The 72,089-nt window shown below is 37.6% G+C and overlaps 3 protein-coding genes across 3 annotated transcripts; all 3 read left to right on the forward strand.

The window, feature by feature from the left end:
* Positions 1–2,306: 2,306 nt before the first annotated feature.
* LOC128237562 (beta-1,4-N-acetylgalactosaminyltransferase bre-4-like) lies at positions 2,307–8,252 on the forward strand. The gene is made up of 6 exons (XM_052953153.1): positions 2,307–2,502; positions 3,049–3,281; positions 3,620–3,807; positions 5,571–5,693; positions 6,527–6,622; positions 7,280–8,252. Exons 1-6 carry the CDS (start codon positions 2,307–2,309, stop codon positions 7,830–7,832), a joined length of 1,389 nt encoding a protein of 462 aa, XP_052809113.1. The 3' UTR covers positions 7,833–8,252.
* Positions 8,253–10,589: 2,337 nt separating this feature from the next.
* Positions 10,590–40,542, forward strand: LOC128237563 (beta-1,4-N-acetylgalactosaminyltransferase bre-4-like). The gene is made up of 7 exons (XM_052953154.1): positions 10,590–10,615; positions 12,214–12,323; positions 12,835–13,067; positions 34,044–34,231; positions 38,603–38,725; positions 39,640–39,735; positions 40,410–40,542. The coding sequence occupies exons 1-7, from the start codon at positions 10,590–10,592 to the stop codon at positions 40,540–40,542; spliced, it is 909 nt and encodes a 302-aa protein (XP_052809114.1).
* Positions 40,543–46,219: 5,677 nt separating this feature from the next.
* Positions 46,220–58,612, forward strand: LOC128239280 (beta-1,4-N-acetylgalactosaminyltransferase bre-4-like). Its single transcript, XM_052955855.1, has 6 exons — positions 46,220–46,665; positions 48,877–49,109; positions 49,489–49,676; positions 56,536–56,658; positions 57,044–57,142; positions 58,376–58,612. The coding sequence occupies exons 1-6, from the start codon at positions 46,359–46,361 to the stop codon at positions 58,539–58,541; spliced, it is 1,116 nt and encodes a 371-aa protein (XP_052811815.1). The 5' UTR covers positions 46,220–46,358; the 3' UTR covers positions 58,542–58,612.
* The last annotated feature ends 13,477 nt before the right edge of the window (positions 58,613–72,089 follow it).

Here is a 72,089-nt window from a genome sequence, read left to right on the forward strand (position 1 = left end):
AACATGGATATCCAGTTGTAATAGAGCAAAAATCTATATAAAGTAATGGTTTGATAGTTTTTATCAAATGCTCTAATGAGGTGGGGCATCATTCTCGCATCATTTAATCCCCACGTTTCTTCTATCGAACAACGGTATGCAGACGTACATGTGTCGCTTTTAAACATTATATCCATCAAGTAACACTGACCATACCCTACGATAAAGGTTAACGAAAAAGGTCATACGAAAACACTGAAACATTTGTTGTTGTTTTTCTTTCCGCACAATTCCCCTCACTGCTGACTCCAGTGACCAAAAGGTTCCGAGTTTTACGTTTTCTTTTCATTTCTTCTCTATTCGTCTCTGCTGTATTTATAAAATCAAGAATTTATTTTGTTTCTAACCATAGTTTCCATTACAACTTTTGATTTTCCAATGACATGTATCAACTTATATGTTAGGAGTAATATTATCAATGCGAGGAAGTTTACATTATAACATTTTATTTATTCATAAACATCAAATATGCTACATTTATGCTAAAATTTTGGGTTGGGTTTGCATGTTCATGTGTAGACTGAAACAGGACGCACAATCAAATGAACACCCAGTTAAACGGTCTCGTTCACAGATATTGTGTTGGCATATTTTTATTGTTCAAATTGAGATATTTTACTTACTTTCATAGACAAACACCGAACACCAACTGACAGATACTGATTTTTACAGAATTTAGTAAGACCAAGCCTAAAATGATTCAATTTTCAATAACGTTACTAACGCTTATCGGCAAAATACAGGTAAATATATTTTTTTTGTCCAAGTGTCCGGTAGGCGGTACGTATTAAAGATAAAGCTAATTTGAACTTTTGTAGATGTTTTATTATTACTACAAGCATTTTTTCACATTTCAGACGAAAACATGGGAAAGCAGTCACTCTTTATCTTGTCTATAGTGAAAGCAGGATATTTCATTGTTCTTAAGTCAGTTTGTCGATTAACTGGTACATTGGAATAAATCGTCTACCATTCAGGTAATGACCTTCCTAGGTGATATTTGCAGATGTGCAGCGTCTATATATCGATATTGATACAGCAATAGCATGAGTACATCCATGTCTGGAGAGTGCATGGATGCGAAACAATGGCTCCGACTCTTTCATGAACTGTATACATAAAAAGAGCCAGGTACATTTCCTGGATATTCTAATAGCAAAATGACCAATTTCCATGCTAGAAAGCACTGTCTTCTGTTGCTTCACGACTTCTAACACACTATGTGGGGGGAACGCTCCACACGTGTACTAAACATTAAACAACGTTAGAAAAAAGTTTTCTCTATGAAAAAATAAATTGGTTGAATGTAACCACTGAGCATTCGGTAAAATGATCATATCCGGTGTACGAGGACAAACAATCAAGTGCAAATATAAACAATGAAAAGGAGATCAAGTAGATCCAGAAAGTTCAGCCTGTTTTTGAAATCACAAAACATTCAGCTTCAAAACCTTTAAATATTGAAGGTAGTCAATCGTCTTTGGTGGAATAACCATGATTTAATTCACTGCCGTTTGTAACCTTAAAGAAATGACGATGTAACAATAAGTACGCGCTTCCGAATTGGTGTAAATTGCCAATTAAAGTATCTGTACAATAGCCATACCATCGAATATGACTACATTTGGGTTCTCTGTCGTTTCTATTGTGATTGGTCACAGCTCCTCAATCTCTGTAATGCGGTCTAACGGCTTTGTTTCTATCTTATTTCACTGAATATACTTAATAGCAATGTTGTATTTTCAAAGGTAAATAAACGTTTAGACAGCATCTTTTTGTATACATCGATTGCCAATATATGTTTGAACATTGTTGCCACGTTAATATTTTCGGCCCTTTTCGATGTTTTCTGCTTAATAATAGACATGGTTTTAACATTAATTCTTTGAATTGGAGCAAGCATGTTGTTCTCATGTGGATCTGAGCCATCACTTCTTGAATCGTTGTCTTGCGACATTTCATAGGTTTAAAAATAAATCATTTGATCATATATGTAACTGGCAAAACATTCCTTTCTTTCCCAAAAGTGAAATATGCTGTTAAATTTCATGTTTGTAATTTAGAATTTTTGTCATATTTGTTTCAAAACAGAAAAATTAGACCGCTAAATTTATAACGAAGAGTTAACTTATCGCGGATTTTGCATCGCGATAAGATCATTAAGCTCTCAATGCATGCATTGCACATGGACTTGCTTAACTGTTGCCCCGTTAAAGGAATAATTACCGAGTTTAATAGTGTCTATGTATACACTTGAAATTTAAATGATGCGGCGATGTACTAGATTTACATCTGTTGTTGTGTTTTTGATGGTTTGTGCCGCCCTGGTCAGTGTTATAAATGTCTTTCTTAGAACGAAACTCCATATTGCTTATGGGCCAGCTTCTGGTTTATATTTTATAGGATATAGATCAAGAGGAGATCTGTCGTTGGAATTTTGTCAGGCTGTTCCAGATTTACTTGGTAAGACGTATCAATAAATACAAAGTTCACAGGGCATATCATGTTCAGTATTAATTTACACAATGGAAATAGAATATATGGCAAATGATTGTTTTCTTTGAATGTCTAGTTATGAAATTGTCAGTATGTAACACTGTATGTCTTTTTATAGCCCTATTTCATTAATTTATTATTACTGGAGTTTGTGTTTATATAGCTTAACTTATAATTGATTTTAAGTTTTGAATACATATATTCACGCAGACGAGAATAGCACGAATTTCAGCGAATTATTTGCTACATATATAATTTGTATTGCGATTGCTTTCAATACAGACGTTTGAATTTATTATCTCCTAAAACAACCCATATTATCTTCGGTTCAAAAAGGCTATGTATAGACCATGTCACAAAGCACATATATAACAATACTCATGGTTTACATTACGAGTAAACGCCCTTGTGGTAAAGTTTTTAGAGCCTACTATGTAATGCTCGACGTCGGGTCCGTTTCTTACAAGAAAAACTTATTGTTATTGATTCGTATGTTGATGTTTTTCCTTCTAGTAGGAAGACTAAACATTGACCTTGGGGCGGCACTAAAATCTCCACCTCCACCGGCACTCCAGGATGTGTTGGTAGGTGGCGCATGGAGTCCGAAGATCTGCGTTGCTAGACAACGGATTGCAATCATCATACATTTTCGTGACAGGCAGAAACATTTGGATATTTTAGTATACAATCTTATTCCGGTAATGAAACGACAGAAAGTGTCCTTCCGAATATTTGTTGTAGAACAGGTAATTACGTATGTATATGTTTTGTATTTCGTTAAGAGAATACAAGCATTTATTGATATTTAAATCGGCAAATACAAATGTACAATAGCAATATTTTACCATTGGTAACAAGTCTTGCTCAGACAGAATCGCGAACATATTGGTATTATAATTTTTGTCTCATTGTCACAAAGGACGTCATAATTTCTATACAAATGTATTAGGCAATATGCCACTGTCCGCATCTCTTATTATTACTCAAGTTATATTTATACGATAAGTATTATATAATTTATGCAAAACATGCATTTTTGAGAGACGGAGAACAAATATCATTTATAACAAAAAAAACGTTTCAGTACGGCAATAAAACTTTCAACAAAGGTCGGCTTATGAACATCGGGTTCACGGAAGCGCGGAAGCACGGTGAGTTTGACTGCTTTATCTTCCACGACGTCGATCTAGTACCGGAAGACGACAGAAATATGTACACCTGCTCTGAGAACCCTCGTCATATGTCCCCGGCCGTGGATAAATTTAATTATACGTGAGTAGTATAGGAATGTTGATTGTTCATTTTGTAGTGATTACAAGTGTATTGAGGCTAACAGAGTCAACGGCTCTGCAGACGCCATCATGATACATCCCTACGTACACGAGCGGGCTGGATTGTCCTGGTAAGATGTCCGACTAAATTATGGTCTTGTGCGTAAGGCTTTGTACTATTTTTAAGTCTGCTTTTACATCTGAAAAATCATGATTATAGCAAATTTACCTTAGCCATTGTAATCCTTGTTGAAATTTATTCAAAGCGTTTAAAAACATGACCATACAATTGCCATTGGGAACCTAGATCTCTCAAGAAATATTTATTTGTTAATTTACTATTTCTAGATAACTATTACAATCTTTTTTTGCAAATGTCTTATACTGATGACCGTCGTGCCCAAATAATGCAGAAATGGTCAACATCAAATAATTTCAATAACTTGCATTGGGTTGCGGAAAAAAAGTCATGTAAATGAATTATAAGAGTTGTGCATGTTCAAGGTGAAGTGATAACCTAATTTATAGCATAGCCTGATAAGCACGGAGATAATAATTTCCCTCAGATATCAACCAGGAAGTTTGTCACTATTCCCATTCTCCCCAATATCAGCAAGATATTATCACGTGACATCTATTTTCGAATCAAGTGGTGTGCTTGTCCGGTCATAGTTATTGTTTTAAGTGCTTGTTCAATAAGAAATTTATAATGATAAATTTGCCGTACGATAAAAAAGGTAGTTTCATGAAAGCTAGATTGGCTCCGAAATGTAAAATGAAATTATTCCCAGTTTTAGTGCACTGATGCTTTTTATATTGAAACTCTATTATCACACAGGTTTAAACCTTTTATTTTCTAAGGCAAACTCTGTGTGATGCTCATAGTTTCAAAAATGACAGCATTATCATTGAATAGTTATTTGCATAAGGTACTCTGAATTGTATTCCTCCGTCTGCAGATAGAGTTGGGATCTCTAATCATTGAAGTACTTGGGGTTTACCCATTAGTTTGTTAATATTTGTTTTATTATTAAGTTTCTTTATTAATGCATACTTTGATAAGATTTACCTTTTACGTTTTTTTTTTCTTTATTCAGGATTGTTGGTATAAGAGGTTTTGTGATAGTGAGGTTTGTGAATGTTAACTGGTTTAAACTCCCAGTAAATTTACATTTTACTGACCGTTCCAAGGCGGTACCTTACAATCCTTGATAAACATACCTATTTTATACATTAATATAGTATATAATTATGCAGTGTGCTGCTTGCGGAGTTTTGTGTTGTTGTTCCATGTTTCTATTTTGTGTTTTTTTGTGTTTGTGTTCTATGTCTTTGGCGTTTACCCAGTGCCATAAAACGGGGTTAATGTTTAAACTTTTGGCTAGTGAGCTTGTTTCCGTATTTTTTCACATAAATATTATTTCTTTTAAATAATGTACAAGCTTCTTGCATAGGCAATCTGAGTATGTGCTGTATGATTCAACAAAGATTTAAGAGAGCAGTTCCATATTTGTTAGGCATAAACAATAATAAAATGTTTTGTTCGGCACAAAGCTGTATTCTTCTAAGAACAGCATAATTATAATGTATTGAATAAGACGAAATTACGCATCTTTCAAGTTATCAGTTAATAATGCTTGGATATCGGAAGAAATTGCATTTTTTTTAAATTGATCGGATATATTACAGATGGTTTAGGACGGCCAAATTATTGATATTAAACATGGTCCATGCCGTGGTTTTCTTGTCTTAATTGTGTTTCAGACTGCCATACAAGGCGCTGGTGGGTGGGGTACTCAGCATCAAGGCAGAACATTTCTTCAAGATCAACGGATATTCGAACCTTTACTGGGGCTGGGGCGCTGAGGATGACGATTTGCATAAAAGGTAGGCAGGCTTGAATAGGATTTGAAATTTATGAACGTATATATTAAGCATATTAACGACTGCAGAAATAGTGGAACCGGGCTCTGGGGTTTCAAATATATTCACGGTTATAGATTTTTTTACGACAAAACAACATATACCTCAAGTTCGCAGTTAGGGCCATATTGTTCCATAATCATTGTTCAGTCAATGGTAGGTGCAATATGTCATTGAAATTTCAAAATGCTTTGCCAAATTTGCAAATTACAAGGCAACCTTCTCCTACTTTGGTAAAGTTTAAGACCAGCTTATGAGGGGTTGATTCACTGTCGTGTGTTTAAAGAAAAAAGTAAAAGTTAAAAAACGCAAGTAACGTTGAGAAATCATTTCTGACTTTCTGTAATTTGCCGCATGTTGCCTAGTTAAACATATTCTTAATGACTATTGTAAAACCTACTTCTGCAAATTGTTTTGCATGATGATCGGACAAGTATTAAGAGTGTTACGGCCATTTTTATTCTTAAAAATGTACATTGGAACGATAAAAACAAATGGTTAAAAACGCTGCATTCACCGGGCCAATCGTAATAAAACATCCCAATTAAATTCATTTTAATGCATACAAGTAAACCTTTTTGGCATGAAGTCAAGAATTAGAGGAACATAATATCTAGTAAAAAACATGTTCCTGCTGATTATGAGTGGTTGGGAATAAGTCTTTGAATTAAGTTATAACTACAAACTTGTAATTACTGACCGACTTTCTAGTCCGTTCAAAATCACTGTAACAAAACAACATGTATGCCGTTATTGTGTTAAGTGGTTTCATTGTATAAAGATGTTATATTTTCCAGACTTTTAGCCTCGAAGATAAGTGTTGATCGACCCCCAATCACTATTGGACGGTATAAAATGATAAAACACGACAGAAAAGATGTTTCCCAAGTCAGGTTAGCAACCAAATACTTACAATCAATGAATCAAATGAATACAAGAACAAGTCTAGAAAGAATATCATGTAACAAAAATACTGTTCGGAGACACACAGAGCCCAACATACAACATATATAGGAATGCAAACTACCGTTATCAGTAAATATTCTGTTACCGCCTTGGCACAGTAAGAGAAATATGTTTCAAAAATAACTTGGGGGTGAGGGTCAAACTAGCTGAAGAGACAAGAATTGGTCACATCTGTATTTCTTTCGATTCATAAGAATTCACGCATAACAACGGTAAATTAAAATTCACATATTTTTGTTATAAATTCATTGTAGTTGAATACTATTGCAATTTACAGTGGTATGTCCTTTTCTTCAAATCCATCTTACTGGCAAATAAGGTAGTGGCTATTTAGTATATTCTCCGTGTCGTTGGCTATTGAATGACTGAATGTTTTAACATAACTTTGCACAAGACATTTATCTTTATTAAATAATAACACTCCATTTCTATTGTGTTTTATTAAGTTGATCAGTATTAAATGGTTACCTTACTCACAATTTCAAGCCTTCGATAAGGACAACTGGCACTTTAAGGCAGTGTTCAGTACCTCTTGATACAGTATTGTTCTATACAAATACAGAATAATAAAACTTGTTTTCCAGATTGCAGTTATTGAAAACAGCGAAAACACGTTACTTAAAGGACGGCCTTAATACTTTGGAGTACAAATTGGTTGAAACCCGGCTTGAGAAGTTGTACACACGTATAATAGCGAATGTGGGTGATCCTCCGAAGAATCAGACTGAATATCCAAAAACGGATGTTGGTGATCCGCCGAAGAATCAGACTGAACATCCAAAAGCGGTCCTGGATAATCCGCCGACAAATCTAACTGAATATTCAAAAGCGGATGAGGGTGATCCCCCGAAGAATCAGGCCGAATATCCAAAGGCGGGTGTTGGTGATCCGCCGAAGAATCAGACTGAACATCCAAAAGCGGTCTTGGATGATCCGCCGAAAAATCGAACTGAATATCCAAAAGCGGATGAGGGTGATTCCCCGAAGAATCGAACTGAATTTCCAAAAGCGGATGTGGGTGATCCGAAGAGCAATCAGACTGAAAATCCAATAGCGAATGTGGGTGATCCGCCGAAGAATCAGACTGAACATCCAATAGCGGTCTTGGGTGATCCACCGAAGAATCGAACTAAATAGCCAAACGCGGATGTGGGTGATCCGCCGAGCAATTAGACTGAGAATCCAATAGCGAATGTTGGTGATCCGCCGAAGAATCAGACTGAACATCCAATAGCGGACTTGGGTAATCCACCGAAGAATCGGACTGAATATCCGAAAGCGGATGTGGATGATCAGCCGAACAATCAGATTCAATATCCAAAAGCGGATGTGGGTGATCCGCCGAACAATCAGACTCAATATCCAATAGCGGATGAGAGTGATCCGCCCAACAATCTAATGTGATGGTGTTTTATTTTGTATGGATACTTTTCTTGAACCAGCATAATTTTACCCTTATATATTAATGGGAATGGGTTTTTTAGAGAGAGAGGAGGGGGGACTACTTGCAACGTTTATGGTTCATATTTGCAGGGACATGTAAATGTCCTTATTGTACGTGCCCATGTGATTTATGTCCTTGTTTACATGGATGGATTAATTAATAAACCTACATGCATCTTGACTATTTCCCAAAGTCCTATATGTCCGGGATAAGACCCAACATTTCACTCAGTTTGTTTGAAAGGTTTAGCCGTCTGTGTAAGAAACAACGCTTATTAGCTTGAAGGAACTCTTACAGAAGAAACTGTCGAAAGAAGAGATACCTTATTTTTTCTATATCAGTATCAGAGGAACATTTCTCTACACAGCTTAAATCAATAACAAAACTAGTCGGTATTCACAAATGCGGTGGGTTTACACTTATAAATGCATATAATTACAAGAAAACATGCCATCTATGATTCTTTATAACTTGGTTCTCTGATAGTGTCATTACTGTGCCTTTAAACATTGACTGACACCTATCGTACTTTTATGACTGTGTTTTCTGTTGTTTTTTTAATTACTACTTTAAACATTGTGACGCCAGTATCACCTATAATACTATGAAAACATTGTTCTCCGATAACAGTGTGTGTATACCACGTGATAAATTGCGACATAAATGCTGCCTCGGAAGGCAATATTTTGCTTCGAATGAATACTTTAAACAAAGATAACTTCACTATTTCTTCACCATTTTAAATGAAACTTAGCGCAGTCTACGCCGCTGACGGAGCCCCGCCCTCTATTTGATTGAGAGTTTAGTTTCTTTAACCACTTCGACAAACCTTTTCACAATACGGCCGTCTGACGGAGCACCGTCAAAACATTATTTTGAAAACAGATTGGTCGAAGTATTTGATAAAACTAATCACCTTATCAAACTTCGGTAATAAAACTTAGACGGGGCTCTTTAGGCCGCATAGACTGTCCTTAAAATGGTGTAGTAAAAGAAAAGTTATATTTGATTTAAGTCTTCATTTTGAGCAAAATGTTGCCTTCCGACGTAGTATATACGACGCAATTTAACACGTGGTATACACACACTGGATAATTCAGTTCCAAAACACTTATTCACGACATATAAAGGCTATTGACCTGGTATTCAATATCAAACTTAGTCAATCCTATTGTCAGTCGTCATTGAATGAACGAAGTACGTATATATGCTGGTAGATAGTACTACGCAATCCGATCGACTACATCTATCTTAGATCTAATTAAGACAAATATTGAATACTTACTATGCCTTTCGATCATTTTTAAACGTTTAAAACATACCTCCGTAGTCACGTGCAAAATAAAGAAAAGCATTGAAAGGCAAATATTCCGATAGTGAAACTATTTGATCCGTTATTGGCAACTAACAAAAAGGATTAGATTTTTAAATAGCAATGCGAGATTTATTAAAACACATGTACTACGATTTCCGTTTTGAAATGCGAGGGGCGTACTACGGATGTACAATGAATACCGAACTTACACAGGGACGTACTCCGGATAAACATGAAATACCGACCTTAAACAGGGGTAAATTACGAATGCACATGGAAAACCGACCTAACTGAAGGACGAACTACAGATGTGCATGGCATACCGACCTAGCACAGGAGCGTGGTACGGATCAACATTGAATACCGACCTAACGAATGGGCGGCCTTCGGATGATCATGAAATACCGACCTTACACAGAGGCGGTTTACGGTTGTACTCGGAAAACCGACGAAAAAAGACGTTGTGTCTTACGTAAGCGTTATGACATCATGAGTTATGCGTGTATTTATGTAATTTAACTCATACCTCGCATTCATTCTGATAAAGAGACCACTTAACGATATGATTTCAATGTCAATCTATACAGCTAAGTTTTAAATGTTGCGGCAATGAACTAGATTTACATATATTGCTGTTTTTGGTGGGTTAAAATGAGTCACATTATTATTGCTAACGTATTGGTTCAGTGAAATCTAGTTAAGTAATCAGTTTAGAAAAATGTGTCTCTTTTTGTTTGTTTCCTGTCTATCCTGCAGTCAGATAGTGTTTCTTTCTGTGTCTCCTCTGGTCATGTCGTTTGCTACCATATACGCCGGTCGTATGATATTTTATCCCACCAATTCAACGGTCATATTTTTCCCGCCTTTCCAATGGACATATTGTGTTTCTCCCAACATATTCGCCGGTCATATTATGTTTCTCCCCACATATTCGCCGGTCATTTTATGTTTCTCCCAACTTATTCGCCGGTCATTTTATGTTTATCTCCACATATTCGCCGGCCATATTAGGTTTCTTCCCACCTATCCGCCGGTCATAATGTGTTTCTCCCCACATATTCGCCGGTCATATTATGTATCTCCTCACATATTCGCCGGTCATATTGTGTTTCTCCCTACATATTCGCCGGTCATAATGTGTTTCTCCCCACCCATCCGCCGGTAATATTATATTTCTCCCCACATATTCGCCGGTCATAATGTGTTTCTCCCCACATATTCGCCGGTCATATTGTGTTTTTCCCCACATATTCGCCGGTCATATTGTGTTTCTCCCCACATATTCGTCGGTCATATTATGTTTCTCCCCACATGTTCACGGCTCATATTATGTTTCTCCCCACATATTCGCCGGTCATATTATGTTTCTCCCCACATATTCGCCGGTCATATATAGTGTTTCACCCCACATATTCGCCGGACATATATAGTGTTTCACCCCACATATTCGCCGGACATATATAGTGTTTCACCCCACATATTCGCCGGTCATAACGTCTGCTTTCAGCCTAACCGCCGGTCATATTGTGTTTCTCCCCGTCTATTCGTCGGTCATATTGTTTTTCCTAGAATATCCGCCTGTCATGTTGTGTCTGTTTTAGCCTATCACTATCATTGTTCGCAAGATGTTTTGTTCTAGGAATGGCTACTCGTTTAGTTCAATGTCAATACGCAGTTGATTAAGCAAAGATGTTGTCCAATATGGTCGCCAAAACACAAGCAATGAGTGAGTATTCATATTTGCTAGTTTCCATTACAACTTTTGAGTTTCCTATGATATTTATAAACTTATAAGAAGTAATAGTATCAATGGTTGCACTTAAAAACTATTTGTGTTGTTTTAATTATCCATTGTGCTCAAAATTTGTGGCTTTGGTAAGCATGTTCATGTGAAGACTGAAACAGGACGCACAAACATATGGACTTAGTTAAATGGTGTTGTTCAGAGATTGTTATGTTGGCATTTTTTAATGGTTGAATTGAAATATTTTACTTACTTTCATTAACAAATACAAACAAGACGAAGCTAATGAAAAATTTTGTAGATGTTTTATCATTGCTTCAAGCATTTTGTTCACATTTTACAAGAAATAAAAAAATCAAAGTCTGACCATGTAAAACGTGAACGAGTCTCTTAAAACGAAACTTCAGAGTATAGGCTTTCATGTTTATTTACCTGAACGAATTTGAGATAAGATTGTATAATATCGCAGAGAATGTCAATTTGAAAAAAAATGTGGTAGATTTATCAGTAAACTTCACAACCTTGTTTCCTTTGTATTCTTTTCCTGTGAATCAACATCACGTGCACGGTTATTTGTTTGCAAAGCACATATTCCACGACATAGTTCACGGTGAAGTGTTTGTATAGCACTAACCCCGTACAAACTGATAACAAATGTTTTATCGTATTTCTCTGAATATTCTTAATAGCAATGTTGTATTTTAAAAGTTTAATAAACGTTTAGACGGAACCTTTTTGTATACATCGATTGCCAATATTTGTTTTGACAAAGTTACGCCATAAGAACAGGTGATTTGCTTAAACATTAAAGCTCTCGATGCATGCATCGCACGTGGACTTGCTTAATTGTTGCCCCGTTAATGGAATAATTAACGAATTTTAAAGTGTCTATGTATACACTTGAAATTTAAATGATGCGGCGATGTACCAGATTTACATATGTTGTTGTGTTTTTGATTGTTTGTGCCGCCCTTGACAGTGTTATAAATGTAGGGCAATTGAGTGTCTTTCTTAGAACGAAACTCCATAATGCTTATGGGCCGGATACTGGTTTATATTCTACAGGATTTAAATTAAGAAGAAATATATCTTTGGAATATTGTCAGGCTGTTCCAGATTCACTTGGTAAGATGAGTTAATAAATACAAAGTTCACAACGCATATCATGTTTGGTATTTATGGATACCATGGAAATATAATAAATTGCACGCGTGTGTTTACTTCGGATTGTCAGTATGTAACACTGGATGTCTTTAAAGCCCTATTTCATTTCCTTATTGTTACTGGAGTTGTTGTTTTTATTTAGCTTAACTATTAATTTGTGTGACAATTGCTTTAAATACAGACGTTTGAATTTCGTATCCCCTAAAGCTCCCCATTTCACCTTCCGTTTAAAAAAAGTAAGTAGAGGCCATGTCACAAAAACAAATATTTAACGTTAGAGTTGTTGGTAACAATACGAGTGACAACGTTTGTGGTAGAGATTTTTACTCTGTAATTCTTGATGTCAGGCCCGTTTCTTACAAGATGTATTTTGTTGTGCGATGCCCTACCATATCCTGATATCAGACCTTCAGAATAGCTTTAATGGGGTTAAAACTATTTTGTTATTGATACACATTTTTTTTCATTCAAGAAGGAAGGCTGAACATTGACCTTGAGGCGACACTGCAGTCTGGACCGCCCCCGGATCTCCAGGATGTGTTGCCAGGTGGCACGTGGAGTCCGAAGAGCTGCATTGCTAGGCAAAGGATAGCGATCATCATACCTTTTCGTGACAGACAAAAACATTTGGACATTCTAGTTTATAATCTAGTTCCGGTATTAAAACGACAAAATTTGTCCTTCCAAGTGGTTGTGGTAGAACAGGTAATTACGTAATTAAGTATGTATATGGATTGTATTTCGTTAAGGGAATTCAAGCATTTATTGATATTTAAAAAGGGCAAATACACATGTACAACAACAATATTTTACCATTGTTAACAAGTCTTGCTCTGTCAGAATCGCGAACATATTTATATAATCAAATTGGTCTAATTGTCATAAGGACGGCATAATTATCATACAAAATTTATTAAGCAATTGGCAACCACTGTCCGCACCTGTTATAACTACTGAAGGTTTATCTATAATACGTTGAAGACGAACACCATTTGTTATCTGAAGGTACATTGTATAATACTATACAAGTTAAATATATCAAGAGGTATTATAGAGAAAGTATGTTCAAAACTGTTCACTTGTTAAAATCAAGTAATGCAAATGTTGTGAAAAAAGCTGTATTTATCTTTAGTGCTTTTGCAATAAGAAAGACCCAAAACCAATGCCAATTATGGGTAGACCTATATTGCCTTCATGTTGGTTGACCCAATAATATAACTAGTACAATAAACATGTTAATTCACTAATAAGTGACAAGTGGGATGTCACATATATGTGGGGTGCGTGTGATTGTTCGTGTGTGTGTGTGGGCTTGTATTACCACCGTTTTGAGGACGTATAGTGTTACGCACACCAACGGTCTGAGGACTGTTCGTAGTATGAGGACTTGCACACGAGTCCTCATAAAGATTTTTCATTATTTGGCATCTTCGTGAGGACTATGTTTAAATTTTCCCAAATCTACGAAGTCCTCATAAAATAGCGTTGTCTTGAATTCGTGTATGCCACCATGCACATTTTTCCCCGGTCTCTTAAAAGTGTGCATAGGCGAACCAATCAAATTGCGCCTGAGTGGTAGTATCTGTCCAATCAAATGTAAGTCCTCATTTAAGCGATATGGTGTATAAAGTGTATCCATGTCCTCAAAATATCGGCACAGCTAAACATTGTGCATCCGAACTTGAGTTTGTATGTTCGTTAATTTGTTGTTTCTTTTTTATTTACCTATTGTGACTGATAAATAAGAGTGTTAATTATTTAGCAAGTTATGTAGCTAATGCCTTTTGTTACGTTGCGTTACTAACGTCTACTGTCTCTGTTATAAAAGTTATAAGGAAGTTATAAAAAAAAATCTCAAATTTAGCCATTTTAAGATTTGCAATTGTTTATCATTTCAATGAAGAAAACGAAATGCCACCATACTTCCCTGTGATTTTTATCTGGTCTAACAAAGCACTCGCATTCAGTTTGACGCGTACTTTATTTGGACGTGAAAAGTCCAAGATCACGAATTTACAATATGCTTTATAGCTTGAATTGTATCCTTTTTATCAGCTAGAGTTCGAGTGAAACATGTCTGGTACCCGTGTTTGATTTTCAAAGCGGGGGTATATGGACATAAACATTGAAAGAGTGTTAATAGAAATCAAGACCGACTTTGTATATATTTAACCATGTATGCCCAAATCTTTGAATAAGCCAGTCGTCTTTCAATAATTGAACCAGTTCATTTTGGTTTTGACGGTAATGTGTACATGTATTTAAATAATGACAAATTATGAATACAAACACTTCAGACCCAGGCCAGAAGGGTCCTTCCAGGAGCTCTCTCGTCTGGGTCTACAGTGTTTGGAGAGCTCAAATTGATGGGACCTTGGGCACAAATGGGTTTTTATTTTTCCGAATGTTAGTTGAAACACTAACCCAGTCAGCAGACGTATATTGGGTCTATATAGCAAATATATCGGCATGGACGTCGGCTGGATATCGGTACCGGATATCGGGGCGATCGAAATCTTGCACATCCTATGCTAAATCCCCTGGATATCCGTATTGTTATAGACGGTATATAGCCTCAATATAGTTCCATATCCCCTGGATGTCGTATTTCTGATATAGGATCTATATATCGGCATGGATGTCGGCTGGATATCGGTACCGGATATCGGGGCGATCAAAATCTTGCACAGTGTATGCAAAATCCCCTGGATATCCGTATTGTTATAGACGGTATATAGCTTCAATATTGTTCCAAATCCCCTGGATGTCGATTTTCTGATATAGGATCTATATACGGAAGCTGATGTCCTTTGAATTTCAATATTAAACCATAATCACTTTACCAGTTTTGCATATTTATTATATCTATATATTTAGATTAGCTTCCCATTTACAACTTTCGCTGTAAAAGGGCAGCTGCTTAAATAGAGATGCCAATATCCATCTTTTCAAATATTACTATAGCTATTTGAGCTTTAGTTTGTTTGATGACAATTTGTAATATACAAATATTAATTCTCCTAATTCTCTCTACTCTTAATTTAAAGATATTTATTTTTTAAAGAAATGGTGTATTTATCCTGAAATGTAACAGCAAACAGAAATAAAGTCTTATTTAAAATTATATGCAGGATAAAATATACAATTGAAATGGTCAACTCATTTTTATTCAAATTGTTTTGGTTTTAAATGAATAAAAAGGGAGGTAATAAGACAATATAGGGCCAATATTGGACAAAAATATTTTCAATCTCAATGTTATCTACAGTCCTATATCATACCGACATTGGGCACACTGAACATGCCTCAATATCATTAAAACTATATTCTAATTCATAAATCAATGCTATATCTGTAAAATATCCGATTTTCTGTGTGTAGTGGTATCAATTTGACATCGAGTTCAAAACATCATACTAATATTGCCTCAATACCATTAAACTATATTCTAATTCATATATCAATGCTATATCTGTGAAATATCCGAATACCTATATCAGATTACTGATAATCCCCGTGATATGACATCGAGTTCAAACATCACGCCGATATTGACTCGATATCATAAAAACTATATACTAAATCATACATCAATGCTTTATCTTTGCAATATCCGAATACCTATATCAGAAAAATGATAATCCCCGTGATATGCCATCGAGTTCAAACATCACGCCGATATTGACTCGATATCATAAAAACTATATCCTAAATCATACATCAATGCTATATCTATGTAATATCCGAATACGTATATCAGATTACTGATAATCCCCGTGCTATGACATCGAGTTCAAACATCACGCCGATATTGACTCGATATCATAAAAACTATATACTAAATCATACATCAATGCTTTATCTTGGCAATATCCGAATACCTATATCAGAATACTGATAATCCCCGTGATATGCCATCGAGTTCAAACATCACGCCGATATTGACTCGATATCATAAAAACTATATCCTAAATCATACATCAATGCTATATCTATGTAATATCCGAATACCTATATCAGATTACTGATAATCCCCGTGATATGCCATCGAGTTCAAACATCACGCCGATATTGACTCGATATCATAAAAACTATATCCTAAATCATACATCAATGCTTTATCTATGCAATATCCGAATACCTATATCAGATTACTGATATCGCCCATATATATGCTTGCTGGCTGGGAATAATGTAGACCTGTATGGCGAAAATGTCCACTTAGTGTAATTCCAAAATAGAAAAAAAGCGTATACATATGTTTTATCTGAATTTAGTTGATGATTTTTTACGAAATTAAGACCGGCTGGCTTGCGGTAGGTCAGTGGTTCTACCCAGTTGTCCGTCTGTGCAACTCAGACGGGTTTCTGGGGTCTTCCTCCACTTGAGGTTAGCCGGACTTCGCGCAATGACTGCAATACTGTCGAAGTGACGTAAAACCCAACACAAAACAAAACAAAACGAAATTTAGAAATGAGTGAATATTTAGCCTACCAATACATTTCCATGAATTCCCTTGTGTGAATTGGGTTGATGAGAGGGCTGAGTTGTTTTTGTTGTTGATGTTGTTGTTGATGTTGTTGTTGATGTTGTTGTTGATGTTGTTGTTGTTGTTGTTGTTGTTTAACGTACGCAGTTTTTATCACCATTTAGGTCGTATCACGATCAATGCGATCACTTTACTTGCATATACTTTTCATGGTCTAAACTTACCCGAACAGAGTTTGTTTAATCTTGTCGTTCACTTAAGACTGAAATACAATGAATCAGAAAAAATGCAAATGGCCGTAAAAAGGATTTTGTGATATATTTAGACAGTCACAAACTATGTGACGGAACCCGGGTTCAAACCTCTACGACGAGACGACTCTAGGACTAGGAGCCAGACCTCTAATTACTTCGCTTTCGGGCTCCGCTAATTGCTTCAGCGCATTGCTTTGTCAATTAAAGACGACATGATACAGATAATTTGAGTAAATAAGTTTAGATGAACGGATTTTTTATATATCCCGTTTACATTTTTGATGGTTCGGCTAGGGCGATGGTAACCAGTCAAAACGTACCCAAGTTAAAACGTACCCAAGTCAAAACGTACCCACATCCTGGTCAAAACGTACCCAAACCAGGTCAAAACGTAAGCGCTTTTCTGGTCAAAACGTACCCACATAAAACGTTTCACACAATGTTTGAAAAAATGACTATTTAATATAAAAAAATGTTTCTGCAACGCCGAATTATGTTCTTTTTCTGTGTTTAAAGCCAATTTAATCTCATATAAATCGTGTTTGTTAATGTTTAATGAAAGATTTAAAAATCGCTTTTCCGGATATTTTATTGACTAGTATTTTGGGGCGATTATGGAAGATAATCCCGGTGCAATCGATGAAAATTGAAGACAGGCAGGCGAAAAATTAAATAAGTTGTTATGATATAAACAAGTAATTTTATACTGCCGGCTTCCCAATGTGTGTTTTGTCTACGTGGGTGTGTATCGAAATTCGAGGGAAGTTATTGACGAGGGCAGAGCTTACCTTTGGCACCGGAAGACCAGTTTCCATATTATATTAGAGTGGTCAGTTTGATCCGATAATCGTCGCCATTTCCCGTCACTTAACTTTATCGAGAAGCAAGGCATTTACTCTTAAGATGTCGCTGTTGAAATAACAATAGCAATATTATAACTCCTCCATGCAACTACGCAAAACGGAAACAGAATGCGAAAGTTTGCCAGAATGCCACTGGCCTACCGCAAGCCAGCCGGTGGCTTCCTCACATAAAGATATTCACTCCTTTTGGGATTCAAACACACAGCAGTGAGGGGCTAGAGATTATGAGTCAGCGACTCTAACCTTGCTACCACAGAGGCCCTGCTAACATATTTTTAGGTCTCCTGCAGCAGAAAACAGTTGAAAATATTTTGTCAAAGGGGGAGTAGCAGTAACAATTTCTCACTTTGCCACAATTTTTCAATGCTTTCTAAACATGGAATTTTCATTTCGATAAACAGTTAGATCTTTTATCCACATCTTTCTAAATGTTGTTTGCTGCAGAAACCCCATATTAGGGAATGGGTTAGAAGTCATGTTATGCTGTTTTTTGAACAGGTCAGAATGATGAGCTGCAGGAGAGGTCTCCAAGTGATGATTCCCAGCAAGGGTACCAGTTCCCAAATGCTGTACTATCCAATACTGACAGACAGCTCAATGGTAAGATTAGGCTGAGTAAGTTGTGGCTTGTTACTTATTAATATTTAGCAACTCAATTGATATTTGAATGCCTTTGTTTATCGTTCAGTTTGTATAATTTAATCTAGAGATATTTAATTAAAGGGTGCTTTTTACGCTAGTTTGTGCAAGTCGTCTTCAGGATCGCAAGGTCCTCAAACTGATTGTTTATCTTCCAAAGTGCAAGTCCTCTGAATGTAAGGTCCTCAAACTGATTGTGTGATCTTTCAAAGTGTGTATTTCAAATGACTTGTTATGCTGTTTTTTTTCCAACAGGGCAGAATGATGAGCAGCAGGAGAAGTCTCCCCCCAGTGATGATGGTCAGCAAGGGTACCAGTCGCCAAATGCTATTACATCCAATACAGACACACAGCTCAATAGTAAGAACTGGCGGAGATAAAATTGGCCTGTTATTTAGGAAGTGTTTATCTTGTTAATCAATAGGTATTAAGTTGAAATTGGAATGCCTTTGTTTATCTTTTAGACTGTAGCACATAATCTGCAGGTATTTAATGAACTGTTGCCTTTTAACGATAATTGGCTATATTTTGTGCAAGTCCTCTGAATGTAAGGTCCTCACAAAGATTGTGATATTTTTCGAAGAGTATATTGTATTCCAATACTAGATACTAACATGTCTTTGCTTGTTTTGTCGGATTTTTCACATCACTTCGACAGTATTTCTGTCATTTTGCGACGCCCGGCTTATAACAAGTGGAGGAAGATCCAAGAAACCCACATGAGTTACACAGACAGACAACTTGGTAGAACCACTGACCTACCGCAAGCCAGCCGGTGGCTTCCTCACATAAGGATATTCACTCCTTTTGGGATTCACACCCACAGCAGTGAGGGGCTAGAGATTATGAGTCAGCGACTCTAACCTTGCTACCACAGAGGCCCTGCTAACATGTTTTTAGGTCTCCTGCAGCAGACAACAGTTGAAAATATTTTGTCAAATGGGGAGTAGCAGTAGCAATTTCTCACTTTGCCACAATTTTTTAATGCTTTCTAAACATGAAATTTTCATTTCTGTAAACAGTTTGATCTTTTATCCACATCTTTTTAAATGTTGTTTGCTGCAGAAACCCCATATTAGGGAATGGGTTAGAAATCATGTTATGCTGTTTTTTGAACAGGTCAGAATCATGAGCTGCAGGAGAGGTCTCCAAGTGATGATTCCCAGCAAGGGTACCAGTCGCCAAATGCTGTAACATCCAATACTGACAGACAGCTCAATGGTAAGATCAGGCTGAGTAAGTTGTGGCTTGTTTCTTATTAATATTTAGCAACTCAATTGATATTTGAATGCCTTTGTTTAACATTCAGTTTGTATAATTAAATCTAGAGATATTTAATTAAAGGGTGCTTTTTACGCTAGTTTGTGCAAGTCGTCTTTAGGATCGCAAGGTCCTCAAACTGATTGTTTATCTTCCAAAGTGCAAGTCCTCTGAATGTAAGGTCCTCAAACTGATTGTGTGATCTTTCAAAGTGTGTATTTCAAATGACTTGTTATGCTGTTTTTTCCAACAGGGCAGAATGATGAGCAGCAGGAGAGGTCTCCCCCCAGTGATGATGGTCAGCAAGGGTACCAGTCGCCAAATGCTGTTATATCCAATACAGACACACAGCTCAATAGTAAGAACTGGCGGAGATAAAATTGGCCTGTTATTTAGGAAGTGTTTATCTTGTTAATCAATAGGTATTAAGTTGAAATTGGAATGTCTTTGTTTATCTTTTAGACTGTAACACATTATCTGCAGATATTTAATGAACTGTTGCCTTTTAACGATAATTGGCTATATTTTGTGCAAGTTCTCTGAATGTAAGGTCCTCACAAAGATTGTGATATTTTTCGAAGAGTATATTGTATTCCAATACTAGATACTAACATGTCTTTGCTTGTTTTGTCGGGTTTTTCACATCACTTCGACAGTAGTTCTGTCATTTTGCGACGCCCGGCTTATAACAAGTGGAGGAAGATCCAAGAAACCCACCTGAGTTACACAGACAGACAACTTGGTAGAACCACTGACCTACCGCAAGCCAGCCGGTGGCTTCCTCACATAAGGATATTCACTCCTTTTGGGATTCAAACACACAGCAGTGAGGGGCTAGAGATTATGAGTCAGCGACTCTAACCTTGCTACCACAGAGGCCCTGCTAACATGTTTTTAGGTCTCCTGCAGCAGACAACAGTTGAAAATATTTTGTCAAATGGGGAGTAGCAGTAGCAATTTCTCACTTTGCCACAATTTTTTAATGCTTTCTAAACATGAAATTTTCATTTCTGTAAACAGTTTGATCTTTTATCCACATCTTTCTAAATGTTGTTTGCTGCAGAAACCCCATATTAGGGAATGGGTTAGAAATCATGTTATGCTGTTTTTTGAACAGGTCAGAATAATGAGCTGCAGGAGAGGTCTCCAAGTGATGATTCCCAGCAAGGGTACCAGTCGCCAAATGCTGTAACATCCAATACTGACAGACAGCTCAATGGTAAGATCAGGCTGAGTAAGTTGTGGCTTGTTTCTTATTAATATTTAGCAACTCAATTGATATTTGAATGCCTTTGTTTATCATTCAGTTTGTATAATTTAATCTAGAGATATTTAATTAAAGGGTGCTTTTTACGCTAGTTTGTGCAAGTCGTCTTCAGGATCGCAAGGTCCTCAAACTGATTGTTTATCTTCCAAAGTGCAAGTCCTCTGAATGTAAGGTCCTCAAACTGATTGTGTGATCTTTCAAAGTGTGTATTTCAAATGACTTGTTATGCTGTTTTTTCCAACAGGGCAGAATGATGAGCAGCAGGAGAGGTCTCCCCCCAGTGATGATGGTCAGCAAGGGTACCAGTCGCCAAATGCTGTTATATCCAATACAGACACACAGCTCAATAGTAAGAACTGGCGGAGATAAAATTGGCCTGTTATTTAGGAAGTGTTTATCTTGTTAATCAATAGGTATTAAGTTGAAATTGGAATGTCTTTGTTTATCTTTTAGACTGTAGCACATTATCTGCAGATATTTAATGAACTGTTGCCTTTTAACGATAATTGGCTATATTTTGTGCAAGTCCTCTGAATGTAAGGTCCTCACAAAGATTGTGATATTTTTCGAAGAGTATATTGTATTCCAATACTAGATACTAACATGTCTTTGCTTGTTTTGTCGGATTTTTCACATCACTTCGACAGTATTTCTGTCATTTTGCGACGCCCGCCTTATAACAAGTGGAGGAAGATCCAAGAAACCCACCTGAGTTACACAGACAGACAACTTGGTAGAACCACTGACCTACCGCAAGCCAGCCGGTGGCTTCCTCACATAAGGATATTCACTCCTTTTGGGATTCAAACACACAGCAGTGAGGGGCTAGAGATTATGAGTCAGCGACTCTAACCTTGCTACCACAGAGGCCCTGCTAACATGTTTTTAGGTCTCCTGCAGCAGACAACAGTTGAAAATATTTTGTCAAATGGGGAGTAGCAGTAGCAATTTCTCACTTTGCCACAATTTTTTAATGCTTTCTAAACATGAAATTTTCATTTCTGTAAACAGTTTGATCTTTTATCCACATCTTTCTAAATGTTGTTTGCTGCAGAAACCCCATATTAGGGAATGGGTTAGAAATCATGTTATGCTGTTTTTTGAACAGGTCAGAATAATGAGCTGCAGGAGAGGTCTCCAAGTGATGATTCCCAGCAAGGGTACCAGTCGCCAAATGCTGTAACATCCAATACTGACAGACAGCTCAATGGTAAGATCAGGCTGAGTAAGTTGTGGCTTGTTTCTTATTAATATTTAGCAACTCAATTGATATTTGAATGCCTTTGTTTATCATTCAGTTTGTATAATTTAATCTAGAGATATTTAATTAAAGGGTGCTTTTTACGCTAGTTTGTGCAAGTCGTCTTCAGGATCGCAAGGTCCTCAAACTGATTGTTTATCTTCCAAAGTGCAAGTCCTCTGAATGTAAGGTCCTCAAACTGATTGTGTGATCTTTCAAAGTGTGTATTTCAAATGACTTGTTATGCTGTTTTTTCCAACAGGGCAGAATGATGAGCAGCAGGAGAGGTCTCCCCCCAGTGATGATGGTCAGCAAGGGTACCAGTCGCCAAATGCTGTTATATCCAATACAGACACACAGCTCAATAGTAATAACTGGCGGAGATAAAATTGGCCTGTTATTTAGGAAGTGTTTATCTTGTTAATCAATAGGTATTAAGTTGAAATTGGAATGTCTTTGTTTATCTTTTAGACTGTAGCACATTATCTGCAGATATTTAATGAACTGTTGCCTTTTAACGATAATTGGCTATATTTTGTGCAAGTCCTCTGAATGTAAGGTCCTCACAAAGATTGTGATATTTTTCGAAGAGTATATTGTATTCCAATACTAGATACTAACATGTCTTTGCTTGTTTTGTCGGATTTTTCACATCACTTCGACAGTATTTCTGTCATTTTGCGACGCCCGGCTTATAACAAGTGGAGGAAGATCCAAGAAACCCACCTGAGTTACACAGACAGACAACTTGGTAGAACCACTGACCTACCGCAAGCCAGCCGGTGGCTTCCTCACATAAGGATATTCACTCCTTTTGGGATTCAAACACACAGCAGTGAGGGGCTAGAGATTATGAGTCAGCGACTCTAACCTTGCTACCACAGAGGCCCTGCTAACATGTTTTTAGGTCTCCTGCAGCAGACAACAGTTGAAAATATTTTGTCAAATGGGGAGTAGCAGTAGCAATTTCTCACTTTGCCACAATTTTTTAATGCTTTCTAAACATGAAATTTTCATTTCTGTAAACAGTTTGATCTTTTATCCACATCTTTCTAAATGTTGTTTGCTGCAGAAACCCCATATTAGGGAATGGGTTAGAAATCATGTTATGCTGTTTTTTGAACAGGTCAGAATAATGAGCTGCAGGAGAGGTCTCCAAGTGATGATTCCCAGCAAGGGTACCAGTCGCCAAATGCTGTAACATCCAATACTGACAGACAGCTCAATGGTAAGATCAGGCTGAGTAAGTTGTGGCTTGTTTCTTATTAATATTTAGCAACTCAATTGATATTTGAATGCCTTTGTTTATCATTCAGTTTGTATAATTTAATCTAGAGATATTTAATTAAAGGGTGCTTTTTACGCTAGTTTGTGCAAGTCGTCTTCAGGATCGCAAGGTCCTCAAACTGATTGTTTATCTTCCAAAGTGCAAGTCCTCTGAATGTAAGGTCCTCAAACTGATTGTGTGATCTTTCAAAGTGTGTATTTCAAATGACTTGTTATGCTGTTTTTTCCAACAGGGCAGAATGATGAGCAGCAGGAGAGGTCTCCCCCCAGTGATGATGGTCAGCAAGGGTACCAGTCGCCAAATGCTGTTATATCCAATACAGACACACAGCTCAATAGTAAGAACTGGCGGAGATAAAATTGGCCTGTTATTTAGGAAGTGTTTATCTTGTTAATCAATAGGTATTAAGTTGAAATTGGAATGTCTTTGTTTATCTTTTAGACTGTAGCACATTATCTGCAGATATTTAATGAACTGTTGCCTTTTAACGATAATTGGCTATATTTTGTGCAAGTCCTCTGAATGCAAGGTCCTCACAAAGATTGTGATATTTTTCGAAGAGTATATTGTATTCCAATACTAGATACTAACATGTCTTTGCTTGTTTTGTCGGGTTTTTCACATCACTTCGACAGTATTTCTGTCATTTTGCGACGCCCGGCTTATAACAAGTGGAGGAAGATCCAAGAAACCCACCTGAGTTACACAGACAGACAACTTGGTAGAACCACTGACCTACCGCAAGCCAGCCGGTGGCTTCCTCACATAAGGATATTCACTCCTTTTGGGATTCAAACACACAGCAGTGAGGGGCTAGAGATTATGAGTCAGCGACTCTAACCTTGCTACCACAGAGGCCCTGCTAACATGTTTTTAGGTCTCCTGCAGCAGACAACAGTTGAAAATATTTTGTCAAATGGGGAGTAGCAGTAGCAATTTCTCACTTTGCCACAATTTTTTAATGCTTTCTAAACATGAAATTTTCATTTCTGTAAACAGTTTGATCTTTTATCCACATCTTTCTAAATGTTGTTTGCTGCAGAAACCCCATATTAGGGAATGGGTTAGAAATCATGTTATGCTGTTTTTTGAACAGGTCAGAATAATGAGCTGCAGGAGAGGTCTCCAAGTGATGATTCCCAGCAAGGGTACCAGTCGCCAAATGCTGTAACATCCAATACTGACAGACAGCTCAATGGTAAGATCAGGCTGAGTAAGTTGTGGCTTGTTTCTTATTAATATTTAGCAACTCAATTGATATTTGAATGCCTTTGTTTATCATTCAGTTTGTATAATTTAATCTAGAGATATTTAATTAAAGGGTGCTTTTTACGCTAGTTTGTGCAAGTCGTCTTCAGGATCGCAAGGTCCTCAAACTGATTGTTTATCTTCCAAAGTGCAAGTCCTCTGAATGTAAGGTCCTCAAACTGATTGTGTGATCTTTCAAAGTGTGTATTTCAAATGACTTGTTATGCTGTTTTTTCCAACAGGGCAGAATGATGAGCAGCAGGAGAGGTCTCCCCCCAGTGATGATGGTCAGCAAGGGTACCAGTCGCCAAATGCTGTTATATCCAATACAGACACACAGCTCAATAGTAAGAACTGGCGGAGATAAAATTGGCCTGTTATTTAGGAAGTGTTTATCTTGTTAATCAATAGGTATTAAGTTGAAATTGGAATGTCTTTGTTTATCTTTTAGACTGTAGCACATTATCTGCAGATATTTAATGAACTGTTGTCTTTTAACGATAATTGGCTATATTTTGTGCAAGTCCTCTGAATGTAAGGTCCTCACAAAGATTGTGATATTTTTCGAAGAGTATATTGTATTCCAATACTAGATACTAACATGTCTTTGCTTGTTTTGTCGGGTTTTTCACATCACTTCGACAGTATTTCTGTCATTTTGCGACGCCCGGCTTATAACAAGTGGAGGAAGATCCAAGAATCCCACCTGAGTTACACAGACAGACAACTTGGTAGAACCACTGACCTACCGCAAGCCAGCCGGTGGCTTCCTCACATAAGGATATTCACTCCTTTTGGGATTCACACCCACAGCAGTGAGGGGCTAGAGATTATGAGTCAGCGACTCTAACCTTGCTACCACAGAGGCCCTGCTAACATGTTTTTAGGTCTCCTGCAGCAGACAACAGTTGAAAATATTTTGTCAAAGGGGGAGTAGCAGTAGCAATTTCTCACTTTGCCACAATTTTTTAATGCTTTCTAAACATGAAATTTTCATTTCTATAAACAGTTTGATCTTTTATCGACATCTTTCTAAATGTTGTTTGCTGCAGAAACCCCATATTAGGGAATGGGTTAGAAGTCATTTTATGCTGTTTTTTGAACAGGTCAGAATGATGAGATGCAGGAGAGGTCTCCAAGTGATGATTCCCAGCAAGGGTACCAGTCGCCAAATGCTGTAACATCCAATACTGACAGACAGCTCAATGGTAAGATCAGGCTGAGTAAGTTGTGGCTTGTTACTTCTTAATATTTAGCAACTCAATTGATATTTGAATGCCGTTGTTTATCATTCAGTTTGTATAATTAAATCTAGAGATATTTAATTAAAGGGTGCTTTTTACGCTAGTTTGTGCAAGTCGTCTGAACGTAAGGTCCTCAAACTGATTGTTCATCTTCCAAAGTGCAAGTCCTCTGAATGTAAGGTCCCCAAACTGATTTTGTGATCTTTCAAAGTGTGTATTTCAAATTTTTGATTTTGTGCTTTTCTCATCCGGTAGGGACTTATGTATTATGTATAACTTGTTCTGACAAAGTGGAAGTGGGGACATCTGTGTCCTATGGACACATTTTCTAGTTTTCTATTGGAATTCTGTTTTATGGAAATACTTTAAGGGAACCCAGGGGCGGATCCAGGGTTTTCCGATGGTTGGGGGGGGGGCAACTGTTTGGCAATGTAACCCCCTACAAATGAACAATAAAGCGACCATGATTATATGCAAGATACTTTGGGTCTTCCCCAAGGGTATCTTAGACTCTTAAAGTCTTAATAGACAAATTAATCTGTTTAACATCTAAAAATACATGTAAACTGTGACGAGTTTAGTGAAAATGCACACCAGGTTTTACAAAGCAGGGGTCTGTCAATGGGTATAAACGACAGTGTTTGTGATAAAGGAAAAGTAGATAAATACCGTATTTCCCCTAATAGAAGCACCCTCCCTAATAGTAGCGCCCCCCCCCCCCATGTTTTGAATCCAAATGTCAACCCCACCCACTGACTAAAAGATATCAATGCACTGGTGAATCTTGTATTGCGATCGAAAAAAAAAAGGTTTCTATTGCTAATTAGGCTGAAAGTAAACTAAACATGAATACATCATTTGTAAAAAACGAGATTTTCCGCCGTTTCCATACACAAATTCTATTCGAAACTCTTAAGTGTTTCGTTTCATCGTAAAACGTAAACATTACTGCACTACCATTCGGGACCGGTCTCTTTTCCCCGGATACAGCTGGATTGTTTCCATTCGTAAACAAAGATAATACCTGATTATTTTAATTAAATTCCCAGTTTAAAATATATCCGTCAAACATTCTGTTATAAAAAATGAATTTCATATTTGGTTAAAGTAGATCTTAGGGTACTCAGAGAAAATCCGATCCACTCCCGAGTGCTAGCCATTGACTCCAATATTGTCAACTTCTGCTTTCCTCTCCGATGATATGACAAGTTAATATTTGCGGAAAAGATCGTTTGGCAGGCATTTTGGATCTCTTGTAGATAAAACTTGGTGTCTACAATTTCAAATAATCGAAAGATAACGTCGTACTATCAGAGAAGCTGCAATTACCGATCGGTATTTGTGTATAGAGTTTCATAGCACTTAGTGACCGTGAAATTTCTAGATAATGAAAAATAAGGTCTGAAATAAGAGCGCCCCCTGATCGGTTTGCACGGCGCCCGGGCGCTACTATTAGGAGAAATACGGTACTACAAAAACATGACTTATTTCACTCAATATGGTTCTTTTCGATTTCATTTTATCAAAGTTTGGTCTTTTTTAGGCGATTTTCCTCTTTGAAAAAATGCACCTTGGCAAATTTTAGTGTAGGCGTACGCTGCTTCCTACCTCTCTAAATCTGCCTTTAGAACCCTAGTTTACTCCAGATTCAAAATGTTAAGTATATGAGAATCGGGTCATTCAGTCTTTTGATTGTCGTGGAGGAACATAAGCATGTCAACATTTTTTGACCATTCAATTGGATCTTGCTTTAATTTTGACAAGAAAGCTGTGTTTGTGAAACAGCAATGCCCCCAAAGGTTACTGTCACAAAAATTGACATTTGACCTTGAATTGACCTGTGATCTTGAATGGTGACCTTGACCTTGACATGAGACCCCTCAAAATGTTTGGTTCCAGGATACGTACATGCATGCCAAGTATCTAGTATGTTAAAAAGCTATGTAAAATGTTAAAATTGGTTATTTGACCTATATATTTGGCGTATGACCTTGAACAATGACCTTGACCTTGACATGTTTGCATTTTAAATGTGCAGCTTCATGAAATACACATGCATACCAAATATGAAGTCTCTACCTGTATTATTTCAAAAGTTATGGCCAATTTTAAAGTTGCACACAAACCAACAAACACAAACAGACGGGGCAAAAACAATATGCCCCCCCCCCCCCCCTCTAGATCTTGGGGGCATAAAAAGTGTATTGTTACTTATTTAAAGTGATTTTATATTAAAATGTTTGTGTGTAAAACAGATGGAATAAGCGAAATTATTATTAAATGAATATTTTTCATGAACTTGATTGGTTTAAATGAGGTCACGTGAGTTTCAGTAATTTTACTATATTGACTCATAGGCGTGGCCTAAAAAAATATGACTCGTAGTCGTGGCCTAAATATGAACTGACCGGATCCGAATAATTCCATAAGTTTCTGACACAATCGCATCCATTTAACTCACGCTTAACGCTTTCCTACTGACGTCATGTACAATGTCCTGCGCAGCAACGTCACACACGACGTCCTGCGCAGCCATGTTGCACACAAGGTCTGGTATTATTTCCGACATACTTAGAAGTCCGATTTCCTGTAGGAGCAAATTTTCTAAGGAAATCCTAAGGAGCTTTGTGAATACGCCTTAGGGAGTTTCGCTACTTAAGGGAAAATCTCACTTAGGTGAAACTCCTTAGGGAAATACTTAAAGGCTTTGTGAATATAGGCTCTGGTGCGAAACGATAACATTAAGTCAAAGTTATTGAAAGCGTACATGTAGGCTTTATTTAATTATTAAACAATTGTTGCCTTTCAGATTCAGTCGATATGACGATTTATCAACCTGGAAAAAGTGATATCAACCTCGGGCTGCGCCCTCGGTCAATATCACTTTTTCCAAGTCGATAAATCCTCATATCGACCTCACTAAAAATCAATAATTGTATATTGTTACCCTGCAAATGAGTTTTAACAAACCATAGTATTAAAAACAAATTTTACAGCAGCTTATTATTTACCTTGCTTTTAAATTTGGCACCAACATCGAATGAGATTGTATGGTATAATGTATTGCATCGTATAGTGCTATTTTGTGTGTCCTCTGGACTAAGGTCCTCTCAAAGAGTGTATGATATTACAGAGAGTGAATTTTAAAGGTCTTATGTTGTTTTGTTTTTAAAACAGGGCAGAATGATAAGCTGCAGTTGAGGTCGCCCATTAAACATTGCCAGCAATGGTACCATACCAACACACAACTCAATTGTAAGATCTAGTTAAGATAATGTCTCTTCGTTAGTAAAAAATTATTTACAGTATTAGTCTCTAGCAACTATGTTGAAATCGGAAAGCCTTAGTTCATAATTCAGACTTTATCACATAATTTGCAGATATTTAAGGAACTGGTTAGTTATGTAATAGTTGACAATATTTTGTTTAAGTCCTCTGAATGTTAGGTCCTCACACAGATTGTGTGACCTTACAGTGTGTATTATAAATGTCATATTGTGCTGCCCCCATTGAAGTTGGAATGACTTATGTTATTTTGTCAAATTGTTTCGCATAATCTTCAGATAAAAGATGAACTGTAACAATATAATATTTTATAATTTTTGCAAGTTCTCAGGATGTTAGGTCCTCATACAGATTGTGTACTGATCTTACAAAGTGTGTTTTTATACCCCTAGATCTAGAGACATATTGTCTATTTGTTTGTTGGTTGGTTGGTTTCTTTGGGACCAACTTTAACATTGGCCATAACTTTTGAAATACAGGTAGAGACTTCATATTTGGCATGCATATGTATTTCATGAAGCCGCACATTTTGAATGCAGACAGGTCACGATCATTGTTCAAAGTCAGACATATATAGTCAGAATATATAGGTCAAGGTCACCATTTAAGGTTAAAGGTCATTTCTTTTGTGACAACAAACTGTGGTGGCATTGCTGTTTCACAAACACAGCTTTGTTGTTAATGTCATTATATTATGTTTATAAAACAGGGTCAAATGATGAAATGGTGAGGTCGTCCAGTGGTGATGAATGTGATGATGGTCAGCTAGGGTAACAGTCGTTGGTAGTTCTACAACCCCACCCCGACATACATCAAAGTGGTAAGAACTAGTAGAGTTATTAGGCCCCACTGATGGGGTGTGGGGACTAGAGATTTGCACTCTGTCCATCGGTCCTTACGCCTTTCCATGCTTCTGTCGGCCTGACATATTTTGTCCAGACAATATCTAAACCGCTTTGCTGTTAGCTGGTTACTTGGTTGTGTCAATACATCATGGGTAGGAAGTGTGCCATTTCCTATTTGTGTTACTCTGTGACCTTAACCTTAACCTATGACTTCAGTTAAAGAAAAAAACTATTTTGGATCATTTCTCCTTTACCATCCTGAGAATACCAAAAGTAGAAAATAGAAAACGCAAGCCAAGTTAAATACACCCCATATCCACATCCAAAAACCCTGTGTAATGGGAAGCAAACAAAAAGAAAACACTTAAATGGCCGAATGCAATGCAAAAGAAGGTAAAGCAACACATGCTTTATCTACACCGACATTACAACTATAAAAGTACAAGTATCAGCAATAAAAAGGTTTTAAAAAAGATGTGTGTTTGTGGGGAGGGTGGGGGTAATTAACGTTTTCAAGAAACCATTAAGTACCTGTTAATAAGCCAATAAATCAATCACTAAACCAACACTATATAGGCATATTAGCAAAAGAGTGCCATACACATTGAGAAACCCGTTATTGAGAAGGGGGAGGGGGGGGGGGGGGCTATGGGATTGTATTTAGTAAGTGTTTACCTTTTGAATTCAAGGGAATTAAATTGAATTGGGATATTTCTATGCCCCCAGCATCTATAGATGTGGGGCATATTTTTTTTGCCCTGTCTGTTTGTTGGTTTGTTTGTTTGTTTGTGTGTGTTCAACTTTAATATTGGCCATAACTTTTGAAATAATACAGATAGAGACTTCACATTTGGCATGCATATGTATTTCATAAAGCCACACATTTTGAGGGCAAATATTACCCGGTCAAGGTCATCGTTCAAAGTCAGCGGTCAAATATATAGTTCGAGGGTTTGTCGCAAGAATATTGTTACTCCTTCACAATTGTGAAGGAGTTACAATAGTCTTTCGCCAAACCCCGATTACCAATTTTACCATTGTCCATAACTTTTGAACCATTATATACGCATACTTGAAACTTGGCATGCATGTACGTCGTCTGAAACCAAACATTTGAGTGGTTGCATGTCAAGGTCAAGGTCACCATTCAAGGTCAAAGGTCAAATTAAAGTCAAAGGTCAATTTTTATGCCCCCACCTCTTTTTTGCCTTTGTCCGTCTGTCCGTCGGTCATTCCGTCCGTCCGAGCCAACAAATGTGGGTTTATGAGCTTAGGGGATGAGCCTAAGACAAAAGAATGCAATAGGTTCATTCCGTAAGCCCATAATATCTTTGTTTATTACGGGCTTTTCCTTTGATCTTTTAAAGAACAAAAAGCCCATAAACACACAAATTTTGGTATGTCCGTCCGTCATTCCGTCTGTCCGTCCCGAAAAGTTAGTGTCGTCCATAACTCTAAAAGCGTTTGATGTACAGACTTGAAACTTCATGGATGTATTACTCGGGGTGTGAACTAACGCACCTGGGTATTTTCATCCGGCCAAAATTTATATTTACGGAGTTATGGGCCTTGATTTTGTGAAAAAGCGGCATTTTAAGTTTGTGTCGTCCAAAACTCTTAAAGCGTTTGTAGTAGTGACTTGAAACTGCATGGATGTATTATTGAGGGTGTGAATTTGTGCACCTGAGTATTTTTAGTCAGCTAAATTTTATTTTTACGGAGTTATGGGCCTTGATTTAGTGAAAAATCTGCATTTTTGACAAAGCGCTAGTGGGGGCATCTGTGTCCTATGGGCACATGTTCTAGTTTTTGTGACAATAACCTGTGGGGGCATATGGACACATTTTCTAGGTTATCATGATTAAGCAATTTCTGTCATCAGGATAATTCCCCATATAAGAAAGTCCCCACAAATAGAAAAAATTACCATGGTCCCTGAAAACGAAGGTCAAATATTTCTACTAATGTTGACAATGACCTTTCCTTGTTGGAGGACATAAACATTTGAGTCTCTTAAAATACGCTATATCTACGATATGTGTATGTTTTATGTTAAAATCAATAAAATCGAAGAATACCAAGCGAAACTGCTTGTAACTTAATGACTCCATGAGTGATTCACTCAACTTAAGTTTCACTGTTATAAAAAGACAAAATATAACTTTTCTGATTTTCTATCCCATGTAAAGAAACATCATGCCATTTACAGAAAAAATGCTACCTTACAGATACATATATAGAAAAGAAGAGCCACTGAAATATCTTTAAGATATATGATTAAAAAATGCAATGAAAATAAATTGGTAAGAAAATATGGTTGGAATTAAACAATAGGTTTGCTGGCCCATGGCGGTTTAGAACTTCTGAGTAGTATGCATATTTGATATTTGTCAAAGAAGATTGTATGGCGGCCGCTGTCTCGGCTCTGTTTCTTTCTTTTAAAACACACACATAAACATGTTCTTTGTTATAGTGTTTGAGAACTCAGATATTCAACTGAAGCATATTAAATGTTTTGTTTAAAGGCCTCTCAAAGTTGGCAAGCATTGTAATATTTAGCACTGTCCTCGTAATGCCGATAGGTTATGGGGGTCCTCATTGCCTTCGAAAACATTGACAAATAAATAAATGGCAATTTCATAGAAACCAAAAATAGAAACAATATATAATTTTCAACATTGGAAATTGCCGTTCATGAACAATATATACTGAAAAAGACGACGATGTAGCGTCCATATAAACAATGGGTCCTCCGAGCGTCGATATATGTCAAGGTCCTCAAAGCGCATGCAATACACGTATGTGTGTGTGTGTGTGTGCGTGTGTGTGTGCGTGCGTGCGTGTGTGCGTGCGTGCGCGCGCGTGCGTGCGTGCGCGTGGGTGGGTGCGTGCGTGCGTGTTTTTGTGGGTGGGTGGGTGGTCGCGTGCGTGCGTGCGTGCGTATGCGTGTGTGTGTGCGTGCGTGCGTGCGTGTGGGTGGGTGTGTGCGTGCATACGTTCGTGTGTGCGCGTGTTCGTGTGTGGGTGGGTGCGTACTTGCGTGCATGCATGTTTGTGGGTGGGTGCGTGCGTGCGTGTGTGTGTGTGTTTTTGTGGGTGTGTGTATGTGTTTATTTGTGGGTGGGCGCATGCGTGCGTGTGTGCGTGCGTGTGTGCGTGTTTGCGTGCGTGCGTGCGCGTGAGCGCGCGCGCGCGTGTGTGCGTGTGTGTGTGCGTGCGTGCGTGTGTGCGTGCGTGCGCGCGCGTGCGTGCGTGCGTGTAAAAAGTTATAGATAGTGTATAATTATCAGATTGGTATACTGAATAAAGATGAAATTGTCTTGTTAAATGGTTATTTGTTTCATCATTTATTTGTTCACCAAAGATAATTCTACTTTCGAACATATTTATCATATAGATTTGATCATGGGCCATGTGTTCTAAGCCGAATGTGTATGTACAAACGTGAGTTCATAAAAAACGCACAGAAAGATTTCATAATTGATATATTTAATTAGTTACATTGAATAAAAAAGATAGTGTTGTTAAAATTGTGATATTAATAAACCTATTTATAAGTCTGTACAAGCCATTTTATTACATTCATTTGATCACTGGTCATATTGGCCTATTTCAAACATTTATCGTGGTGTATATTTCTTTTTAATAAACTGTCTTCTTCTATCTATAAGATACAAGGTATTATAACTATTTTATGCAAAACATGCATTTTTGAGAGGCGTGGAACACCTATCATTTGTAACCGAAATTATGTTTTAGTACGGCAACAAAACCTTCAACAAGGGTCGGCTTATGAACATCGGGTTTACGGAAGCGCGGAAACACGATGAGTTTGACTGCTTCATCTTCCACGACGTCGATCTCATACCTGAAGACGATAGAAACATGTACACGTGCTCTGAGAACCCTCGTCATATGTCCCCGGCCGTGGATAAGTTTAATTATACGTGAGTAGTAAGGCATTGTTGATTGCTCTTTTTGTAGTGGTTACCGGTGTATTGAGGCTAACAGAGTCAACGGCTCTGCAGATGCCATTATGATTCCGCCCTACATACACGGACGGGTGCGCATACGGCCACACACGCACGCACGCCCAAAAGCACAAACGAGTATTTTTTAGAAGGTTTTGCCCTGGTAAAATGTCCTACTTATATACGGTCAGTTTTGCAAAGCTTTTTTTTAGGCTTTGTTATATTTATACATCTGAAAAAGCATAATTATAGCGGATTGAACTAAACAATAATAATCAATGCTTAAATTTATTTCAAACATTCCAACAAATGTTCATAAAATAATCATTCGGAGCCAAGATTATAATATCTTTTTGTTCATATACTTTTTACGGTCTAGACAGCAATTACAATCTTTGCAGTGTTTTTGTTTCTTAATTACCTACTTTTTTGAAAAGAGTGATTTAACCCCGCTACCCGTTGGACGCCTCTCAAGCAAAATTAAAGCTGATGAAGTAACTGTTAAATTTCCGGTTTTATTTAGAAAAAGTTATCTGATGTTCTTTTTTATTGTTTACTATTCACTTGTTTTTAATGCAAACATTTTATAAACATTAATCAATTAAGTTATATTAGTGCGTCTATGTTTCAAAATAACGAACACACGTTTATAATAAACAGGGCATGAATACATAACCAATTTACTACGCCGCCATGTCATGTATTGAATGAACATTTGGAAGTTCGAACGTGTTAGCAAAACAATAACGGATAACCATTGGATATGAAATATTTTTCTCCGTTTAAGAGTGTGTTTCATGAAACATTGATATTCAGTCATCTCACTAAGCCAAAGACCTATCTGAATAGTTTGATGACAGGTCAATTTCCAGGTAAAGAGTGAGGAGTACGCTATAATTTTGAGGCGTGGGTGGGGTTAAAAAACTATATTTGAACGATGATATAACATTCTATTTATGTTCGATCAGATGTTTTCGCCTGTAAATTGTTTTGTATGAAAGCAAATGTTCTAACACGTTCTAACCAAAACGTTTGAAAAACGGGATAACCATTTTTCTAAAAAACCGAAAGTTGTTTATTTCCAAATAAACCTCTATTTAACTTTATGTATCCATTTTCATTTTTAATATATTTGGCCAACATTTTCTTGTTCAAAGTTAAATGTTTTGTTTTGATGAAGGGGAAGTGACTCTAAATTGATTAAAAAAGTAGTTCTTCAAATTGAAAATTTCACTCCTTATATAAACAGTTAAAATATCAAATTGGTATTTTCACTGTTGTTATTTCACTGATAAATTTAATTGAAAAGCATGAAAGAAAATATATTACTTTCGATATCAACCAGGAAGTTTGTCAATATTTACATTGCTCTTTTCTGTTTAACAGATAAGAACTAACGTTCATTTAACAGAACAGCTTAGTGGCGTCACAACATTGCTGCACTCCGAATGCACAAGCGGGACGCCATTTAACCAATAGTTAACGATTTCTCATACATCGGCCGTTCCTTTTTTCGGCCGTCAACACAATGTTCTCCTCAATCTTAGCAACCACAAGTTATAATTACGTGGCATTTATTATCGAATCAGGTAGTGTGCTTGAGGGGTCATAGTTGTTGTTTGAAGGGCTTGTTTTTATGAGAAATTAAAAAACAATTGCCCTTCGATGAAAACGTAGTTTCATAAAAAAAACAACATTGGCTACAGAATGCCAAATGTTATAATCATCCCTTTCAAATACTTTGCCAGCTTCTTGCGTAGACAATCTGCGTAGATAGATAGATAGTTTATTCACTATAAGCTTAAAGCCCATGAGTAATACATATTTCAAACGATAAAATATAGAGAATAAAACATTTCCGGTATGCACAATGATAATACTTTTCTTACAATTTCCATCAATTTCTATGGTGATAATTACACCGATATAATACCGATAATTAGACTGATATCAATTTCTATATCAGACACATATATATTTTCAAAACGATTAAAAATTGAATGCGAGATGATGCAATCCAATACAATTTTCAACTGAATATATATATTATTTTCAACAATAAATTTACAAGTGAAAATGTTAATTTGGTTGAATAATGATTTATAGAAGCATTGCCGTGTTCGAGGATTTTTTAAGATATCCATATCATATCCGATATATCTTTACATGTTACATTTGGAGAAAAGTGTTAATTATAGTATGTATTTTGTCGTATTTTAAAACTTTTAAATATATAGCACGATAATTTGCGTATAGTATTTATGTTATTCGTTGAAAGAAGTTCAGTGAATTTCATAATATTTGGGCGACGCCAGTAATATCGACATATGTATGATTTCCGTAATTCATGATATAAAGGACATTCTAAGAGAAAATGAGATTCGTCCTCCAGAGTGTTACACAGTTGACATTTTCTTTCATTTCTTGGGGTTATGTGTGGTTTATGCCATCGTCCCATTTCTATTTCGAGTCTATGGGAAGATAACCTAAGCCTTGAAAGAGCGTTCCTGTGATGTTTGTTCTGGATATTGTCTAGGTATAATTGAAAGTTAAAGTTTGAGAATAATACATAGGAGGAAGCTCTCGAAGAATCTCTCAACTCTTCATTCCATTTTTGCATAAATATATCTCTCGCTCTTTGTTTGAAGATATATAAAAAGTAATTAATGTTTCCGACACCTTGATTTAGCCAAACGTCGTTAAACCCCATTGATTCTAACATAAATTTGACTTTATATGCCCAATTGAATTGACCGATATTGTCTTGTATATCTGATATCATTGAATTGTATAAAAGTTTTACGTATTTTCTGTCATTCGACATTGTCAATCTTAACCAGTATCTGATGATAGACGTCATTCGATAAAATAGAGAGGGGTTCTTCCCAATTCTCCGTGAATAAAGTTGTTTTGTGTTGATAATTTTACTCCAAGTAAGTTTTTAAAGAAATGAAGATGATTTTTTTCTAGTGAATCTGCTCTTAGGAATCCCCATACTTCTGGCCCATAGTTGAGTATAGGTAATATAAGTTTGTCGAACAATGAAACGATGTGGCTTAATTTGATGTAAGTAAATTTAGATAAATATATTTGCGTATGCATTACATAGAGAAGCTTGAAATATCATTCTTACCGTTAAAAACTCGTTGAGTAAGACGCATAATTATCAAAATCGAACGTTTTTTGTTGCGGTTTATCATGTAAAACTTGCAAAAACAACCCGTACGTTATATATACAAAAATAAAAAGTCTGTAAGGAAGTGATACTATTTTAAATCATTTAATTTAAAATTGACAATTATGTTTACCATCACAAAAAATATATCTGTACTCCTTTCTTGAGTATCCTTCTGGACTCTCAGGGGTTATATTATGGCAATTATCCGCGGAAGAAATTTAAGATACCTGTATTTGATGAAACCGTTGTACTGTACATTAAATATGTGTCAACATCCATTTCTATAAGTAAAACAAAATGATAGTACATTTGTTTGATAAAAGTGTTTACGTTCTTTTGTCGTGAAGAAGTAGGTAGGTACATGTAGTACGTTTCATGATTTATACATTAATCGTTACGGATATCGTCAAAACAAAGTTTTGAATGATAATCGAGGTACGTTATTCTAGAATAATTTCTGTTGTATTACTTTTTAACTATGGTATAATCGTAAACACAAACAATTGTAGTTAGTCAGAGGTATGCAGTTAATTTTACAGCACTTTATGAACAGTTGGAAACACTGAAATGATGCAGAATGTTGATTGCATTGTCACCAAAATGTGGGTTATATGCTTGCACTAAACAAAATGGGGGGGTTAAGATACGAAATATCGGCCAGGAAACGTGTACAGTCGAGTTATAACCATGACGTTTGGAAGATAGGAATATATACACGAAAGCACGGTTACAACATGCAGAGATATGCCATATTTGTGAGAAAATACGAAAAAATGAGGATAAATTCAACACATTTATTTGTAAATATTGCATCTCGAGCCACAATCTGTTCAATAACTTTTTTATCTTTAAGTTATGATACCAAACCAAGATGTCGATTAAAGAATATGTTTTTTCCCACACACTTAACGCATTCATTTTTCAAAATAATAAAAAAAGTCAACTTACCAGGCAAAAAATGGTCCCAGAATCGGTATTTATCAATCCAAATACGTCATTTTGTTTGCCATGAAACATTTTTCTCACTTAATGTTTGACAGAAACGAAATTACGTCCTCCCCCTTGTTTCTTGTCTACATTGTGTTGCAGATTGCCGTTTATGACGCTGGTTGGGTGGAATAGTCAGCATCAAGGCAAAACGTTTTATTTCAAAACGTTGTGTGTTGCAGAATGCTGTACAAGAGTCTGGTGGGTGGGGTACTCAGTTTCCGGGGTAAACATTTCACCAAAGTGAACGGTTATTCGAACCTTTTCTGGAGCTGGGGCGCTGAGGATGACGATATGCATACAAGGTAAACAGGCTTAAATATGATTTAACATTAATATAAGTGCATTCCCTTTAAAGGTTAACTCAGTAAATATTTTGAGTAAACTTACTCCGTACATCAAATCCTCACTAAACCAGAATCCTCACTAAACCGGAAATTTTGCCCAGTCCGGACCTTGTCCGGTTTAGTGAGTTTCCACTGTATAAATTAAACATATCAACGACTGCAGAAACAGTTGAACGGCGATCTCATGAATAGAGATATTTACGGAAATGGAGTGCTTTAGTGCAGAGCATACACCTAAACTAAAGTTCGCAGTGTCGGTCATACTGTTCCATGGTCATGGTTCAGTCAATGGTGCAATATGTCATTGAAATAAAAACGCTTTGCCACAAGGGCAAACAGCATGGCATGCTACTTCTAATTTGATAAATACAGACATTGAAAGTTTCAAATCATCTGAAAGCTATTTTGGAGGGCATAAACGCACATGCATGTATACTGGGAAGGAGACATGTTGGTATATGCTGTCCCTATATCCGTGCGGTGAAAATGTAAACAACAAGGTAAATCAAAAAGATCTAATATGTTCAGTATTTTTCAGAAATCACAAACAGTTCAACTCCTATACAGATAGTATGTAGACCATGTTTTGATTTGGTTTAATAATTATTCAATGTCGTGTGTTAAAGTGAAAAAGAAAAAAAGTAACTCTGAGTAATCATTTCGCTTATTTCCCTTGTATTCATGCCAAGTTAAACATACATTCGACAACTACCGTAGAGTCTACTTTTGCATATTGTTTTGAATGATGATCAGACAAGTATTAAAAGTTTTACATTTTAATTCCTATAAAAGTTCATTGGAACGATAAAAAAACGGCTAAGAACGCTGCATTGTTAAGTGGTTTATTTGTTTTATGATGTTGTATTTTCCAGACTTTCAGCCTCGAAGTTAAGTGTTGAACGGCCCTCAATTACTATTGGACGGTATACAATGATAAAACACGACAGAAAAGATGTTTCCAAAGTCAGGTTAGCAACCATACACTTTCTTGGTAAGAATTAAATGAATCTAAGAACAGGTCAGCGGCATGTTATGTAACCAAGATGCTGTTCGGAGACATACAGAGCTAAGTCCATATATACAAATGCAAATTATCCTTATCAGTACATATTGGATTACCTCCTTGGCACAGCTAGTAAAAAGTCTTTCAAAAATCACTTGGAGGGTTTAACCAGTTGAAGAGACAATTATAGTTCGTATTTGTATTTATGTTGCTTGCGCTTCTTAAAAATGCACGCAATACATTAAATATTCAAATTCACATCATTTGTTTCAGTTGTTAAAACTTTGTAGTTAAATTGCAATTTACAGTTCTTCAAATCCACCTTATTTCACCTCAATTTAGCTAGTGTCAATGTCATCAGCTATTAAATAATTACTGAAAGTTTTAATGCACCTATTCACAAAAAGGTGATATCTAAATAATAAAATTCCCTTTTTATTGGGTTGTATTAAGTGTATCAGTATTAAATGTATACCTTTTTAACAATTTCAAGCCTTCAATGAGGACAAGATGTCGGCACTTTATGGCAGTGTTCAGCAAACGTTAATTATATAAGTACACAATGCATCTACATAATATCTCTTGATATAGAATTGTTCTGAATAAGTACATACTTATGGGGAGTTTTTTTTATTTCAGATTGGGCCTTTTAAAAACATCGATAACACGTTACTTAAAAGACGGCCTTAATACTTTGGAGTACAAAATGGTTGAAACCCGACTTGAGAAGCTGTACACACGTATGATAGCGGATGTGGGTGATCCCCCGTAGAATCAGACTGAATATACAACAGCGGATGTTGGTGATCCCCCGTAGAATCAGACTGAATATACAGCAGCGGATGTGGGTGATCCCCGTAGAATCAGACTGAATATACAACAGCGGATGTTGGTGATCCCCCGTAGAATCAGACTGAATATACAATAGCGATGTGGGTGATCCCCCGTAGAATCAGACTGAATATACAATAGCGGATGTGAGTGATCCCCCGTAGAATCAGACTGAATATACAATAGCGGATGTGAGTGATCCCCCGTAGAATCAGACTGAATATTCATTAGCGGATGTGAGTGATCCCCCGTAGAATCAGACTGAATATACAATAGCGGATGTGAGTGATCCCTCGTATAATCAGGCTGAATATACAATAGCGAATGTGGGTGATCCCCCGTAGAATCAGACTGAATATTCATTAGCGGATGTGGGTGATCCCCCGTATAATCAGACTGAATATACAATAGCGGATGTGGGTGATCCCCCGTATAATAAGACTGAATATCCAACAGGGATATCCCCCGTAGAATCAGACTGAATATCCGCGTTGATAACATTGAAGTGCTCGAAATAGTTTTGCAAATATTTTCGATTTGTTTCCTGTATTTAACATTTAGTTTAACCCCACTGTCATGTTTACTGTACCTTTAAATATTTTTACCACATTGTCACTTATGATACTTTTATAACTGTGTTCCCTGATATTTTGACTTCTATGCCTTTAAACATTGTGACTCCACTGTTACCTATGATACTTTTATAACTTTGTTTCTCCGAACATTCTCCTAACTATGCCTTGAAACATCGTTATAGTTGAAATAGCAAAAAGGCATCTTAAGGCAAAACATTCGGATATTGAACTTTTTTATCCCTTTTGGTAGAATATGGCAACTATTGAAAGAAAATCCGATTACATTTTTAAACAACAATAAAAGTTTAAAAATGCGGGTCTGTAACACATGTGCAGCCTACAGATGAACATGGAATTAACTAACACAGGGGCGGCCTATGGATGTACATGAAATATCGACCATACACAGGGGCGGGCTACGGATGTGCATGGAATACCGACCTAACACAGGGACGTACTACGGATGTACATAAAATACCGACCATACACAGGGGCAGGCTACTGGGTGAGTACCTAAATCGGAACACTTTCGGCACTATTTTTGAAGTATTTTTAGTTAGACTTGCACCACAACTACAAAAAAATTCCATCAGCATACTAGGATTCAAGACCAATTGGTTGATATAAATGGTATTTTTCAAGATAATACCAATCTGCATGAAAAGTACTTTATTAACCGCACAGTCAAGGACTGCCATTTTTGTCCTCGGAGTACCTAAATATGGAACAGTTTTTATGTGTTATTTGTTTTTATGTATCCTTTTAAAATTATTGCAACATGTTTTGTTTTAGTAAATTAATAATTAATTTTATTTTTAAGCTTGGTTTCTTTTTGTCATTTTTTTGTCAGTAAAATTGGATGATTTAAGTAAGAAATACAGACTGTACCAGTATGCTGCGAGTGTGGCAAGCATAAAGTAATTCCCCCGCTAGCCATGTATTGACATTTGAACATGAAAAACTTTGAATAATAGCAGCATTTGAAATACTTATCAGATTATCGTGTTCTTTGGAACTTGTATCTAAGGCAAGCGTCTACATTGATTAAAATAGTAGATAAACATATCGCGATCGGAAAAAAACGCTTTTGTAACGGGTGTTCCATATTTAGGTACTGTTCCGATTTAGGAGGTACATCGAATACCGACTTACACAGGGGCGTACTACGTATGTACATGGAATACCGACCTTACATAGGAACGTACTACGTGTGTTCATGGAAAACCGACCTTACATAGGGACGCACTACGTGTGTTCATGGAAAACCGACCTTACATAGGAACGTACTACGTGTGTTCATGGAAAACCGACCTTACATAGGGACGTACTACGTATGTACATGGATTACCGACCTTACATAGGAACGTACTACGTGTGTTCATGGAAAACCGACCTTACATAGGGACTTACTACGTGTGTTCATGGAATACAGACCTTGCACAGTGGCGTACTACGTGTGTTCGTGGAATTCCGACCTTACACAGGGACGTACTATGGAGGTACATGGAATACCGACCTTACATAGGGACGTACAACGGGAATACATGGAATACCGACATTACACAGAGGCGTACTACGGATGTACATGGAATACCAACATTAGACAGGGACGGACTACGGGTGTACATGGAATACCGACCTTACACAGTGACGGACTACGGGTGTACATGGAATACCGACATTACACAGAGACGGACTACGGATGTACATGGAATACCGACCTTACACAGTGACGGACTACGGGTGTACATGGAATACCGACATTACACAGAGACGGACTACGGGTGTACATGGAATACCGACCTTACACAGTGACGGACTACGGGTGTACATGGAATACCGACCTTACACAGTGACGGACTACGGGTGTACATGGAATACCGACATTACACAGGGACGGACTACGGGTGTACATAGAATAACGACATTACACAGTGACGGACTACGGGTGTACATGGAATACCGACCTTACACAGTGACGGACTACGGGTGTACATGGAATACCGACATTACACAGGGACGGACTACGGGTGTACATAGAATAACGACATTACACAGTGACGGACTACGGGTGTACATGGAATACCGACCTTACACAGTGACGGACTACGGGTGTACATGGAATACCGACATTACACAGGGACGGACTACGGGTGTACATAGAATAACGACATTACACAGGGACGGACTACGGGTGTACATGGAATACCGACATTACACAGGGACGGACTACGGGTGTGCATGGAATACCGGCCTTACATAGGGACGTACAACGGGTGTACATGGAATACCGACATTACACATGGGCACTTAATGGGTGTACATGCAATGTCGACCTTACAAAGGGACGTACTACGGGTGTACATGGAATACCGACATTACACAGGGACGGGCTACGGGTGTACATGGAATACCGACATTACACAGGGACGGACTACGGGTGTACATGGAATACCGACCTTACAAAGGGACGTACTACGGAGGTACATGGAATACCGACCTTACAAAGGGACGTACTACGGGTGTACATGGAATACCGACATTACACAGGGACGGACTACGGGTGTACATGGAATACCGACATTACATAGGGACGTACAACGGGTGTACATGGAATACCGACATTACACAGAGGCGTACTACGGAGGTACATGGAATACCGACATTACATAGGGACGTTCAACAGGTGTACATGGAATACCGACATTACACAGAGGCGTACTACGGATGTACATGGAATACCGACATTACACAGGGACGGGCTACGGGTGTACATGGAATACCGACCTTACAAAGGGACGTACTACGGGTGGATAAGGAATGTTCATGGAATACCGACTTGAAACAGGGGCAAACTACGAATGGACATTGAAACCCGACTTTACCGAAGGACGAAATGCGGATTTGCATGGCATACCGACCTAGCACAGGGGCGGTGTACGGATGAACAGTGAATACCGACCTCAAGAATGGGCGGCCTACGGATGTCTATGAAATACCGACCTTACACAGGGGCGATTTACAGATGTTCATGGAATTACGACTTTACACCGGGGCGGTTTACGGATGTACACGGAATACCGACCTTAAACAGGGGCGTACTCCGGATCTTCATGGAATACCGACCTTACACAGGGGCGTTATACGGATGTACATGGAGTACCGACCCTACCAAGGGACGGCCTAAGGATGAAAATGGAATATCGACCTTACACATTGGTGGACTACGGATGACATGGAGTACCGACCTTACACAGGAACGGACTAGGGATGTACATTGAATACCAATCTAACACAGGGGAGAACTACGGAGTCACATGGAATACCTATCTTACATAGTCAGTGTGTGTATACCACGGGATATATTACGTCAAATATGCTACGTCAGAACGCAACATTTTGCTTAAAACGACCAACGCGGTTTCGTTTTATTACCAGACTTTGATAAGGTGATAAGTTTTGTCATACACTTCGACAAACCTGTTTCCAAAATAATGCGCTACGTCAAACGGCCGTTTTGTAAAAAGATGTTTTAAGAAACTAAATTCTCAATCAATCACTGGTAAAAGACCAAAGGCGGGCCTCCGTTAGCGGCGTAGACTGCGCTATGTTTCATTTAAAATGGTGAAGAAATAGCGAAGTTATCTTTGTTTAAAGTCTACATTCGAAGTAAAATATTATTTTCCTATGTAGCATTTATGACGCAATTTATCACGTAGTATACACACACACTGATAGTGCCGAACAAAGAATGTCCATGGAAAACTTGCCTTACACAAGGTAATAATAAATAATAACAAATAAAATACCTATAAAACAGTAATGCGTATTTGTAATTATGTAAAACAATCAGAAGACTTCCGAGTGATTTCCGGCCGTTACGGAGTTTTCCCTTGGTCCGGAAATGGTCATGTCCGACCAGTCTTTTATAGCCAACCGTTATATCGCAGTGAATAGCTACGTGCGGTTAGCGCTTTGATTTAGTTATGCCAAGATTCAGCTTAAGGGTTGAATGTTCGTTCCATAGAAAATGATAAAAATAGCATATATATTGTCCTCTATCAATATACAAATATTAATGAACGTAACTTTATGATTTAAGATATGCCAAGATCCAGTTAAATTGTGGCATTTTCAATACTTTTGTTTCCATGGCAACAACTTTTCTTTATCAGATTTAGCAATCAAACGAATTATATAACCTCCTTATTGCCCTTTACCGTCATACCAAATTTCATGAATGTACCTTTAAAACTTTATATGTTTTGTTCTTGATCAATTTTGTCCCATTGTCCAGGGACTGGAAGACTCACCGATCAACGGACGGACGGAACAAGGTGATTCTCATACAGCCCGAACTACTATGGTATAATAAAAGTCAGTTTTCAGCAGTTACAGCATTTCACTACTGAATAGGACTAAAATGGGGCTGATGTTCATCGTGAAAAAAGGAGGTATATTGTTTGAATGACAAATGTATAACAACGGTGAGCATTAGATGGTCTCCTAAACCGGGACGTTCTATCTTCAGAGATAAGACTTTCTTCTACCAAGGACCAGGATCACAGGTCAGTCAACAATGAAAGACAAACCAATCTCTATCACATTATTGTTACATTGACCATAAATGTAAATTAAATTGAGAGAATATTATTAAGTTTTTATAAAAAAACACAGATATTTTTGAATTACATCCATCACATTCCCAAACGTATCCATATTGGACGTCGATATTTGTACCTATATCTGTAGCATAGTCAAACAGACAGGTAATGAACTGTTCAGATTTACAAATGCTTTAAATGTTATAAGTTAAGTTGACGTAATGAAGAGGAAAGTATATTTCGGGGCGAATAAAAAAAAGGTTATAAAATTCTGCCCAGATGCTATATCAATGAACAACATGTTGCTAAAAATATCCCAATAGCCGTAGTGACATGTTTAATGAAGTGTAAACAAATAATGCAAAACGATGAATCAACTATTACAGTTTGAAAGGCGCTGACAAGCGAATCGCATCACACGTCAAACGTCTGTGGCCTACCATGTGTCTTAATTAAGCGTTATGACAACATGAGTTATGCGTGTATTTGTGTAATTTAACTCATACCGCGCATTCATTCTGATAAACGGACCATTTAACGGTATGTTTTCAATGTCAATGTATACATCTAAGTTTTAAATGGTGCGGCGATGTACTAGATTTACATCTGTTGTTGTGTTTTTGGTGGGTTGTGCCGCCCTGGTCAGTGTTATAAATGTAAGGGAATTGAGCGTCACCCTCAAAACAAAACTCCGTGTTGCAAAACTCTCATTCGGTGCGGCTTCCGGTTTAAATAATGAGAAACGAACGTGTGATCCCAGAAGCAGAAACGAGCGTAATGGACGCATTTGCAATGACAAACCGCCAAACGTTATCAGGGGATTAACATACAAATCAAGAGGAAACGTGTCTTTGGAATTATGTCAGGCTGTTCCAGATTTACTCGGTAAGACAAGTTAAAACATACAAAGTTTACTGGACATCTTATATATGCTATGATTGAAGTAAAGTAAATAAAATTACTTAAATGGAAAAATATATAGCTTGTGCTAATTCATTAAGTATGTTAAGTCGTGAAGCTGTCAGTTGTCAGTATGTAGCATTTAACTGTCTTGTTTTATAACTAAAATGTCGACTTTGTTGCTTATGAATATCTTACTTTTATAGTAATCTCTTCGATTAACAAAATCCAAATATCCGATATGTTGAACATATCCGAGTTATATCACACACTCAAAACCAATAAATAAATGCCTAGAACCTATTTAATGGATGTTTGCAGTTTTGTTTCAAACGAAGTTTAATTGGTATATTTGTGTATGGTTTCATTGATGAATATACCTGTATGTTTGTGCGTCTTTACAATGAGATTCATTTCCGTCTTGGGCAAAGGGTCTGCATATTTTGAATGACAAATGTAAAGCAATGGGAAAGAACTTTATTCTTAGAAAAGAACATATTCACGAGAGGCGTAATAAAAAGAAGTTGTTTGTTTACACAGAACCGACCTACCATATGTTTTTCATCCAGACCGAACATCATTTTGAGTTTAATCGATCATTGTTCAAGCTTGAAGAAATATTTGCGATTAAGTAACAATTTTTGCCAATTAGCCATTTTTATCTGAGTTTTGGGACGCTTATTTGCTCTGCAGCAGAACTTTTGTTACTGAATATCAAATACAGCAAAAACATATTTTAAAAGATGCTGCTGTCAACCACATGTGGTGGTAACGTTGACATGACCCCACAATGACCACGCCCAACCCCACAAAATGCAAACGAAATGTAATGGTCAAAAACAAAGTTATGAACAATAAATGATTGCAACATGAACACACATCATTAACACCAGAGACTTACCATCCAAATATATTACAATCAAGGCGGGAATACGTTCTAGAACTAATATCTATATGTTTTGCAATCTTGGAAGGAATTGATGCAGTTTCAGAAGATGAACAACTCCCATGCCTCTAGAATACTGAGACTTGACATTAGTAACAGAACATGTTCTCTGCTGACCCAAACTAAAACATGACTGAGGGTATTAATGTGTTCATTTCTTCAATTCAAACAAATGGCAGTGCATGTAAACAGTCTCAGTCTATACCAGCAACGGTATCAACCTACTTGCCGGTATAAATAATTCCCGATTTGACACCAGACAAGTATCACATCATTCTTTTCCATATTCATGGTCCCGATTCTCCATGGGTTAAATCTGGTATCAACAATTATTGCTGACTCTGGTCAGCAGTTTGAATGTTAGATGTGTGTACGTTGACACGCCGTAACAAAACAGTTCACGAGTGTGCACGTTGACACTTTTACAGTACCACTTGTTTCGGCGTTTTCTTTAATAATCATGCCATCAAAACATCTGAGAAGAGTAAATTCTTCTATTTCATCAAAAAGGTCACTTCAAAACACTTGTAACGAATGTGACGATTCATAACAAATTGGTCAAATGTGTTCGTTGACATGCCGTTTTTGGTTAATAGTGTTTGAATGTTTTTAAAAGTTAAAGGGGCTGTACTCCGTATGATAAAATAGCGAAAAAAAAAGAAAATTGTCGAAAACTGACATAAACTTGGCATCGATGTGTACAATGCAGTGAAACTTACTAACTGAAATACCACATAGTTTACAATGTGCTAGACTGCAATTTTGGCGACGCGGGTTCAAACCCGGTCTCCGACACAATTTTATTTTTACATTTTGGTACTTTTTTTAGCAATTATGATATCAAATCGGAATACATTCTATAGATAATTGTCCCGAGATTCGTTACAGAAAAAAACTATTTTTTGTGCCAATCTGGTGTACAGTCCCTTTAAACGTTCTGAAAGACACGCAATGTTTCTGAAAAAATATAAGTTGGTGCAGTCGGTAGGCTAGGTCTGGATTTTAGGAGCGGGTTAATAACGTAGAAATATGCAAATAACTTACCTGATTTGTGCTCTTTTTCATACTTCCTGTGTGTACGTTACCATTTGTGTCACGTGACAAAATTGCTTCTTGACAGTTATATTTTGACATATGTACTGTTCATGAACGTTTTTTCAAACAGAATGTATTTTTAATTGACTGCCGAAGTAGCTGCAATGAGGTTAAGGTCTAGTTTTACTTTTACACATGTTTGTTGTTTTTTTCAGTAGGAAGACTGATTATTAACTTTGTTGCGGCACTTAAATCTCCACCGCCGCCGGCACTCCAGGATGTGTCGCCAGGGGGTACATGGAGTCCGAAGAACTGCGTTGCTACGCAACGGATAGCAATTATTATCCCTTTTCGTGACAGGCAGAAACATTTAGACATTTTAGCATACTATCTTGTTCCCGTATTAAAACGACAAGAAGTGGCTTTTCGAATATTTGTGGTAGAACAGGTAATAATGTATATATATATATATATATATATATATATATATATATATATATATATATAGTAAATTAAATTGAATTCCATCAATTATCATTCATAATCCAGTTTCAAGCCTTTTTATAAAAAGTAAAACAGTGATTAATCAAGTAAAACAACATTACATTCTGGAATAAATTATGCTTAAGTAAAACCGCAATTATATGGACATTACATACATGGTTAATTTGTAATAAAGACGCCTACTCTAAAGGATACTCATCAAAACTTATTACGCAATTGTCAACAACTGTTTGCTCCTTGTATAAGTGATATATTTTATACAGAGCAAATCATGTTGAGAGGGGTGATGCACATACCATCTTTACACATAAATTACGTTTCAGTACGGCAACAAAACCTTCAACAAAGGTCGGCTTATGAACATCGGGTTTACGGAAGCGCGGAAGTACGATGAGTTTGACTGCTTCATCTTCCACGACGTCGATCTCATACCGGAAGACGACAGGAACATGTACACCTGCTTGGAGAACCCTCGTCATATGTCCCCGGCCGTGGATAAATTCAAATATAAGTAAGTGAAATCGGTGTATTGAATGGACATTGTTGGCGTCGAGTCTATGGTATTGTGGCTTGGTGTGTCAATGGCTGTGCTGACAAAGGCAAAGTACGTTCAAGATACCTGTGTATATTTTCTAGACTGAGCTAATGTTATGCATAATTAAGAACATGAACATAATTTTATTCGACGTATACCAACAAGGTACATAGTCATAGAATATAAATACATTTATATAACGTGAATTTAATATGTCACATAATACAGATTCGATACAGGCAATGTCTATACGTAGATAATGAATAATTGTCTATACGTGAAAAAAAATACAAATGATAAAACATGAGGATGAGCTGATATAAACTAATCACTATGTAATGGAAGTTCTATGTTTCAGAGCTTCTTTTATATATTTGGATAATTTAAATACAGTATTTTTGTTGTCTGACTTAAGCAGTTCTATAAACTTGCACATGCTTGGTCTGACATAAAAATATTTGTTAATGTATTTCCTTCTGATGTCATTATAACAAGGACATATTAATATGAAATGAAATTCATCTTCTAGATCATTTGAATTACAAAAAGTACAATAACGTTCATTTCTAGGAATGTTGTTATTAGCATATCTACCGGTGTGGATTCTTAATGAATGAGCAGACACTCTTAATCTAGTAATATAAAATCGTAAGTCATGCGGTAGAATGTTCAAATATTGTTCAAGGTCTAATGTACTTTTAATATTATTATACAGGTTTAGAACACTACTTCTAGCTTTGTCATTACCCCATGTTTGCTTAAATGTATCAATTAATGTGTCTCTGAATAGACTGACAATTGTATTAACATTATATAGCTGTGGATTACCGAACACATATGCATATCACGTTTGCTTAGAATATCTTTAACATCAGTAATCCAATTATGTTTACAATTTTGACAGTCTTTAACAGACATATTATATATTTCCTTGATTATAATATTATCTGATTCAATAACTTTGAACCAAATTCTAATATATCATAATACATACAGGGGATAACGGCATAGTTCCCCGTATATAACACAATTGGAAGTATTGATGCGTACATTTAAGATTCTTTTACAAAACATTAAATGAATCACTCGATTTCTTTTGATTTTCCAAATCCCCAAACCTCAGACCCATAACCTAGTATTGAGCCAACGAAGGCATCAAATATTTGACAACTAACTTTTGGCTTGATATTATACTTATTGCAATTGGCCAATAAAACATTTAGTGCCTTAAGAGCCTTTCCAATTATGTGTTCATGATTCCTGGCAAATGTGCCCGTGTAATTGAAAACAGTTCCCAAATAATTGAAGTCGCTAACAACTTCAATCCAATTATTTTTATATAGAAACTTTTCATTTCTGAACAGACCACCTCTTTTACGAAATACCATGGCTTTTGTTTTACTTGTATTAACCTCTAGACTCCATTTAATACAGTACACTTCTAAAAATGACAGTGACCTATTGATATCTTCAAGTGTGTTGCCTAGTATAATCATATCGTCCGCAAACAATAGTAGTATAAATATAAGGTCATTAATAGTGAGGCCTGAATTCATATCTGCTTGTAAAAATAGTTCTAAATCATCTAAAAACAAGGAAAACAAAACCGGAGACATGACTTCACCCTGCCTCAAGCCTACTGGCTGAGTACCTAAATCGGAACAGTACCTAAATATGGAACACCCGTTATAAAAGCGTTTTTCCAATTGTGATCTGTCTATTTACGATTTTAATCAATATAGACGCTTGCCTTAAATACACGTTCCAAATAACACAATACTCCGGTAAATATTTAAAATGCTGCTATCATTCAAAGTTGTTCATGTTCAAATGTCAATACATGGCACGTGGGGGAATGACTTTAGCTTGCCAAAATTACAGCATACTGGCACAGTCTGTATTTTTTTACTTAAATCATCAAATTTTACTGACAAAAATGGCAAAAAGACAAGCTGGGAATACAATAAATCATTAGTTTACTTAAACAAACATGTAGCAATAATTTTAAAAGGAAACACAAAAATAAATAACGAATTAAAACTGTTTCATATTTAGGTACTCCAGGGACAACAATGGCAGTCCTTGACTGTGCGGTTAATAAAGTACTTTTCATGCAGATTGGAAGTATCTTGAAAAACACCATTTATATCAACCAATGGGTCTTGAATCCTAGTATGCTGATGGAAAATTTTGTAGTTGTGGTGCAAATATAACTCAAAATATTTCAAAAAAAGTGCCGAAAGTGTTCCGATTTAGGTACTCAGCCAGTATGGCATATTCGAAAAAGTCAGAATAGTTATTTAACACCTTAACAGCCGATTTTACTTTTTCATACATATATTTAACAAGTCGTAAAACTTTACCTTTAATACCGGTTTTATATATTTTTAGCCATAACGCATTTCTGTAAATGCAATCAAAAGCCTTTTTAATATCTACAAAAACACAATACAGACGTTTATTTTCGTTAAGAATTTTTTGTATAATACTTAATAAAACAAACTGAGCATTAACTGTTGATCTACCTTTTCTAAAACGGTCACTCTTTACTATTACTTTCATCGATGAATAACATTTGCATGAATTATCGACAGTCAATGTGACATTGTATCACCGTTTCTACGTGTCCATATAGAAACCCAATTGTTACTGACAGTACGTATAAAAAAACAAATTTGCCCATATATTAATTATTGATACATCTTGTGCTGAACGCCTGCGTACTGTTTAAACCGTAAATCAAAAACTCCCATCGGTGCTGTTGCGGTGGTCAACAACCTAATTCACATTATTAATCTGCTCTAACAGCTACGAAGCTCCTACAAAAGTGATGTAATGAATGCTCATAAAATGTTTTGTTTGATCTTAATAATAATAATAATAATAAGCAGTTTACGTGCAATCAAAATCATAAAAAATATTTTAATTTATTTTAATAAACAGTCACAAAAACGCATTATGAAAAGCAAAATACGGAAATAGTTTCAAAATGAAATCGTGCTGGCTCCAAAAAAAAATTTCGGTTACTCAATTTTGTGTACATGTATGTTTCTGGGTTTACATTTTGGAATCTCGCAGGGATCTAGAAGCTATCGGTTAATACTGTTATCTAGGTCATCGGTTTCGTGATTGGCTGATCGTTTTGTTGAAACCAATCCGAAACGAAGCGGAGACCCCAGCGTATGAATCAAGCAGCTTGCCGTTTATGGCCGAGTAAATACAATCGAAACTAGATACAGACGGAAAATCACATGTTTATTATATGCAAACGTTTTATTTAAGCGATCCATGGCGATCGGTTTCCCGAAAAACGTCATATAAAGGTGTGTGTACACCACTGCCAAATTATGCGGCCTCAGATTAGGAATCAAAGCGTTTGAATGTTTTTGGCCTGCTTTGTTTTTGTAGTATAGACATGTAATTTGTAAAACAAATAAAACATAAACATGTAAAGATAGTGTATGTATGCTCATTAATTCTTTCTCAAAGGCTTTTGGGGTTTTTTTGGCTGATACTCAATCAAATCAAAACGATGGAGTAACAGTCATTTGAAATACTCATTTAATATGTGGAGTACCTAAATTATTTAAGTATTTAGATATAAATACGATAATTATTTAGCGCTCTCTGACGTCAGGCCTTTCCCATAATTCTTAGGTTATAGGTGGCGCTGTTTTAGCGCTATTTTCATTGTTAAGCGCGCCGCCAGCCGAGCGGTCATCGTTTTTAGTTTAAATTTAATCTTGGACAAAATGGCGTCTGGTGGTGCGAGATCGAAGAACGCGGTGGACGTTGAGGGTTCTATCCGCGAGCTAGAAGAACAGGGTGAACTACTATCCCGAGAATTGCTGGAACTGACTCCCAGAGCAAAATCAAAACAAAAACCGATCGAACTTGACTTAGACGATCTGCTAAAGGAGCGAGATATTTTACGTAGGCAAGTCGAAGAGAAAAGGGCCCTTGGCGAGAAGAAGCGTCTTCTCAGCGAAATAGACGCGTTAAAACAGCAGCTGTCTTCCCTTTCCCTTGGTCGTGGCCATGATGACGTTCCGCGAGTCAAGGCTTCAGAGGGCGGCCTTATAACCAAACCCCGGACCCCTTTAGTGCCGAAGGAGGAGGTGACGCTCGACGATCTTCGTGCGATGCCTTCGGTGACCGAAAGATTGGACTTATTGATGCCGAGTGAACATTCAGAGACAACAGTAGGTATAACACCTTACAAAAAGTTGAAATCTGGTAAATCTGCTAAATTAACTGATTTCGGTTCGTCACCCCCAGTTGTGGCCCCATGTGTTTGTACCGGCTCAAATATCTGGTCATTCAGACATTGACTATAAGGACCTGAATATGTCCCAATTTGTGGCCGGCTATTGTTCGCTTTTGACACATTTATGTTCTAAAAACACGGCCAGTGTGAATGGGGAGATAAAGCATAGATTACTTCACCTGAAATCGCTTATGTGTTTCGCTCATACATATCCCTGGACTTGTGTATTGAACATTCATGAGGAGATTCTACTTGAAATTGAGCGAGGAAATCGAGTCTGGGGTGATAGTTTCGCTGATTTAGAGAGTTTGAATTTACTACTGGAATGGCCCGGTGCTGTTCGTAATGAGGATAACCGTCGGAGGGATACTTCCGGCTGGAGTAAGAAAGAGGGACGCTTTTGGTTCTGCTCCAAATATCAACGTGGCGAGTGCAGTGAAACCAGTCCAAACACGGCGTACATTCGGGGAGAGAAACGTTCTGTGAAGCACATTTGCGCTGCGTGTCACATGAAGGATAATGTTTCCCGGAAACATCCAGAAAAGTCAGAAGAGTGTCCGTATAGGTCTGATAAGAAGGACTGACTAGAGAAATTGGACACGTTTTTTGTCAACACATGTTGCGACTCTTCAGAGCCGATTTGTTTTCTTGCTGAAGATTCGAGAACTTTGAATTATTTTGATGTGAAATGTGCCAATAAACTTTGCGAAACTTCAGAGCCCGCATGTAATTTTGCTAAAGTGTCGAGCCAAGTTGGGAGCTGCCCGGAGACGTCCGTGGACGGTGAGCATAATGGACTTTTTTCTTCCACCGACTACTGGATTCGCGTTCATGATGCCGTTTTAAGGACTTCCGAACTTTAAAGGTTTGCGTATTCCCCTTGTTTTGCACTGTACCTTATTTGAGATCAGTGCTTCTTGGATACGAGGATTACGAGATATGTGATTTGATAGCAGGTTATTTTAAGGACTGTTTGCCTAACTCTGATAATCGTTATCATAAAGGTGCAGAAAACTTCCCAGAGTCTGTGGATGAGTTTATTGAAACGGAGATGAAGTACGGTGCGCTCTTGGGGCCATTCGAGCAGAATCCCCTGTGTTGTAACATTGCGGTTTCGCCATTGAACACCGTTGAAAAAGACATTTCAAGCCGACGTGTTATAGTTGACTTAAGCTGGCCGTTTTAGGAGTCCTTGAACTCAGGTATTTCCAAAGATTCATATCTGGATGAAGACGTGAGCTTGACGTATCCTACAGTTGATGACTTGGCGAGAATTGTGATTGAAAAAGGACATGGTGCTTTAATGTTCAAAACGGATTTAAAACGAGCGTATAGACAGATTTTAGTTAACCCGGGTGACATGCATTTTCTGTGTTTTAAATGGAACGATTATATTTATATAGACAGATGTTTACCATTTGGACTTCGCTCAGGAGCCTATATTTGTCAGCGTGTGACTAGTATGCTCAGATATATTGTTTCTTTACATGATGTAAAAGTGGTAAACTTTCTAGATGATTTCGGAGGGGCAGACTATGCTTAGTGCGCGGAGAGGTCATTCAATATTATTTCGGAAGCGTTTCAGCGCGTGGGCGTGGAGGAGAACCCCAAAAAGGTATGCCGACCGTGTACAGGATAAATACTCATACAAGACTTTCAACGGAAGCAGATGCAGTTCACCAGAATACCAAGTTCAGTTATTGAACGAAATCGGATTTTCAGCTCAATGTCACCACAACCTTGACCTCTGACCATCTGACGTCAAAATAGTTAGGGTGGTGGTTATGTTTGAGGGGCCTCTACCGTTCGAGGTCTCTAGGCCTAAACAGTTTTCATTTATTGATAGGAAACTGTTTATGTTCGGCTTATAGTCACTACTTTAGCATTTAAATAATAGTATCTTAATTTAACTACACATATTTAATTTGGTTAATGTTCCAGTCACAATATCTTTTAGTAATGTAAACTTATCGTATTGTATGAATCTCCAAATGACTTCTTTTGACATTTTTTTAACCCCAGTTTGATAAAAGAATGCATTTATTGCAATATATTAACACTCTCTAGTACTTTTCTGTACAAATGAAGTGACGTTCATTTCCGCATGAATGCCCTCGTATATTTTTTAAGATTTGAAAGGGAGGCAAACGGGACCATAGTTGAGGCATGCAAGTATGCTATGACCAGTGAAGACTAATAGGGCGGCGGGTTTTTTAGCGTTGACATTGAAAACGATATAAACAAAGCGTCAAATTTGTTTTTCATTTTGTACACTGTTCATACAAGAAAATGGAGAAGGGAGGTTATGAGACCATGATATAGCCATGCTTACTGCATACTTCGTACAGTTTTTATATTGTACCATTGATAATGTTAAATGTTTTGAATTATCGTGACTTGTACCAACAACATAGCAAATCTCTCGAATTCCGAGTTTGGACAGAGATGCTGTGTCTCCTTAACATACACTTTATTTACTTTGCATGGTGCTGCATTAGTGGTTGTATCTGAAGCATTATGGCGACAGTTTAAGCTTTGTATACATTATGTGAATGTCGTGTGTTTCAGATTGCCGTACAAGGGTCTTGTGGGTGGGGTACTCAGCTTCCGGAGTAAACATTTCATCAAAGTGAATGGCTATTCGAACCTTTTCTGGGGGTGGGGCGGAGAGGATGACGACATGTATCACAGGTAAGCAGGCTTTACTGTAATACGTTTGAAGATGGTCCTGGGTGAATAAAACAATACACTGAGCGCTGTGCTCGTAATATGCAATAAGCCGTACTGTTGTGGAAAGCCATATTTCAGTCAATGGTAACTAATGTAATGCTTTATGAATACATATTGATAACGATATATTTTTACTTTTTTAGAGATGCAGGGCACAGGTTGCCTTTCATTTAACGAATTATGATTTTGTGCATATTTGTTAATGCAAGGCAATAGCTAAAAACAAATGAGGGCGTATGGGTTTATTGCCTCCAATACAGTTTCTAAAGAGATAAAACAAAATCCTCTAGTCATGATGGTGTTTGTGGCTTAAATGATTGTATGTACATGTCATTGTATTTTCCAGACTCATAGCCTCGAAAATAACTATTTTGCGCACGCCATTCGAGACTGGAAGGTATAAAATGATAAAGCACGGCCGAAAAGGTGGTACTTCACCATTCAGGTAGGCAATATCGGTGTTAGTTTTCAATCACTTATTCACTTGGTTAATTAATCTTTTAGAAATATTTAAAAAAACTCATGCTAGTTTCTGTTTGTTTTCTTCGCAGTTTATATAGCCGGATTATTCTATCTTGTGATTGTCAGCGGAAGACTTAAAGGCATTTTTATATGTCGAGTCTAGATTGTTATGAACATAACAGTCGAAAAAGCAGATAAGAATAAATTGCAAATATAAACTGGTGTCCCTTGGCTATGTCGTCACGAGATACTAGTATTACGTAATCGGGTACAACAGCGTGAGAAATGACGTCATTATTATTTATCAAAATATTGCAAAACAACGTGACTTACACTAAATGGTCTCCATATAACTCATCGTGACAAAGTGAAAGTAATATAACATTAATTAAAAAGTTATGGTGAAGAATGGGCGACGTAAGTGCTCCGTAGTATACGATACTTAAGGTATATATTGACAGAACGATTTTCTGACGACCTGTATAACGTCGAGTTCGGTGTGTAAACGTGTGTCCGTCAAGATATCCTTTGATTATTTCCTTGTGCAATCGCACCGCTTTTAGCTTAAACTAACAAAATTGCACTTAGACTTGACTGATACGACGTCATAAATTAATCGCATTAATGTCGTGCATTTACTTTGATATAGACACTTGACTGCAATTGAACGCATCTATATAATTCATATCGCAAATATAACTGCGTTCATAAAAAAATGTTACTGAAAAATAAGAATATATGGTTAAAAACTTGAATAAACACCAGTCTATAAAAGGTAGCTGCAACACATGCTACTATGTTGATACGGGTTTGGAAAACAGCAGTAGCGCTATACGGATTTTTCAATACGGCGTGCTGTATTTTTAGTTTTTTACTGTTGGATATTTAGAAGTATTTCTTTAGACCTAGCGGTCAAGGATAACCCGTGAAAGTGCACTTGCAATGGGGTCCTTTGTTTTTGGAGAAGGGACAGCACGTGGAAGAGACATTGTTGGGATACAAGGAAGTCCGGGTGCAATACCGTAGCTCTTTTCGAAGAGACCCATTGGTTCTTTTACGTGGTCGGTGTAAAGCACCACTTGTCTAACCACTACCCTTTAAATGCCGAGCGAGGGAATTACTTGTGCCACGGAGACGATGGATGTGATTACTTAATGGATATGTAACTAATAAATACACATACTGCCTACTGATTCATAGTTTACTTATATTTCAGATGGAAACTTTTGAAAACATTAAAGAAACGTTTAAAGAAAGACGGTCTCAACACTTTGGAGTACAAATTGGTCGAAACCCGGCTTGAGAAGTTGTACACACGAATACTGGCGGATGTTGGCGATCCGGCGAATGATTCGGATAGACTTTCCACTTTGCTAGCCTAGAAGTGCGTAGACGAATCATTTGAATAATTCAAATGTTGCCTTTATCTAACGACAGTATTTAAATATGTTTATTCTGGAAATAAACTAAAAACTCGATCTTTAATATTAAAAACTATGAAGAAGTGTTGTTCTGATGCATAAGGTGCGGAGAAAAACATTTCTTTACCCGCACCAATGAGTTTGAAAACAGGCAATGAATTTTTTAATAAATTTTATTAAAAGGTTTCATACAATGTATGTACAGGGATAAGTCACTACCCAAGGTCGGTTCCAGGATTTAACGTTAGAGGGGGTGTAACTAATGGGCGTTTGAAACTGTGCCCGTCACTCAGAATCGAAGTGTACATGGTTTAAATTGCTGGCAGCGTGGTTTGGGAGTACTTCTCCATGAACAATTAAACAATTTTAGTCCGAAATGGTTTAGTTTAGGTGTATTTTATCACTTTTTTACCTATATTGAAATAAAAAGTAAACATGGACGATTTTAGGAGGGCCACGCGCCGGATGCGCCCCTCTCCCCTCCTAAATCCCCCCGCTCCGCTAGTGCTTCCAATAAACGAGTACTGAAATATTGGTCATATATCTGTTATACTCCGCTGGTATTAAACTGGGCCATTGGTTCAAGACTTTGTTAAAGTAAACACTATCATTAACGACATCTTTGTAAACTTTTAAACCTGACACATGTAAAGATGTGCTCACATATTCAAACAAGCACAGCTGAAACAGTTGTCTCAGATCTTGTAAGAAATACAGAAGATCACATGTGTATCCTTTAAACTTGATAGAAACAGATGACGTTAACAACGTTAACAACGTTGTGAACTTTAACAAAGTTTTGGACAACCAAGCCTTTATGCCAAAGTCATATAAAGATAACATAGGCACTGGAATCTACAGCGACAAGTCATAATCTTCTTGTTAGAGACATTCATTGAGAGTCACACTATGTCATATGGCGACAAGCGTACAGATATATATTCATAAAAATATCGTTATCAATAAATGTTGGACACTATGAGAGAGAGGTAAAACAAGCACGTGACCACGATTGGTTTAAACAGTATTTATTTTATAACAAATAAACATTTACAACATACACATATAATACTAGTATATAGAATTGAGGAGAAAGCCATAGGCTTGTATGAAACCTCTTCTCTATTTTCTGTAAAACAATACTATAAATAAATGAATTAATTTCAGCAAAACACGTATATACTGTGTAAATTGGTACATGTATATCAATAGTTAGAGAAAATGAAATTAAATATGTTTAACATATGAGAAACTATATATTCCAGTATAAATCTTGTTGGAGAGATAATAACTTAATAAGTAAAATTTAAGAAGCTAATCCATTGACAAAGATAGTTGCGGATACAGAAGGTTACTAGTGCAGTTGAAGTCAGATTATCATGTTACAAAATTACATATTTATTATACAAAGTGTATGTGATCGCGTTGCAAATGTACTGTAGTGAACTGCTGAAGTATTTCGAGTTGAAGTAACATGATGGGGCTCTGTTCGTATTATAGTCAAATATTGAGACAACAGGTAGGAATGGAAAGTGAGAAGATGGAAAGTAAGGTAGTAAGGTCGCCCAGCCCAAAGAATCGGTGTAGGCCTTGATGGAAATTCAAGTCGCAGTAGTAATAAGGTAACATATGGGGTGAAACGATCAGTTGCTCTAATAAAACGATGCACTTCGTTTCAAATAGCCACGTTTGACTGCTTGTCAAGACTGGAGTCACCGAACATGAGATGGTCAGTAGAAATATGAATAAAAGCTTGAAGATTCTCAACCATTTCAGATCTTTGTTCAACGTAGTTTGGACAATACATAAGGAAATGTGCAGTTGTCTCAATTTCGCCACATGTACAGAGTGGGTCATCGATGATGTTTTTTTGAGAAGAGATGCTCTTTCAAGTTGCTACAGTGAGTTTTTAACCTGGCATGCCGAATATTGAAAAGGCGATCACCACTGTGGAAATGGGGTAAAATTGAAGTTTTACCAAAGAGAACGCCGACTTTTGATTTAAATATTGATACGCTTTCTGAGTCGCGAATCTCAGGAGGGAGGTCGTTCCAGGACGCAATAGTAGAGGGTAGAAAAGTCTTTGAATAAAACTGTGTACGGCATCGTGGAACACGAATATCCAGTGGGTTTCTTGTGTGATATCGTGCCTATTCTACTACTGTTATTAAAGATGCTATGTATGCAGGAGTTAAGTTGTGTTTCATTTTGTAGAAAATAGTAAATTAATGCATGTCTTCGTGAGCTAAGCGTAGGAAATCCTGTTTCTGCGTAGAGTGTTGTTAGAGAGACCAGACGTGTTACCCGAGATAATTCGCAGTGCCTGTAGTTGGATTTGTTCCAAATCGTGTTCTTCAGCTTGTGTTAGGTTATCCCAGACGGCATCAGCTTATTCGAGAATTGGACGAACAAAAGTCGTGTACATTATTTCAAGAGATCGTCTATCAAGTGTGAATTTTAGTAAACGAAGTACATTGATACGTTTCCATGCCTTCTCTTTGATCTTATCGAGGTGTGCATGCCAACGACCATTGCTATATAAAACGACTCCAAGATGTGGATGTGTGTCAACTTCAGAATAGTTGTATCAAACATTGTCAAGGGTGTATGTTGTGCTTTAGTATGCTTTCGAGAAATGACAAGCGATTCTGTTTTGCTTGGATCGAATGAAACCAACCACTGATCAGCCCATTCTGAAATGTTAGAAAGGTCGCTGCTCAACTGAGTCGCAGCGGAAACAGGGTCGTCGACTAGTACGTATAGACTGGTGTCGTCTGCAAAGAGATGTTAGATTGTATATCTTCAACAATGTCATTTATGAATATTACAAAAAGAAGCGGTCCAAGATTCGCCAGAGTTTCTCTTGTATTCACTTTTAATACTGAACGACAGAAGCAGAAACCTGCAAAACGGAGCATTTCATCAACAGAGGTAAGAAAACGATCATGCGCCGAAGCACGACTATAAAACGGTTTGAAATTTTAAATCGATGTGTATATAATTATATAAGCAAAGAACAAGCACCGAACAAGCACAGAGCAAGAACAGAATAAGCATAGAACAAACACATAGCACGCACAGAACAAGCACAGGGCAAACACAGAACAAGCACAGAGCAAGTACAGAACAAGCACAGAGCAAGAACAGAATAAGCACAGAACAAGCACAGAGCAAGTACAGAACAAGTACAGAACAAGCACAGAATAAGCACAGAACAAACACATAGCACGCACAGAACAAGCACAGAGCAAGAACAGAACAAGCACAGAACAAGCACCGAACAAACACAGAGCAAGAACAGAATAAGCACAGAACAAGCACAGAGCAAGTACAGAACAAGTACAGAACAAGCACAGAACAAACACATAGCACGCACAGAACAAGCACAGAGCAAGCACAGAACAAGCACAGAGCAAGAACAGAATAAGCACAGAACAAGCACAGAGCAAGTACAGAACAAGTACAGAACAAGTACAGAACAAGCACAGAATAAGCACAGAACAAGCACATAGCACGCACAGAACAAGCACAGAACAAGCAAAGAGCAAGCACAGAACAAGCACAGAGCAAGTCCAGAACAAGCACAGAGCAAGCACATAACAAGCACCGAACAAGCACAGGGCAAGCACAGAGCAAATACAGAACAAGAACAGGGCAAGTACAGAACAAGCACAGAATAAGCACAGAACAAGTACGGAATAAGTACAGAACAAGCACAGAATAAGCACAGAACAAGCATATAGCACGCACAGAACAAGCATATAGCACGAACAGAACAAGCACAGAGCAAGTACAGAACAAGCACAGGGCAAGTACAGAACAAGCACAGAACAAGCACATAGCATACACAAAACAAGCACATAGCATACACAAAACAAGCACTTAGCATACACAGAACAAACACTTAGCATACACAGAACAAGTACAGAATAAGCACAAAACAAGTACATAGCATACACAGAACAAGCATTTAGCAAACACAGGGCAAACACAGAACAAGCACAGAATAAGCACAGAACAAGCACAGAAAAGCACAGAATAAGCACAGAGCAAGTACAGAACAAGCACAGAACAAGTACAGAACAAGCACATAACAAGCACAGAATAAGCACAGAACAAGCACATAGCATACACAGAACGAACAAGCACTAAGCATACACAGAACAAGCACAGAATGAGAACAAAACAATTACATAGCATACACAGAACAAGCACTTAGCAAACACAGGGCAAACACAGAACAAGCACAGAATAAGTACAGAACAAGCACAGAAAAGCACAGAGCAAGTACAGAACAAGCACATAACACGTACAGAACAAGTACAGAACGAGCACAGAACAAGTACAGAACAAGCACAGAACGAGCACATAATAAGCACAGAACAAGCACAGAACAAATACAGAACAAGCACATAACAAGTACAGGGCAAGTACAGAACAAGCACATAACAAGCACAGAACGAGCACAGAACAAGAACAGAATAAGCACATGACAAGTACAGAACAAGCACATAACAAGGACAGAATAAGCACAGAACAAGTACAGAACAAGCACAGAACAAGTACAGAACGAGCACAGAACAAGTACAGAACAAACAGAGGACGAGTACAGAACAAACACATAACAAGCACATAACACGCACAGAACGAGCACAGAATAAGCACAGAACAAGTACAAAACGACCACAGAACAAGTACAGAACTAGCACAGAACAAGTACAGAACGAGCACATAACAAGTACAGAACAAGCACAGAAAACGTACAGAACAAGTACAGAACAAGCACATAACAAGCACAGAATAAGCACAGAGCAAGTACAAAAGAAGCACAGAACAAGCCCATAATAAGTACAGAGCAAGTACAGAACAAGCACAGAATAAGCACAGAACAAGCACATAGCACGCACAGAACAAGCACAGCGCAAGCACAGAACAAGCACAGAGCAAGTACAGAACAAGCACAGGGCAGGTACAGAACAAGCACAGAACAAGCACATAACAAGCACAGAACAAGCACAGAACAAGTACAGAACAAGCACAGAACAAGTACAGAGCAAGCACAGAACAAGCACAGAGCAAGCACAGAACAAGCACAGAACAAGCGGATAACAAGCACAGAACCCATGCCAAGTTGTGGGGGGGGGGGGGTATCCCAGGTTGAGGTGGGAGCATCCCATGGCGAATTGTGGGTATCTCATGAATTGGATGTTTGGATGTATCCCATAGCAAGGTTGGGGTCTCATATGAGGAATGGGGTATCCCATTGCTATGATGGCGTCTCCCATGGTGAATTGGGGTTTCCTATGCCGAATTAGGGTATCCCGTGTCGAGGTGGGGTCTCCAATGGCGAACTGGGGTATTCCATTGCGAGGTTGGATTCTCCTTTGGCGAATTGGGGTGTCCTATGGCGAGGTACGGGTCTCCCATGGGGTTTTGGGCGTATCCCATGACGAGGTACGGGTCTCCTATGGTGAATTGGGGGTGTCCCATGTCGAGATGGCGAGGTTTTGGTCTCCTATGGTGAGGAAGGGGTCTCCTATGACGAATTGGGAGTATTCCATGGCGATGCTGGGGTCTACCATGGCGAGATGGATGTATCCCATGGCGAGGTTGGGGTCTTCTATTGTGAATTGTGGGTATCCCATGTCGAGTTGGGGGTCTCCCATGGCGAATTTTGGTATCCCATGGCGAGGTTGGGGTCTCCTATGGCGAATTGGGGATATCCCATGTCGAGGTGGCGGTCTCCTATGGCAAATTGGGGGTATCCCATGGCGAGTTCGGGGTAACCTATGGCGAATTGGGGGTATTCCATGGCGAGGTAGGCCTCTCCTATGGCGAATTTGGTGTATCCCATTGGGAGGTTGGGGTCTCGTATAGCGAGGTAGGTGTCTTTTATGGCGAATTGGGGATATCCTTTGGCGAGGTTGGGGACTCCAATGGCGAATAGAATAAAGGGTATCCCATGTCGAAGTTGGGGTCTCCCATGACGAATTGAGGGTATCCCATGGCAAGGTTGGGGTCTCGTATGGCAAGGTATGTATCTCTCAATGCGAATTGGGGGTATCCCATGGTGAGGTTGGGGACTCACATGGCGAATAAGGGGAGTACCATGTCGAGGTTGGGGTCTCCCCTGGCGTTTTGGGGGTATCCGATGGCGAGGTGGGGTCTCCCATGTCGAATTGGGGTGTCGCATGGCGAGGTACGGGTCTCCTATGGCGAATTGGGGTATCACATGGCGAGGTAGGGGTATTCCATGGCGTTTGGGGGTATCCGATGGAGAGGTTGGGGTTACTATGGCGAATTGGCGTATCCGATGGCGAGGTTGGGGCCTCCTATGGCGACTTGGGGGTATCCTATTGCGAGGTTGGAGTCTTCCGAGTATGGCAAATTGGGGGTATCTCATGGTGAGGTTGGGTTCTCCTATGGCGAGTTGGGGGTATCCCATGGCATGTTGGGTACTTCTATGGAGAGGTAGGGGTCTCCCATGACAAATAAGGGGTATCCCATGTCGAGGTGGGGGTCTCATTTCGTTTTTACAATTTGATATTTTCGTATTTATTAACTTGAGTTTATTATTCAGAAATTGTTATTTCTTAACTGCCTAATAACGTATCGAAATGACGGAATTTTAATTATTCATCCTTATTTTCCGTATGGACTTCTTCCAATTGATTTTCATATTTACGAAATATAAATTCGTAATGCATAATATATTTAGTTTTAACGCAATATTTATCGCATTTCGAAGTTTTACTTTGTTATTACGAACTGAAATTTTATTTCTACCACATAATCAATTAAGAAATAAATATGTTTTAAATTTTTACTCACTCTTTGGAAATATTTAGACTATACAGTAGAAAGGGGGTGCAATTACTAACATGTACTTTTCTAACTTCTGTTCCTCGTTCTAGTTAATAAGCGCAGATGACGATCGCTCCTGAATTTGGTGATATATTGTTTCTTTGTTTCTTCTATTTCATCTTGCCCGTGTGTACTTTATACGAGCAAAATCATCATAGATTCATTTCGTGTAATTTCAGAACGAATGTTCATTTTTGCATAAATTGAGACAATTGACCTTTACTTCGATTCCAGTGGCGGCGTGGGGGTTTTCCATTCCGAGTTGGGGGTGTATCCCATGTCGATGTGAGAGTATCCCATGGTGAATTGTGGGTACTATTGGCGAATTGGGGTCTTCCATGGCGAATTGGGGTTATCCCATGGCGAGGTAGGGGTCTCCCATGGCATTTTGGGGGTATCCGATGGCGATGTTGGGGTCTCCTATGGTGAATTGGGGGTATCACATGGCGAGGTTAAGGTCTCCTATGGCAAATAGGGGGGTGGGGGTTATCCCATGGCGAGGTTGTGTTCTCCTATGGCATTTTGGGGGTATCCGATGGCGATGTTTGGGTCTCCTATGGTAAATTGGGGGTATCACATGGCGAGATTAGGGTCTCCTATGGCAAATAGGGGGGTGGGGGTTATCCCATGGCGTGGTTGGGTTCTCCTATTGCGAGGTACAAGTCTGCCATGGCGAATTAGGGTATCCCATGGCGAGGTTGGGGTCTCCCATGGCGAATAGGGGTATCCCATGGCGAGGTTGGGGCCTCCTATAGCAAATTGGGGGTATCCCATGGCGAGGTAGGGGTCTCCTATGGCGAATTGGGGATATCCAATGACGAGGTACGGGTTTCCTTTGGCGAATTGGGGGTACCCCATGTCGAGGTGGGGGTCTCCTATGGTGAATTGGGTGTATCACATGGCGAGGTTGGGATCACCTATGGCGAATTGGTGGTATCCCTGGCGAGGGTTCTCATAATGTTTCAACACATATTAGGTATTATGAAGACAACTCGGCATAATTTTTGCAACATTTGGTGTTATTTAATTCTCGTTCAGTCGACATAAAATAAGTTCCAAAGACGAATACTAATCGGAAATGCAAAAAATAATGTTTCAATATACCGAATAGTAAATAATTCATTGATACGAAATTATGAATCGTTAATTCAAATTAACAATTATACAAATTTGCAATAAATAACTAACACTTCATTACTCGGGTTCATTTTTCTACTTCGTAATATTAATACTGACCACGGACCTATAAACCAGTCCGTTGACTTACCAATTACTGTTAATATTTTCTTTTCTTATTTCGTTTTTACAATTTGATGTTTTCGAATTGATGAACTTGATTTTATTATTCAGAAATTGTTATTTCTTTACTGCCGTTTAAAGTTTCGAAATGACGAAATTTTATTTATTCATCCTTTATTTCCGAATGGACTTCTACCAATTGATTTTCATATTTACGAAATAGAACTTCGTAATTCACAAAGATAGTTAGTTTTTAACGCAATATTTATCGCATTTACTTTGTAATTACGAACTGAAATTTTATTTCTACGACATGTCATTTTTTTATTAAGAAATAAATGTGTTTTAATCATTATTTAGAAATATGTAGACTAAACAGGATTAAGGGAGACAATTACTAACAAGTATTTTTCATTAATTTATCTGAGTAATGCCCCTTCCATTGAAATAATAACAAATTCATGACTTGACAAATTTTAAAGAGGAGGGGAAGGAGGAGGAGGATGACGACGACGATGATGATGATGACTACGATGACGATGATGATGATAATGCACTGGTGTAATGTTGGTGATGATGATGATGATGATGATGATGATGATGATGATGATGATGATGATGATGATGATGATGATGATGATGTAAATTATATAATAATAATAATAATAATAATAATAATAATAATAATAATAATAATAATAATAATAATATTAATCATCATCATCATCATCATCATCATCATCATAATAATAATAATAATAATAATAATAATAATAATAATGATGATGATGATGATGATGATGATGATGATGATGATGGTGATGATGATGATGATGATGATGATGATGATGATGGTGATGATGAGAGGCTTATTCAGGCGATACAATCATTACTGTTTAGATGGTATATAAAGATTTTCGGAAGAGCAATGTCAATAGACTGGCGACTGCCTTCCATCCTCGGAAGCCACAAGAACCGGCGACGACAGTCAAGTTTTCAGTAGGTCGTTGAAATTGTATGCAATTTGAATTTTAGAACATATTATACTTGTTCGGAAACATATGAAAGGTTTCCGTTGCTAATTATATCATTATGAAAAATTGTGAATCGCAAAAAGCCATTACTCTTTTGAACTTAATCTTCTGATCAAATATTGACTGAAACGAATAGCATATTTGCATGTTAAACACGCGATTTCATTTGGTCTTATTTTGCATTTTCTGATTTTACAAGATGCAAACACAACAATTACATCTAATTTACTGTCAATGAAAGAGCTGCTACAATTATTTGATCAAGTATTCAGGTAATATGGAAACTGGCAATATAAATTACTATTAGTATTTAAAACTATTTACTTTTCTCACTAGTCGGCACCGGATGTGTTTTTGTGAACCAGATTGGATCAGCTTGGCTAGTAAGCTTGAAAAATAAAAGCGAGACCCTCCCGCTAGATATAGATGGATTTCACTAAGACCATGGCTGGCTGAACAGCTCATGAATTATTTAGTGGGGGCAAGAACGCTCTGCTGCTGATAAGCCCCCAGTAGTAAATTCAATACATTGGTGTTTGTATGGTCAGTTTATACATGTTTTCTGTAAGTAAAATTGGTGAAATGGTTAATAGATTATGTGTTGTTGGGTGTGCAAATAGACAAAACAAAGAAAAGGGAATATCTTTGCGCATATTTCCTAAATACCCATTGAGTAGACACATTGAATACATGTTTAGGCTGTTGCAGACAATACAGAAAAAAAATTCTGGAGTAATATATGAAAATATGTACAACACTAAGGTGACATTTTTTACAGGTATATCCCGTGATTTATTTTTGTGGATATATAATCAGTTAGAACCCTGTGTACTTAAAGTTGCACTCTCTCTCCCAAATAAGATTTACCACAATTAATATAAATGTTTTGATATACCAAAACAGATAAATACATGTCGAAAACAATGGTTCTTATGAAGGATACCAAGTTGAGTTTGAAAGAAAGGTGCAGAAAACACGCGATTTCTACCAAATTAGACAAAAATAGATCGCAGTGAATTTTTTAGCACTCACCAATCATTTAATATTTTTTGCGTTTTTAGATATTAAATACACGGTTACAATCTTGTCATCAGTTATGAATGTTTTTCATAAAAATGCATCATTTAGTAAGAAGTAAAAGGTTAATCACTCAAAAATTATGTTTGTTATACATGTGCATGTATTGATTTTGAATCAGAGTGTTACTTTAAAAAAAGGAGTGGCAAGACTTTCACTTAAAGACCACCTCTTGATTGTCCTAATGAAAATTGGATTAGGTCTTTCAAACAAAGACATATCATATAGCTTAACACTTTCGGGGGCAGCAGTTCCTCGAATTTGGAACACATAGGTACCAAGTTTAGCTAAATGTTTGAAACAATTAATTATTTAGCCAGAGAGGGAGGTGGCATGATCAAATATACCTGAGGCATTTGAACCTGGTTACAACAAAGTGATTTCAATTATCTATTGTTTTGTATTTTTTATTGAAAGCCCGCATAATCTTACAAAGAGCACAAACATGGAGCAACTACAAACATAACAATACAATAAAATATTTTATATCTATATCGCCAACGGGAGCAGTAAATTTGATTACTGGTGGATGGGGTGGACGTTTGTCGGACAAGCAAATAACTTTGGAATCAGGATATACGTCCATCCTTATGCCCGGCAATGAATAGTTGACAGAAAGGGGGGGTCCTTGTTGCCGAGGAAATGGCAGCCTCCGGCACTGTACTTAGGATTCCTTCATTCACCGGGCAAAAAACAACTTTCTGGCAATGAACCGGCCAGAAAAATTGTCACATGTGAAAATACATGTTGAGCGTGTCATAGGGAGAATGGACTAAGTATTCCTGTTAAACAACTTACTTTATTGAATGACAATTTGATGCATTCAATCATTCCATAGAACTAGGTGTTTACATCTAACAAGAATCGCAAAGCAAATATTTGTGGTCTTATTCGTTCATTTTATGTTTATCGCTATAAACTGCCAAAATTATGATTTTTTTTTTTATTTTCACTCTCTTCTGTTTATATACTGTATGAATATACAAATACTGAAAATAGTTTAAGTTTGACTTAATTTATTTTATTATCCCTAGGATAATATCTGACAAAAACACTTTCAGTAGTTTTATTGTTAATCTTTCAAGAAAGTCATTGTCTCTCTGAACATGAACTGCCAAACTGTTTGATTTACTCCCTAATTACGTTCTATCATGTAAACTAGACCATTGAACTATATTGTACTATATAATGTATTAACCTGGAGGGGCTTATCAGCAATGTTTTGCCCCCAGCTAGTACATGTGGTCAGTTAATGATATGCATAATCTATTTTTAGGTTATCTGAAATCCATCTATTGTTCTGCCCAATGTGGCAGTATCCGTGATCTTTTTTTCAAAACGTTTTTTTCAAACATTTACATAGTAACAATTTCAGTAAATAACCAAAATAGGAAATAGTCCGTCAAAGACAGACGGTGTCTTCGTATTAGAGGTCAGGGATCAACAAGTGTCAGTTGCAACAATGCAGATAACCACTCTGTCCAAGCGACAGTTAACCGAGGCTATGTTGATCCCAGAGTGAGGACACGTCCTGCTGTCGTGCCTGGTCAACCAGGACAGAGGTGGCCCAGGTCACACAGCCGACGACCCAATGTTACCTCATCAGCATGATGCACGACGTGTCCTAACATGCAATTAATTCAATACAACCTGCCCGTCAGGTGCGCATCTTAACGGTGACCCCTATGACCTGCACTGTGACCCGGGGACCAGACTGTCCTTGTATGTCCCAATGTGAATCCTAGGGTGCAGTTTGACACCTGTTGACCCCTCGTTCAAGTAACAAGGGACGAATTAGGGACCCAGTAATGGTGAGGCACGCTCGTTCTGATTAGAGCCGGACCGCACATTAATGTCCCCAGACCGGAAGTCTGTTGACAGGCATTAAGGAATATGTCATTTCCCATAACATTGATAGTTATACATGTACGTGTTAAAGGTATGTTTCTTACTATGTTATTTAGATAAAATGTGAGTGTATATTAACTTCAGGAAACATCTCTAAACTCTGACATAAGAAGCATTCAGCGAACACTAAAATCATGAGATCGGTAGTAACTTCTGACCTCAGGTTCGAACAATAGCACTATACCTGGTTCTTAGTGTGACCCACTCGGCGGGGTTCGAACACACAAAGCAGCAACAGTTACATTCCCATTATCGGAACATTAGCAGGAGCTATTAACCACGTAATCAGACGACACATTCTGTACAGGACCAAGTCAATCGAAAGGATGTCCATTTTCCTTAAACGTCCAAACAATTGTTTTACAACAATAGCCCTCGTGTGGCGCACGCGACGTTTAGCACTTTGCGGCCCCAGGGAGACAGGAACACTTGTGCGGTTGATAGATGGCGGAGATTTCTGGCCGCTAATGTCCGGGTCGGGCAGACGACACATCTGGAAGGACAGCGCATGACGTAACTGCCCGGGTCACCCCGTGCCGGGGGCCTACGGCTACTGTGCCCATCTTGTCACGGGCTTATCGCCGTAACATATGTTACAGAAAGCCATGTCATTGTTGTAAAATTAATGTGTTCGTTCAAAGTGAGATTTCTTAATTTGGAGGTCAGTTTCTTCTACAATACCTGCTACATGTGTTCCTTTATATTTAGTTCAACTTGACACAGATGTGTGTTGAATTGTCCAAATTGTCTAAAATAGGTAATTTACTGTGACAGATTCTTGTGAAAATAGTGTTGTATTTAATTCAAGGTCGAACCAATATTATTGTATCGTGTGACATCGGTGACTTTCTCAAGATTGCGGAGTTCCATGTAGTGAATGTACTATTAACTGCATGGACGTTTTCTTACATTTCCTCCATGCTCGGTAAGGCATTATACTGGTCTAAGGAGTTTAAGCTTTTAAACAAACATTTTATACAAACAGTCATTTTAGAATTATGTATGTAGAACTAAGACCTTATTATTGAAACACTTTATAGTAAATTACAGTGTTAGTACTCATTCATAGATATCATGCATGACAAATACTTATTTGATCAAAGTTTAACAGAAATGGCACACGAGAGTGAGACTGGTCTGGTGGTATGTGTGCCATTCTTTTTACTTTTCGAGCCCCATCAGGGTGAGAGTGGTATGGTGGTAAGGTTGTCTGTCTTTTACCCAAGAGGTTGTGTGTTTGAACCCACCAACGGTACATTATCATGGCCTCTCAAAAAGAAATCAGTATTGGTGTCTGCCAAAAACGAGTTCGAGAGTGATTCGACGGTATACAGCCGAGCAAAAATAAATTAGTATAAACAAACAACAACGTTGTCCTCGATGAGTC

The sequence above is a fragment of the Mya arenaria genome, chromosome 6, assembly GCF_026914265.1.
Source record: "Mya arenaria isolate MELC-2E11 chromosome 6, ASM2691426v1".
Lineage (NCBI taxonomy): Eukaryota > Metazoa > Mollusca > Bivalvia > Myida > Myidae > Mya > Mya arenaria.

What these genes read in the sequence shown, in the direction of transcription:
- LOC128237563 (XM_052953154.1), top strand. Translation starts at nt 10,590, where the DNA reads ATGTGTTTCTCCCCACCCATCCGCCG. An exon ending in GGCTGTTCCAGATTCACTTG is followed by an intron (nt 12,324 to 12,834) that starts GTAAGATGAGTT and finishes TTTTCATTCAAG; the next exon opens with AAGGAAGGCTGAACATTGAC. An exon ending in AAGTGGTTGTGGTAGAACAG is followed by an intron (nt 13,068 to 34,043) that starts GTAATTACGTAA and finishes ATTATGTTTTAG; the next exon opens with TACGGCAACAAAACCTTCAA.
- LOC128239280 (XM_052955855.1), top strand. Translation starts at nt 46,359, where the DNA reads ATGGTGCGGCGATGTACTAGATTTACATCTGTTGTTGTGTTTTTGGTG. An exon ending in GATGACGACATGTATCACAG is followed by an intron (nt 56,659 to 57,043) that starts GTAAGCAGGCTT and finishes TGTATTTTCCAG; the next exon opens with ACTCATAGCCTCGAAAATAA. An exon ending in GGTGGTACTTCACCATTCAG is followed by an intron (nt 57,143 to 58,375) that starts GTAGGCAATATC and finishes CTTATATTTCAG; the next exon opens with ATGGAAACTTTTGAAAACAT.
- LOC128237562 (XM_052953153.1), top strand. Translation starts at nt 2,307, where the DNA reads ATGCGGCGATGTACTAGATTTACATCTGTTGTTGTGTTTTTGATGGTT. An exon ending in GAATATTTGTTGTAGAACAG is followed by an intron (nt 3,282 to 3,619) that starts GTAATTACGTAT and finishes AAAACGTTTCAG; the next exon opens with TACGGCAATAAAACTTTCAA. An exon ending in GATGACGATTTGCATAAAAG is followed by an intron (nt 5,694 to 6,526) that starts GTAGGCAGGCTT and finishes TATATTTTCCAG; the next exon opens with ACTTTTAGCCTCGAAGATAA.